Source organism: Lactuca saligna, chromosome 8 (genome assembly GCF_052625555.1).
Source record: "Lactuca saligna cultivar CGN05327 chromosome 8, ASM5262555v1, whole genome shotgun sequence".
Classification (NCBI taxonomy): Eukaryota; Viridiplantae; Streptophyta; class Magnoliopsida; order Asterales; family Asteraceae; genus Lactuca; species Lactuca saligna.
This window is the reverse complement of record NC_136424.1, coordinates 42,230,560-42,302,648: the sequence shown is the minus strand read 5'-3', so window position 1 is coordinate 42,302,648 and position 72,089 is coordinate 42,230,560. Positions and strand designations below refer to the sequence as shown.

At 36.8% G+C, this 72,089-nt stretch overlaps 3 protein-coding genes across 3 annotated transcripts; all 3 read right to left on the bottom strand.

The window, feature by feature from the left end:
- Positions 1-27,276: 27,276 nt before the first annotated feature.
- Positions 27,277-30,456, bottom strand: LOC145012431 (isoprenylcysteine alpha-carbonyl methylesterase ICME-like). The gene is made up of 10 exons (XM_078971238.1): positions 29,753-30,456; positions 29,271-29,347; positions 29,042-29,111; positions 28,871-28,960; positions 28,617-28,793; positions 28,389-28,529; positions 28,212-28,277; positions 27,997-28,140; positions 27,817-27,907; positions 27,277-27,559 (listed from the first exon to the last, which is right to left on the bottom strand). The coding sequence occupies exons 1-10, from the start codon at positions 30,334-30,336 to the stop codon at positions 27,401-27,403; spliced, it is 1,599 nt and encodes a 532-aa protein (XP_078827364.1). The 5' UTR covers positions 30,337-30,456; the 3' UTR covers positions 27,277-27,400.
- A 5,264-nt stretch (positions 30,457-35,720) lies between these two features.
- On the bottom strand, positions 35,721-36,652 carry AGP19 (arabinogalactan protein 19). The gene is made up of 2 exons (XM_078969498.1): positions 35,954-36,652; positions 35,721-35,862 (listed from the first exon to the last, which is right to left on the bottom strand). Exons 1-2 carry the CDS (start codon positions 36,560-36,562, stop codon positions 35,788-35,790), a joined length of 684 nt encoding a protein of 227 aa, XP_078825624.1. The 5' UTR covers positions 36,563-36,652; the 3' UTR covers positions 35,721-35,787.
- An 89-nt stretch (positions 36,653-36,741) lies between these two features.
- Positions 36,742-39,459, bottom strand: LOC145010920 (uncharacterized). Its single transcript, XM_078969497.1, has 4 exons — positions 37,661-39,459; positions 37,487-37,574; positions 37,207-37,334; positions 36,742-37,123 (listed from the first exon to the last, which is right to left on the bottom strand). The coding sequence occupies exons 1-4, from the start codon at positions 39,220-39,222 to the stop codon at positions 36,805-36,807; spliced, it is 2,097 nt and encodes a 698-aa protein (XP_078825623.1). The 5' UTR covers positions 39,223-39,459; the 3' UTR covers positions 36,742-36,804.
- Between the last annotated feature and the right edge of the window lie 32,630 nt (positions 39,460-72,089).

Here is a 72,089-nt window from a genome sequence, read left to right as displayed (position 1 = left end):
GTTAAAAATCTTATTCCTGCTTATGTTTTTTGTGATAATAGTTCTACAATTAAGTTGGCTCTTAATCCTGTGTTTCATGAAAGAACAAAACATTTTGAAATAGATCTGCATTTTGTTAGAGAAAAATTTTCTAATGGTGTTTTGAAACTTGTAAAAATTGGTTCTGATGAACAAAATGCTGATATACTGACAAAATCTTTAAGTTTAAAACAACATGAATTTTTGTCTAATAAAATGGGTCTTATAGATATTTTCAGAAAATAAATATTTCGATTGAGGGGGGATGTTGAAAATGTTCAATTGTCTTCTTACAATCTCATATTTATTTTAAGAAAGTTGTGAAAGGTATATTGTGTAAATAATGTATTCTGTAAGGTTGGTAAGTGTATGCAGGGTATTGAAGACACGCGGGTTGAATCTGGATCGAGTCTGGGTCGGTTTATATTCGTGGGTTTTATCTGAGGTATAAATAGAGAAAGAGAAGGTTCTGAACTTCATTCTTTAAGTCATAAGAAAAAAGATCAGATCAAGGGTTTCGTTCGTTCTTATCTCTCGAGAGTTCTTTGTGTTAGCTTGATATATATGTTTATGTTGAGTATGAAAAAGTGTGTAATCAGCTCTCTTGCAATTTTTGTTTGTTAGAAGTAGATTAGGTTGAGTGGCGATCTGAGTGTTTTGTAGTGAGTTTTGATTTGTAAGTAAATTGAAAACCACCTGTTTCTTGATCTTAAAATGATATGAGAAATGATGATGTTGGGAAATTTGTCTTCTGAGTTTTTTAACATAAAATAAATCCAAACTAATTAATTGTTAGGATTTTTGTAATATGCACTCTAAAAACAGAGATAAGAAGTATTAAAAATAAAAAAGTAATCATAACCAAATACAAAATACATTAATTATAAGAAATATTCGTTATTGAAAATATGAAATTTATTAATTATATAAAATATTCTTTATAACTAATGCATTTCATATTTAATTATTTTAATTTTATAATTAAAGTTTATTATGTGTGTCTTAAATTACATATTAGAAAATCCCTTAATTGTTTTCATAAAATTACTTAAAAATACCGAACATGACTAGATAGAAAATCAAGAGTAAACTACATTTTTGGTCCCTCGATATATCCTAATTTTTTTTTTTTCAATTTTAGTTTCTTCAAAATTTAGTCTTTATTTGAGGTTCCAAATAAAATAACTATTGGACCAATTTTTAAAAAATCGTTACAAGAACCCCAAATGATAGACGTCCTATGGAGACCAAATTTGCAAAAATGGTTTTTTTTTTTTTGTTAATAACCCGGGATGCCTTACCAACACTTACTTATATCGCAAGAAAATCTGGCTATGCGGGTCATTTTAATGAATAGGTTTGTATTTGCAAATCACTATTATTTATATAAAAATATTTGGTTTTATAACATTTTTTTTTTTTGAACTATCATGCATTTTAATATCATTGTGTAATCGAGTTTACAAATTTACATGCGATGCTATGGAGTGTATTTAGTTCTAACTTTCTATTTCGTTTTATTATAAGTTCAAGACTTGAATACGTTTACTTCAATCTTATATTTATTAGAAGTGAAGAATATTGAATATATGCCAAAGGTAATACCATGTATTTAGTAATTTAACTGCGTATAATTAACGCTTGTACATTCCCTACTGTTAGTTGGTTGTACACTTGTACATATGAACCCTTTCTTCTTTAGTCCCCTCCCAGTACTTGATACTCCACGACTTGGTCGTCGGTTAAGTTATCCTGCAAAGAGCCAAAGACTACGTGCATGGTCCATGGGATTGACGTTGAACAATATTTATTTTATTTTCAAAAGTAGATAACAAGTCGACATAAACGTTCTCTATAAATAAATAGTCACAGTTAACTGATGCCAAATTATGATTTGCAATCTTGTAGTTCTCTGACAAAAAGATGGGAAAGAAGACCGGTGTAGTTGCTCTCATGTTGATTTCTTTCTTCTTGATCATCGCATCAAGTAAGTTCAAACCTTCCCATATACATTAATTTATCTTTCTATCATATTTATAAAAGTGAGACTGATCATAACATTCTGTTTAATTAATCAGACGTGAGAATAGGTAAACAACCTTCAATCCTTCGAGATGTCCATGGTAGCCCATCACCACGTGCACCAACATATAAGGGTGTACCCCCACTACAACGCCCATCCCCACCCTCACCTACCCGTGAGGGACGACAACCAATCATCTATAAAAGTCTGCAGAGATCGACCCAGGCCTGTAATGCCGGAATAAATGGCCAATGTAGAGGTACATACAACGTCGGTAGTAGGAAGTGTAAAAATGATGTGTATTGTAAGGGATCATAATTATAAGCTTTCATGCATGTTAATTTCAAGTGAATGTTAAAAACATGATTTTGTTGAGCTAGCTGGGATGATGATTGTAACAATATTGTATTATCACATGCATGTATACAGATATTCGGTAGGACTATTCGTTTCTTCATCCTTTTTAGACGTGTCTATGATTCTTATATAAAATCAGACGGAGGCATAGGAATCAAGGAATAATATAAGAATATACTTATATTATTATTTTTATTTTTTTATTTTTTAAAAAAACTAAATGAAAAGTGGCGTCCTAAAAGAGAACCCCAAACTTTACACCAGTGATGAAAGCAGTGACAGGTTTTGGGGCATCGTTTTTTACATTGTCTTTAGGCAAATATATATCAAGTCTGCAAATAAAGATTCAGTTAAATGAAAATAATAGTAATGAGAAAGTGGAATAATTGAATAATTAAGATATTAAGACATACTTATTCCTTGGTTGATCACCAAAAACAATGTCTCTGCGAACTTGACTTGAGAAATAGTAGTAATAAGCAACTGCAGTGATTAAGGAGTTATATGTCATTTAGGAAGTTTAGTGAATTGAGAATTTTAAGCTAAAGGGTATAAAGGGAATCTTGTAGTTTGTTAGTATTAAACATGGGATTGGGAGGAATGACCTGAGTCACGAATCACCGACTTCACAAACCTTGAAGGACACCTGGCATTGTGTAAAAATTACATTTTTTTTTGGTCTTTGTATAAACTTAAAACAATTATAGAAATAGTTTTTTGTGTAAGACAAAGTAAAAGAAATATTCCTTATGTAATAAAATTACAAAGGATTGTAGGTCGTTCCAAATATATTTGAAGTCTAGGGCGAAAGAAAAAAAAAAGCTAGCCCTTAAAATACATAAACATCATTATGTTTTTTATAATAATTCAATAATTGAAAAAAAAAATTACTTGTATTATCTTCTAAATATAATAATTTTCATAACAAATTTAGACCATTTTAAAAGATGGACCCTACACGGTCGCTCTTATCGCCTACCCTCTGGGATGGGCCTGGATTGTGCATGGTAACACATTTAATAGGATGAGCTATTTTCAAAGTAAGTTGAGGTTAATATAACTGTCACTCCTACGACTCTTTTAAAAATAGAGTAAATTACACGAATGGTCATTTATCTTTATAGTTTTTCCTTGAAATGGTTCTTACAAAACTTTTTCCTCTCAGATGATTCCTACAGAACAAACCTTGCATATAAAAGATCCTTATGACTAACTTTGTTAACAGATTATGTTAAGTATATATGTGAAAAGACGAAAATCCCCTTGGTTTTTATTTTTTTATAGAGAAAATTACAAAAATTGTTTAATCCCTTAATTACTTTGTGGAAAATAGTCAAAAAAAACCTAAATTACAAAAATAACCACCAAAATCGCAGATTGACTCGGTCCATTTGCGATTTTACTAGTCCATCTGCGAAAGTACAAGTCGCTAAAGCACATATGTGCTTTAACGGCTTGTACGTTCGCAAATGCAGTCAATCCATCTGTGATTTCCTCTTTTCAGGGGTATAAAAAGATAATTTTTTTCTTTCATTTTTCAAACTTTTTTTTGGAGAACTCTCTCTCTACAGACATTATGGATGATTTCATTTTTTCAAACTTTTTGTTGGAGAATTCATTTTATTAGAGATGTTTTAAACAAATTTTCCAAAGAAATAACAACTAAATAAGGTTGTTTCTGTAACATCCCGAATTTCAGAAGTATGATTTAAGGGTTTAAAGTGTAATTTTGAAGAAGGGACTCGACAAGTAGGTATGCTTACTCGCCGAGTCGGAGGGGGTTTTGGGTCGCGAATTAAGTGACCAACTCACCGAGTCGGAAGCTGGACTCGACGAGTTGGTGCTGGAATGAGAAAAACCCTAATCTTAGGGTTTGTACCCTATTTAAAGGACTTTATGTCCTTCTCTCATCCTCCTTATTGCCCTTGAGAGACAAAAATCCTAAACTCGTGTGTGTGTGAGGCCATTGGAGGGAGATTGAAGCTTTTAAAGGTGTTCTAGTGGAAGAAGCTTGAAGATCAAAAAGGCTTGCATCAAGAGAGTGGTGTAGATCCAGAATCTAGTGTAGTTTGGGCACATCTTGGAGGTAATAAGTTGTTACCTTGCCTTTGTTGCTTCTAGATCTATTCTTGAATGAGATTTGGGGCTATTTTGGTATGATTGAGATCTATTTCGGGTTTGGAGTTTAGATATGAGGTTGCTACTCCAGATCTAGACTTGTGATGGTCTAGAATGTCATAAAGCATCAATCATTGAGTTGTTGGTGAAGCCCCTTTGTCTTAAACCCTAGCCCTAGAGCGATTTAGACCTTTAACTCCTTGGTTTCACTTAAAGTTTGCAACTTTACGTGGTAGTTATGCACTAGAAGAGTGGATCTACAGTTTGGAGCCCCTGCATGGCTCGAAAAGCTTCAGTATGGATTAAGTACCGAAGGAACTCGACGAGTCACATGGGTGGACTCGACGAGTCTATTGAAGATGGTCATGGCCTTGACGAGTTAGAAGAGCAGCTCAACGAGTCTATTGAAGATTGTCGTGGAATCGGTGAGTCAGATCGCAAAACCCCAACCTCTTTTGGTTAAAACCTCGGATTAGTGAGTCGGTTGGCGACTTAGTGAGTTAGGCAGGATGGAACTCAGAGATCGTTCGACTCGACGAGTATTGGGGTGACTCGGCAAGTTGTGTCGTGCTGTGAGAGTTTTCTGAGTTTGAGAACTCGGCGAGTCGACGGGTTGACTCGGCGAGTAAAGTCAATCAGTAAAAATGCATTGCCTTCATTATACTTCTTGTTATGTCCATAAGTGTTTGGTTTCTTCGTTCCATAATTTTGTTTTGTTGTGGAGAGTATGGGGCGGTAAGGTGGCGTTTGACTCCGTTTTGATCACAAAAAGAATTAAACTCGAGAAAAGTAAACTCACCTCCTTGATCACTTCTAAACACTTTCAAAGGCTTTCCAATTTCATTCTCCACCAAAGCTTTGAATTTTTTTAAAGTGTGTAAATGCCTCACTCTTTTTCTTTCCTAAGATAAATCCACATAAATTATGAAAAATCATCAACTAGTGTAAAAATATATTGATTTTGACCCTTGGTTGCCGACGTGATCGGACCGCATAAATCACTGTGAACTAGTTCGAATGGTCGTTTTGCTTTATATGTCGTCATGGCCGGGAATGAATTTCTTGTTTGCTTGCCCACCAAGCAAGACTCACACAATTGATTCTCATGATCAAATTGTTGGAATAGTGTCTAAGGCTGCAACTATATTAGGCAAGTATTTGATCCGGTTGTGCATGATCCTTTTGGGTTGCCTTCACCATAGCAACTTGATGGATGATTTGTTAAAAGAGAGTAAATATTATAAGGAATAATATATGGTTATTTGATTAATATAAGTCATAAATTAATTGGAATTAATTTGGTGACTTAAAGAGATTAATTAAATAAGAGGGTATAAACTGTCAATTGTTTGATAGTTAAACTTTGGACTGTAAATGCATTTGGATATACTTTGGACGGATTCTAAGAGCTTTAGGATAGCTAAAATCGTACATGTGCTTATCTAGGAATGGATTTGGATAGCCTTAAGAGAAGATTATCTGATAGGGACTTATCTGTAATCCTTAAGGAGTCTACAAGTATAAATAGACCCCATGGCATAAGGAATTAGCGTGATAACCTAAAGTAAGGAACCTCTGGCCGAATTCCTCCCCTCTCCTCTCTCCTAAATCATCTTGCTTGCTATTGGTGTTTGTAAGCCATTAGAGGAGTGACATTTGTGACTCTAGAAGCTCCAAGACAACAAGATCAACAAGGAACTCAAAGGTATGATTCTAGATCTATTTCAATGTTGTTATTTAACCTAATTAGCCATTAGAAGTCTTGGATTCAAAGCATGTTTAATTAGAAAGCCTAGATCCGAGCATTAGGGTTTTGCATGCGCACATAGGAAAGTTCTTATGGCTAAAACCCATCAGTGGTATCAGAGCCTAGCTTGGTTTTCTTTAAATTGTTGCTTGATTAACTGAAACAAACCTGCAAAATTCGATTTTTGGGTTTTTGAGTCACTGACTCAGCGAGTTCCAAGGTGGACTCGGCGAGTAGGCCTGACTCGGCGAGTCCCCTTGTGTACTCGGCGAGTCTGGGCGTCAGGATTAGGCAAAACCGGGATTTTTTCATGTTTATCTTATGGAAACTTACCTTAATCATATTAGATCAACCCTAATCCGAATTTTTGATATATATGATTATTATCTTGATCTAATTAAAGATATTTATCATCTAATAAAATATTTAATTTCCTTATATGATAATGATTAATTATTTTGATAATGATCTTAAAAGAAATCTTGAATAAATCAAATATAGATAATTAGGATATTAATTGTTAATTGGAATTATTTGTTATTTGATCCTCCATGTTTTAAATGTTTAAAACTTGCCCTCGAGTTTTGAAATTTATAATTGTGATTAAAAGTTTTAATTTAGACAACTTAAATTTCAAAACCCTAGATTTTAAAAGGTTTAAAATACACCCCTATACTAATATGATATTACTAGTATAATATATATATATGTATAACTAAATGCTAGTCTTACCGTTAGTAGGCCTCATTCACGAAGCCAATCTATAAGGTGGGTATAAGGTTGCGGCCTATAAAATGGCGCTTAATGGGTGTACACTCACACCCACCGCTTGCTTGATTGGTGGAGGGTCGTTAGCCGAACGGGTAGGATAGGGCAACCTCATCCTCTCATTAAAAGTATAATAAGAAATACAAAGTAACTACACGTTCTAAAAATTTCCCAATCTTAGTTACTTTAGGAAAAGTGAATTGATGCAATCCCATGAAATTACACTTTGCACCTTGCTAAGAAGTTAGTGGAGCGTGTGTGGTTTACCGGCACACTAATTGGTTCTAAGCGAAGGTGGAAAAGGGTGATTCATTGTTTATCATGGTTCGATGGAGTGTGTGTGGTTTACCGGCACATCGAATAGGTGATCGTTACAATGAAGGCACCATGTGAATTTGCATGGTTATTCACACCCGCTTTGTGATCCTCGGTATCCCAGTCACAAACAAGAGGGGCATATCGAGATTTAAACATGCCATTGAATAGTTTCAATGAATCTCATCCGAACCTAGGAATTCTCAAAAAACACTTAGGACTAATAGTTTAGGTTTTTGTGATGGAGAATTAGTGAATCGTCATTCACTTACCTTCAATTTATTTGCATGTTAGATTACGGCATCCCTTTTCTAGTATGTAAATGTTATTGTTGGATCCTAGCCCTAATTTTTCTTATTGGGTGATAATTAGGGATTCTTATTCTAATCTATCTTTGTCCTTTCTATAGATGTCGAACGCAAACAACGCTGCTGCTAGTTCTTTCACGTTGATGAGCCTTTGCCAAAAGGTCACCTTCGATGGAACGAACTTTAGAGAATGGATAAGATACATTCGCACCATCGCTCGCTATGAGGATAAAGAGTATGTCCTCGATGAGAAGCTCGAGAAAATCAACCCCGAAGTTGCTACTCCCGCCGAAATCACCGCCTTTGAAACTCATAAGCGAGATGAAACGAAGGTACATTGCATCATGATCGCCACCATGAACTCCGAATTCCAAAAGTCCTACGAGGACATGTATCCATACGAGATGCATCAAGACTTGTTGGAGAGATACCACCAAAACGCGAGACAAGAGCGTTACGAGATTTTCACTAACATGATCTCCGCTAAGATGGGTCATGGAGAATCTCTTACCGTGCACCTGCAAAAGATGCAAAGGTATGTCGACCGCCTTCGCAAGTTAAATGTTGACTTTGGTGAAGACTTGGCGATCGACATGGTGCTTCACTCTTTGCCTCCGATGTACAACCAATTTAGGATGACCTACCACATGAACAATGAAGAGGTCACCCTAAGCAAACTCCAAGGTCTCTTGAGGGTTGCTGAGAGCAACTTCAAGGACAAGTCTGTTGCACCTACTCCCAATGCGTCCGCTGCTCCTGTCTTGGCTATTGGTCATGGGAAGGGAAAGAAGAGGAAAGCTTCATCGAATAACTATCGCAAGGTGAAAGCCCGAGATGGTGCCTCTTCTAGTGGGACCAAAGTTGATCCCTCTAAGCCCTGCTCCAACCCAAAGGAGGCAGAGTGCCACCACTGCCACAAGATAGGACATTGGAAGAGAAGCTGCCCGGATTACCTGCAAGCCATTAAGGAAGGAAAGATCAAGCCATCTTTCGCAGGTATATACACAATCAAATCTAACGATTCCAATCATGCTATTTCTTGGGTTCTTGATACCGGTTGTGGTTATCACATTTGTTCTAATGTGCAGGGACTAAGAAGAAGTAGGGATGTAGAGCAAGGAAGGATCAATCTAATCATGAGGAACAGAAGATCGTCGCCTGTGACCAAGATTGGAGTGTATTCTTTAGTGCTTAGGAATAGTTTAGTTTTAAATTTGAACAATTGTTACTATTCGCCAGAAATGGCTAGAAACATCATTTCATTTCATGGTTTATATAGACAACGATTTAGATTTTCTTTTAATAATGAGAATGGTTCTATTTTGGCTTATCTAAATGGTGTCTTTTACTTTGAAGCTATACCATGTAATGGAATATATGAAACTGTTATGATTGTTGATAACTTAGGAAATGATGTTTTGAATATTGATTCTTCCACTAGTATGGATAAAGCATCCTTGTGGCATTGTCGTCTTGGACATGTCAACAAGAAACGCATAGCACAACTCCAAAAGGATGGAGTGTTGGAGTCATTCGACCTTAGGGAAGATGACACATGCGAGTCTTGTTTACTTGGAAAGATGACTAAGTCACCCTTCACGAGTACTTGTGAAAGGGGTGAGGGACTATTGGACCTAATACATACCAATGTATGTGGACCTTTTAGATCAACCACGAAGGATGGGAACCGCTTCTATGTGACTTTTACCGATGACTATAGTAGATATGGGTATATCTACTTAATCAAGCAAAAGTCAGACACCTTTGAAAAGTTCAAAGAGTTCAAGAATGAAGTGGAGAATCAATTGGGCAGGAAAATCAAGATGCTTCGATCCGATCGAGGAGGAGAGTACCTAAGTCTTGAATTCCACGATTATCTCAAGGAGTGTGGAATAGTTTCGCAATTGACGCCTCCTAGGACACCGCAGTTGAATGGTGTGGAAGAAAGGCATAATCGAATCTTATTGGATATGGTTCGCTCTATGATGAGTCGTGCTTCACTACCTATCTTCTTTTGGGGGTATGCCTTAGAGACTGCCGCCCATATCCTTAACCGAGTCCCTACTAAGAAGGTTGCCAAAACACCTCACGAGATGTGGACAGGGAAAGCTCCCTCGTTGGCACATATCAAGGTTTGGGGTTGTGAGGCTTTCGTAAGACGAGATACTCACGACAAGCTTGAACCTAGAAGTGAGCGATGTATTTTCATCGGCTACCCGCAAACATCCTTTGGATATCTCTTCTATAGACCGAAAGACAATGTTGTTTTTGTTGCGAGGAGAGGAGTTTTCCGAGAGCGAGAACTCATAAGCCAAGGAGATAGTGGGAGGCAAATCGAACTTGAAGAGATTCAAGAATCGATAGATGAAGGAACCTCTACCGCTGGCATTCAACCCGAGGAGGAAATTCCGGTTGAACCGATTGACGAATCCTCACCTCTTAGACGTTCCGATAGAGTTAGAGTTCATCCCCAGTTTTATGGTTTTCATATTACTAATGAAGGGGACACGTATATTAGTGATGGTACACTAGTAAATCTTGATGAACCTAATAGCTATAAGGAAGCCATGGCAGGCCCGGAGTCTGCGAAATGGAAAGAGGCAATGGATAGCGAGATCCAATCCATGTACGATAACCAAGTTTGGAATTTGGTTGATTATGTGCCCGAACGTAAGACCGTTGGGTGCAAATGGATCTTCAAAAAGAAGACCGACGTGGATGGGAACGTACACACATATAAAGCGCGATTGGTCGCGAAGGGATTTACTCAAACTCCCAGAGTTGACTATGATGAGACCTTCTCACCAGTTGCGAAGATTAAATCTATTAGAGTGATGCTAGCAATTGCCGCATTTCATGATTATGAGATTTGGCAAATGGATGTCAAGACCGCTTTGCTTAACGGAAAGTTGGCTGAGGATGTTTACATGGCTCAGCCAGAGGGGTTTGTGGATCCGAAGCATCCGAATAGAGTGTGTAAGCTTGAGAAGTCCATTTATGGACTTAAGCAAGCGTCTCGCAGATGGAATCTTTGTTTCGATGAGAAAGTCAAAGAGTTTGGATTTGTACGAAGCGAAGACGAACCTTGTGTATATGTCAAAGCCAGTGGGAGTATAGTAAGCTTTCTCGTTTTATATGTCGATGACATATTACTCATAGGAAACGACATTCCGACTCTGCAGGAGGTCAAGTCCTGGCTCGGGAAGTGTTTCGCTATGAAGGACCTCAGAGAGGCTTCTTACATTTTGGGAATAAGGATAGTAAGAGAAAGAAGTAAGAGACTAATTGGACTTAGTCAGAATACTTACTTAGAGAAGGTACTAAAACGTTTTAGTATGGAAAACTCAAAGAAGGGAGAATTACCGATACAAGGAAATGCCAAGTTGAGTAAGACTCAAAGTCCGAGTACCGAAGCTGAGATAGCAGAAATGAGCCGAGTACCATACGCTTCCGCAGTTGGCTCAATCATGTACGCTATGACTTGTACTCGCCCTGATGTAGCCTTCGCTTTGAGCATGGTTAGCAGATATCAAGGGAACCCTGGCAAAGCACATTGGATTGCGGTGAAGAACATCCTTAAGTACCTTCGGAGGACGAAAGAATGGTTCTTAGTCCTTGGAGGGAGTGATGACTTGAAGGTGCGAGGGTATAGTGACGCCAGCTTTCAGACCGACAGGGACAACTACCGTTCGCAGTCGGGCTGGGTCTTTACCCTAAATGGAGGAGCAGTGACATGGAAAAGTTCCAAGCAAGAAACCGTAGCTGATTCAACGTGCGAATCAGAGTACATCGCAGCGAGCGAAGCGTCGAAGGAGGCAATATGGCTAAAGAACTTCATTGGTGATCTTGGAGTTGTGCCGGCCATAAAGGAGCCCATGGAGATTTTCTGTGATAACGAAGGTGCGGTTGCCTTGACCAAGGAACCAAGGGATCATGGTAGATCTCGACATATCGACAGAAAATATCACTTCATTAGACATCGTGTAGAAGAAGGACAACTCGTAGTGAAGAGGATATCATCAGAAGATAACCCAGCAGATCCGCTTACGAAGGGACTGAGTAGGGTTAAGCACTTGCAGCATGCTAGGAGTATTGGGCTGAAGGATGATATTAGTATAGATTAGATAGTATTAGAAACGTATAATAGATAAATGTAATTAACATTTGATGATTAAATAAAGGAGTTTTATTTATGAGTAAAGTTACTGTCACATGTTAATTGTTTAACTATTGTTTCACTTTGCATGTTTTGACTTCTAGAATAATTGAGTTTATTAAGAATAATTGAATTATTCAAATGGTCCACAATCGTTCATATGTTGGGAGTAGATATGAATGAAGATTGTCATGAATTGGTGTGTAGAATGTCTAAATGGTGTTAGACATAGCAAGGGTTGCTGCAACGTTCATGAGTGCTTATGAACTGGTTTTGAGCATTGGAATAAACCCGCGCTTGCTGGAATCACTTTATGGAATACGATATAAAAGGTGATCGCAAGACGATAATATCATATAGTCTTAAAACCTAGATATATGGTTTATTATTTGTTAATTGATTGTGCATTGATAATGCGAAAACGCATCAGTAACTTGGTGTTATAAAACGCATTGTTGTGTATAGTTGGTTAATGAATAAGTAAATGCATATAAGTCGAAGTTTATCTATAAATTTTATCCTAAGAGGGTAGAAGAGATATCTTGGCCACTCGATGATTTGATTTGACTTATGTGTCGGGCCCGGTCAGAACTGAATTGATGTGTTTGATTAAGTTCTATGTCAAATAAATCAGAGATCGAGAAATCTAAATGCTTGACTAACCATTCCATAGGATTGTCAGCATGATATCTAACAGAGGACTGTACGATCCCTTATCTAAAGGACAAGATTGATTAGATCAGAGTTGACAGCGTCTTTGAGAGCTACGATTGCAAACCGAATTGTACTTGTATAGTTACTAGACTTATCCAAGTGGGAGACTGTTGGAATAGTGTCTAAGGCTGCAACTATATTAGGCAAGTATTTGATCCGGTTGTGCATGGCCCTTTTGGGTTGCCTTCACCATAGCAACTTGATGGATGATTTGTTAAAAGAGAGTAAACATTATAAGGAATAATATATGGTTATTTGATTAATATAAGTCATAAATTAATTGGAATTAATTTGGTGACTTAAAGAGATTAATTAAATAAGAGGGTATAAACTGTCAATTGTTTGATAGTTAAACTTTGGACTGTAAATCCATTTGGATATACTTTGGACGGATTCTAAGAGCTTTAGGATAGCTAAAATCGTCCATGTGATTATCTAGGAATGGATTTGGATAGCCTTAAGAGAAGATTATCTGATAGGGACTTATCTGTAATCCTTAAGGAGTCTACAAGTATAAATAGACCCCATGGCATAAGGAATTAGCGTGATAACCTAAAGTAAGGAACCTCTGGCCGAATTCCTCCCTTCTCCTCTCTCCTAAATCATCTTGCTTGCTATTGGTGTTTGTAAGCCATTAGAGGAGTGACATTTGTGACTCTAGAAGCTCCAAGACAACAAGATCAATAAGGAACTCAAAGGTATGATTCTAGATCTATTTCAATGTTGTTATTTAACCTAATTAGCCATTAGAAGTCTTGGATTCAAAGCATGTTTAATTAGAAAGCCTAGATCCGAGCATTAGGGTTTTGCATGCGCACATAGGAAAGTTCTTATGGCTAAAACCCATCACAAATTGGGGTAACCCTTTGACTAGACCCTTGTTGGAAATCTTTTTTATTGACTCAAAATTGATGTGCCTAAGTCTTGCATGCCATCACCACATATCTTCACTTACACCCTGTTCCCGAGTTCAATTTAAGGAGAGAAAGGAAAAGAAATGGGTGGAAGTGATAGGAAAGTAAAAGAAATTGGTGTTCCTAAGTTTCATTAAAGGAATGAAGTGGAAGGAAATGGAAGGATCACTTTCCCTCCTAACTTTCCTTCTAATTTGGAAGGATTTAGAGAGAAATAACAAAATGTTTAACTTTCCTTCCACTTCTCTCCAACTTAGGAACACAAAAGACAAATTTTTGTTCCTTTCTTTTTTCTTCTTTTTTCTCCTTACTTTCTTTCCTCTTCTTTTCTGTTCTTCGCTACAAGTCGGGAACGAATGAAGGCAAATAAGTTCTCCAATTTGTAACTTTATTTTATAAAGGCGGTTTGAAGTTCTTTGTACTTTCATTAATAAGCAATTATCGGCATCATGCATGGTCAAATAGTTGTTTTTCATTCGAATGTCACACCCGACTTCGGTTCTTGTCCGAGACTAACAATATTGTTCTTGAGATCCGGTATGTAGTAAATCTTCGTCATCAGCCTTTGTTGACCTTTTCTTGCCTTGGAAAAGTATAACACCTTTTCCCTTGATTTTTACACACGAATTATCTCCAAATTTAACCCTCCCAGTTAGGCCTTCTTCAAGTTCGGAGAAAAATGACTGATTTTTGGCATGTGATTGCTTGCCCCGTTATCCAAATACCACACATCGTTATCTTGTGAGTCGTATCGGGATGGTATCACATTTTCTTCATATAAAAAAATATGGTCTCATGTAAAAATACAGTTTCGTCGGTATCGTTAACTTTGGTAAAATTATTTTCTTGTACTTTTTGGATTCGGTCTGGACATTGAGACGCGAAGTGGCCCAGTTTATCTTACCGATAACAAATAATTTTGGATCGATGCTATTTTGTTTTATTATTATTTGGGTTATTATTGGAATTGGGCTGATCAAAATTGGACTTGTTTCCACGATTGGGCTTGCTACCTTGCGAGACTCGATTAACATATTTAGACCCAGTTTATCCATTCAGTCCATTTGACCCTCCTATCCCGTTAAATCCCTTCCACCCTTTTCCTTGCGTTCTACGATTACTCGAACCACCTCCACTAGAAGTCTTCGTAAATAGCGCGTTCGCCTGGCCATCTCCGTCGTCCTCCTCCTCCCTAATCCGTTCTTCATACGCCTTATGTCTTCCCACAACATCCTCGAAACCGATTGTCTTCAAGTCCAAGACTTGCTCCAAGGAAGCGACAATTTGGATGAAGTTTCTCGGTACCAATTTTAGAAATTTCTTGACCATCTTGTGTTCTTCAATCGATTCACCAAGGGATGCTGCTTTAGTTGCGATTCTAGCTAGTTTCCCTGCAAAAGAGTTGATCGATTCCGAGTCAGACATCCTCAATCGGTTGAATTATCCCATCCTTGCCTCCTTTACATGATCTACACCCACATGTCTCGTTTTGATTGCTTCCCAAAGTTGTTTTGCAATCTCCACATCTCTGATTTGCATAATCAACGTCTCTAGGATCGCCTGATACAATAGCCCCATCGTTAGGTAATCTTTTTCTTCATTCTTCTCTGTTTCTAGATAGATTACGGTCCATGCCTTGTGAATCCGTAACACTACCTTCATTCTTAGTGCCTATACAGTGTAGTTGGTTGAATTGAGCATGGGATACTGTACCGAAGTGGCTCCAATCTCCTTCTCCCTCACCGGAGCACTGCCTGAAGACCCTTCATCTCCTACCATGTCGACCACTATGTTCAACAAGTAAGTAATTCGATCTCAAAGTTTTATGTTCTTGGCTTTGATACCAATTCAAGTCAAGAAAGTATAACACAGAAAATTAATTGAGCTATCTCTTTGATTAAATGAGAAAATAACGCAAAACTCAATTTGTGAATACAATCTATCTTAACCCTACACGACTAAACAAGATGTGTGTGTGTGTGTGTGTGTGTGTGTATATATATATAGGACAATTCAAATAAAAACAGTATATTATGTGACAACGTAAAAACACTACTTTTATGTTATTATATATTTTGCAATGAATGTTTTATCCACAACTTTATATTATTATTCAACAATAAATAAATGAGTATTCACATGTTTACTATAAAAATGCACATACATAAATTTATAATAGAATAATAACATTCTAATAAATATATGAATAATCAATATATAAATAATCAAACGTTAATATTCATATTAGAATTACTTCAACAATATACATATACAACATTCATTACAGAATAATAACATAAAGATAGTGTTTTCACGTTCTCACACTATTTATTGTTTTTATTTGAACTTACTTCTCTCTCTCTCTCTCTCTCTCTATATATATATATATATATATATATATATATATATATATATATATATATATATATTGATGGGTTTGAGCCAAGAACTTTCCTATGTGCACATGCAAACCCTATTTCTTGGATCTAGGTTTCTCTAATTGAACATGCTTTGTATCCAAGACTTTGAATCATAGATCTAGTGTAAACAAACAATTTATAACATATGAAATCAGATCTAGAATAATACCTTGAGTTACTTGCTTGAAAACTTCTTTTCCTTGGAGCTTATAGTCACAACTGTCACTCCTCCAATGGCTTACAAACACCTACTAGCAAGAAGATGATATGAGAGAGTGAGAGAGGTGAGAAATCGACTCTAGGGTTTCCTCAAAACATAGAGTGGCTGATTTCTCCTTCCCTAAGGGTCTATTTATACTATAAGCTCCTAGGGTTTTACCTTAAACCCTAATTGGACAACTTAGCCTCAAAGCAATCCAAATATCCTTCTAGATAGGGCCTTGGACGATTTCTAGGATATCCATATCCTTAAAATCGTCCCTTCCCATATCCATAAGGATTCATAGCCTAAAACACAACTATCACACATTTGACAGTTTATGCCCCTTTATTTAATTAATCTCTTTAAGTCACCAAATTAATTCCTAATTAATTTTTAACTTATATCAATCAAATAATATTATTATTCTTTTAATATATTATTCTTATAACACATTAATAATAATATTTCTCCTCTCTACATAAATCACCTTGTTAAATTGCTATGGTGAAGGCAACCCAAAAGAACCATGCACAACCGGATCAAATAATTATGAAATATAGTTACAGCCTTAGAAACTAATCCAACAGTCTCCCACTTGGATAAGTCTAGTAACTATAAATGTAAACACAATCCGATTAGCAATCGTAGCTCTCAAGGACATTGTCAACTCTGATCTCATCAGTAACCTGTCCTTTAGATAAGGGATCGTACAGTTCTCTGTTTAGATATTGTGTGGACAATCTCATGGAACTAATTGTCCAGCAGTTGGTTTCTCGATCTCAGATTTATTTGACATAGAACTTAATTGAACACATCAATTCAGTCCTGACCGGGCCCGGTACATAAGTCAAATCAAATCATCGAGCGGCCGTGATATCGCTTTTACCCTCTTAGGATAGAAGTAACAAATAAACTTCGACTTATATGCATTTACTTATCCACCAATCAATTATATAGAACAATGCGTTTTATAACATCAATTTACTGATGCAGTTTCACATTATCAATGCACAACCAATTAGCAAATAATAAACCATATATCTAGGTTTTAAGACCATATGATATTATCGTCTTGCAATCACTTTTGTCACATTCCATAAAGTGATCCCAGCAAGCGCGGGTTTATTCCAATGCTCAAAACTTGTTCATAAGCACTCATGAACATTGTAGCAAACCTTTTCTATGTCTAATACCATTTAGACAATCTACACACCAGTTCATGACAATCTTCATTCATGTCTACTTCCAACACATGAACGATTGTGGACTATATGAATAATTCGATTATTCTTAACAAACTCAATTGTTGTGGAAGTTAAAACATGCAAATTAAAACAATAGTTAAACAATTAACATAAGACAGTAACTTTACTTATAAATAATACTTCTTTATTTAATCATCAAATGTCAATTACATTTATCTATTATATGTTTCTAAAACCATCTAATCTAAACTAATATCATCCTTCAGCCCAATGCTCCTACCATGTTGCAAATGATTAACCCTACTCAGTCCCTTCGTAAGCGGATCTGCAGCGTTATCTTCTGATGATATCCTCTTAACCACGAGATGTCCTTCTTCTACTCGGTGTCTAATAAAGTGATATTTTCTGTCGATATGCCGAGATCTACCATGATCCCTTGGTTCCTTGGTCAAGGCAACCGCTCCTTCATTATCACAGAAAATTTCCATAGGCTCTTTTATGGCAGACACAACTCCAAGGTCACCAATAAAGTTCTTCAACCATATAGCCTCCTTTGACACTTCGCTCGCTGCAATATACTCTGATTCCCACGTTGAATCAACTATAGTTTCCTGCTTGGAACTTTTCCAAGTCACTGCTCTTCCATTTAGGGTAAAAACCCAGCCCGACTACAAACGGTAGTTGTCCCTGTCGGTCTGGAAACTGGCGTTCTATTAGTCTCTTACTTCGTTCTCTCACTATCCTTATTCCCAAAATATAGGAAGCCTCTTTGAGGTCCTTCATAACGAAACACTTCCCGAGCCAAGACTTAACCTCCTGCAGAGTCAGGATGTCGTTTCCCATGAGCAGTATGTCATCGACATACAAAACGAGAAAGCTAACTATACTCCCACTGGGTTTGACATATACACACGATTCATCTTCGCTTCGTACGAATCTAAACTCTTTGACTTTCTCATCAAAGCAAAGATTCCATCTGTGAGATGCTTGCTTAAGTCCATAAATGGACTTCTCAAGCTTTCACACTCTATTGGGATGCTTCTTATCGACAAAACCTTCTGGATGAGCCATGCAAACATCCTCAGCCAACTTCCCATTAAGGAAAGCGGTTTTGACATCCATTTGTCATATTTCATAATCATGAAATGCAGCAATGGCTAGCATCACCCTAATAGACTTTATTTTAGAAACTGGTGAGAAGGTCTCATCATAGTCAACTTTGGGAGTTTGAGTAAATCCCTTCGCAACCAATTGCGCCTTATATATGTGCACATTCCCGTCCATGTTAGTCTTCTTCTTGAAGATCCACTTGCACCCAACCGTATTACGCCCGGGCACATGATCAACCAAATTCCAAACTTGGTTGTCGTACATGGACTGAATCTCATTATCCATCGCCTCTTTCCATTTCACAGACTTCGGGCCTACCATGGCATCCTTATAGCTGTTAGGTTCATCTAGATTTATTAGTGTACTATCACTAACATACGTGTCCCCTTCTATAGTAATATGAAAACTATACAACTGGGGTTGAACTCTAACTCTTTCGGAACGTCTAAGAGGTAAGGATTCGTCAATCGGTTCAACCGGAGTTTCCTCCTCGGGTTGAGCGCCAGCGTTAGAGGTTCCTTCACCACTCGACTCTTGAATCTCTTCAAGATAGATTTGCCTCCCACTATCCCCTTGGCTTATGATTTCTCGCTCTCGGAAAACCCCTCTCCTTGCAACGAAGACAACATTGTCACTCGGTCTATAGAAGAGATATTGAAAGGATTTCTGTAGGTAGCCGATGAAAATACACTGCTCACTACAAGGTTCGAGCTTGTCGTGAGTTTCTCGTCTTACGAAACCCTCGCAACCCCAAACCTTGATATGTGCCAACGAGGGAGCTTTCCCTATCCACATCTCGTGAGGTGTTTTGGCAACCTTCTTTGTAGGGACTTGGTTAAGGATATGGGTGGCAGTCTCTAAGGCATACCCCCAGAATGAGATAGGTAGTGAAGCACGACTCATCAAAAAATGGACCATGTCTAACAAGATGCTTTATCCATACTATGTGCTTCTTGTTAACATGTCCAAGACGATAATGCCACAAAGATGCTTTATCCATACTATTGGAAGAATCTATACACAACACATCATTTCCTAGGTTATCTACAACCATAACAGTTTCATAAATTCCATTACAAGGCATTGCTTCAAAATATAAAACACCATTTAGATAAGCATAAATCGAACCATTCTCATTATTAAACGAATATCTAAATCCTTGTCTAAATAAACCATGAAAAGAAATGATGTTTCTTGTCATATCCGACAAGTAGCAACAATTATTTAAATCTAAATTCAATCCATTACTAAGAACTAAAGAATACACTCCAATCTTGGTGACAGGCGATGATCTTCTGTTCCCCATGATTAGATTTATTCTTCCAAGCTCCACATCCCTATTTCTTCCTAGTCCCTGCAAATCAGAACAAATGTGGTAACCACACCCTGTATCAAGAACCCAAGAAATAGCATGAGATGAGTCATTAGATTTAATTGTGTATATACCTGCAAAAGATGGCTTGATCTTCCCATCCTTGATGGCTTGTAGATATTCCGGGCAGCTTTGTTGGATTAGTGTCTAAGTCCATAACTATTTTGGTATGTACTTGACCCGATTATGAGCATGGTCCTTTTGGGTTGCCTTCACCATAGCAATATGTAGGATGAATTAAGGAGAGAAAAGTTTAAATATGATTTATTAATATATTATGAGGATAATATATTAAAGGAGAAATCATATTGTTTAATTAATATTAACTAAGAATTAATTGATAATTAATTTTGTGGCTAAAAGAGATTAATTAAATTTAGGGGACTGGACTGCAATTATTGGATAATTGAGTTATTGGGCTAAGGAATGCTAAAGGAATAAGGGGTGAACGAAATTATGATAGGAGCCCATCATATTTTCGTCCATGGCCTTATCCAAAAGGTTCCATGGGCTACTTAGAGTTTAAGTTGTCCATTAGGGTTTTGACTGAAACCCTAGCAGCCCACACAAGTATATAAAGGACCCCTTAGGCCCCAAAAACGTGGACAACTGATTCTCTAGGGTTTCTAGTCGTTTTTGGGCAGCCTCCTTTCTTCTCCTCTTCATCCAAGTTGCATATGGTGTTTGTGACTCCATTAGAGGTGCAGCACTTGAGGCACTAAGCTTTTGAAGCCAATCCAAGCAAGGAATTGATTGTTATTGCTATATAACAATCAAAGGTAATTCTATAAACCCTAATTCAGTTTATAATATGTTAGATCTAAGTTTGTTAGTCTTGGATTCAAAGCATGTACAATAGAGAAACCTAGATCCAAGCATTAGGGTTTGTATGAGCACATAGGATTGTTCTTATGCATAAAACCCATCAAGCTTCTCTTCTAATGCCCTATTTTGTGGCAATGATGGCACTCTGCCTCCTTTGGGTTAGATTTGGGCTTAGCAGGATCAACCTTGGTCCTACTAGAAGAGGAACCATCTTGGGACTTTCCCTTGCGGTGGTTCTTTGGCGGAGCCTTCCTCTTCTTGCCCCTTCCCTGCCCAATAGCCAAAACAAGAGCAGCGGGTGGATTAGGAGTTGGTGCAACAAACTTGTCCTTGAGGTTGCACTCAGCAGTCCTTAGGAGCCCTTGGAGTTTGCTTAGGGTGACCTCTTCCTTGTTCATGTGGTAGGTCATCTTAAATTGGTTGTAGCTTGAGGGCAAGGAGTGAAGAACAATGTCAATAGCCAAATCTTCCCCAAAGTTGACATTCAACTTGCGAAGATGATCAACATACCTTTGCATCTTTTGTAAGTGCACGGTTAGAGACTCTCTACTTCCCATTTTAGCAGTGATCATATTCGTTATGATCTCATAGCGCTCTAGCCTCGTGATTTGGTGATATCTCTCCATCAAGTCTAGATGCATCTCATAAGGATACATGTCCTCATAGGACTTTTGGAATTCGGAGTTCATTGTGGCTATCATGATGCAATGGACTTTTGTTGCATCATGTTCATGTGTCTCAAAGATAGCCATTTCTTCGGGAGTAGCAGTTTCTGGATTAATCTTCTCGAGCTTCTCATCAAGAACATACTCCTTGTTCTCATAACGTGTGATCGTGCAAATGTATCTTATCCATTCGCTAAAGTTCGATCCATCGAAAGTGACTTTTTGACAAAGACTCATTAACGTGATTGAATTGGCAGCAACGTTGTTTGCGTTCGACATCTACAAATAGAAAGTACAAAGTTTGATTAGAATTGAATCCCTAATTAAACACCCAAAATGAAGAATTAGGGCTAGGACCCAACAATATTATTTACATATTAGAAAAGGGATGCTGTGATCCAACATGCAAACAAATTGGAGGTAAGTGAACGACGATTCACTAAATCTTCACCATGAAAAACATAACCTTAAGTTTAATATGTATTGAGAACTCCTAGATTTTCTTGGAGATTCATTGAACTTTTCAATGACATGTTTAAATCTCGATATGCCCCTCTCGTTTGTGACTGGGATACCGAGGATCACAAAGTGGGTGTGAATAACCATGCTAATCAACATGGCGTCTTCATTGTTACAATCACCTATTCGATGTGCCAGTAAACCACACACGCTCCATCAAACTATGATAAACAATGAATCACCCTTCGCCACCTTTGCTTAGAACCAATTAGTGTGCCGGTAAACCACACACGCTCCACTAACTTCTTAGCAAGGGTGAAAAGTGTAATTTCATGGGATTGCATCAATTCACTTTTGCCTAAAGTAACTAGGATTGGGAATTTGGAAAAACATGTAGTTACTTTATAATTTAACATTATACTTTTAATGAGAAGAGAGAGTTTTCTATCCTACCCGTTCAGCTAACGCCCCTCCACCAGTCAAGCAAGCGGTGGGTGTGAGTGTACACCCATTTTGCGCCATTTTATAGGCATCAACCTTATACCCACCTTATAGACCGGCTTCGTGAATGAGTCCTACTAACGGTAAGACTAGCATTTTAATTATACTAATATATATTCATTAAGCTTTAATAATATAATAGTATAGGGTTGAATTTTAAACTTGTAAAACTCTAGGGGTTGAAATTTAAATTCTTCTAAATTAAACTTTTAATCATAAAATTTAAATCTCAAAACTTCGGGACAAATTTGAACTTTTCAAAACTAGAGGGATCAAATAACAAATAATTCAAATAACTAATTTCATAATTATCTATATTTGACCTAATCCAATTTTAGTCATTAGATAATTACCAAATAATTTTAAATAGCCAATATTTATCATATAAATAACCAATATTCAAAAGATTTGAAATTATCTATTGTTATGTCAAGGATAATCATAAAATTTAGTCAAAATTCAGATTTTAACATAGCAAAATGATTTAGGTATCAAATCCAAGACAAAACAACAACAAAATCCTGAAATATCCTCTGCCTGACACTTGGAAGTCAGCTTTGGACTCGCTGAGTAGGGCCAACTCTCCGAGTCCAAACACTGACTCGCCGAGTTGGGTCGGACAAAGGCCAAGAAAAACGATTTTCAGCAAGCAAAACAGTTAAGAATCATATTCAATTGAAACCAATCAAGGCTCTGATACCACTGATGAGTTTGAGCCATAAGAACTTTCCTATGTGCACATGCAAACCCTATTGCTTGGATCTAGGTTTCTCTAATTGAACATGCTTTGTATCCAAGACTTTGAATCATAGATCTAGTGTAAACAAACAATTTATAACATATGAAATCAGATCTAGAATAATACCTTGAGTTACTTGCTTGAAAACTTCTTTTCCTTGGAGCTTAGAGTCACAATTGTCACTCCTCTAATGGCTTACAAACACCTACTAGCAAGAAGATGATATGAGAGAGGGAGAGAGGTGAGAAATCGGCTCTAGGGTTTCCTCAAAACACAGAGTGGCTGATTTCTCCTTCCCTAAGGGTCTATTTATACTATGAGCTCCTAAGGTTTTACCTTAAACCCTAATTGGATAACTTAGCCTCAAATCAATCCAAATATCCTTCTAGATAGGGCCTTGGACGATTTCTAGGATATCCATATCCTTAAAATCGTCCCTTCCCATATCCATAAGGATTCATAGCCTAAAACACAACTATCACACATTTGATAGTTTATGTCCATTTATTTAATTAGTCTCTTTAAGTCACCAAATTAATTCCTAATTAATTTATGACTTATATCAATCAAATAATATTATTATTCTTTTAATATATTATTCTTATAACACATTAATAATAATATTCCTCCTCTCTATATAAATCACCTTGTCAAGTTGTTATGGTGAAGGCAACCCAAAAGGACCATGCACAACCGGATCAAATAATTATGAAATATAGTTACAGCCTTAGACACTAATCCAATATATATATATATATATATATATATATATATATATATATATATATATATATATATATATATATATATATATATATAGTCTAATTACCGACTTGTGAATTAGAATATGGAAACTAGGAACCCACATGAACATAGTTTCCCAAAACTAGGTTGCCTTAAATTGAATTGCTTGATCTCCAAGTCCTACTTGACTTAGGATTCCAACAAATTGTACATGGTAACACAGTTAATATGAGTTATTTTTAAAGAAAGTTGAGGTTAATATCGGTCATATAACTCTTTTAGATATATTAAAAATATAATTTTTAAAGGAAAAATAAGAATAATGAAGAAAATAAGAAAAAAATGTTGGTTTAAAGAATTGAACCTAACTGAATGAGTTTGATGAAGGACTTCGTGCCAATATGTAAAACGATGTTACCAGATATCAACAAATTTAAAATTGGTCCCAAAACTGCTATGGGCCTTCGGTGGTTGGCCAACTGGCCATCCCTTATGGTTCGGGATTGAATGTCTCAAAAGTTCTACCAATGACCTTTTGTGAGGAAAAATTTAAAAAAAAAAAAAAACAAAAACAAAAAACCATCAACATCAACATTAGTAATTATCAAGTAACTCCCGGTCATTATTAGTATCGTAAGATCAAAAGGCTTCTAGTCATTATCAAGGAACTCCCGGTCATTATTAGTATCGTAAGATCAAAAGGCTTTTAGCCCAGCGGTATCCGGTGTTGCCCTCCTTACTTGAGTTTGAGGTTCAAGTCCTCGCTATGGACATATGTGAATTTAAGGAGTAGTTTTGGATTAGGTTAGATTTGTCGTTTAGTATCGTAAGAAAATTTGGTTATGCAATAATGCGGATTATATGGTCATTTTAATTAATAATATCACAAATATTTATTTGAAAATTTTGGATATACAATGCAAATAAAATTTTAAACTATAATGAACTTTAAAATCATTGCGTTGCAATCGAGATTAGAATTTACATGCGATGCTATAGAGTCGTGTGTTTAGTTCCAACCTTCTATTTCGTTTTATAAGTTCAAGACTTGAATACGTTTACTTCAATCAACGTTATATTACAAACGAAGAATGTTCAACCTTCTATTTCGTTTCAGTGTACCATCTACTGAAATGAGTATTATATATCAAAAGTCTGTCTATTCTAGTCTCTAGTCCCCTCCCAGTACTTGATACTCCACGACTTGGTCGTCGGTTGAGTTATTCTGCAAAGACTACGTGCATGGGGTTGAAGTTATAACAAGTCGACGTAAATGTTGTGGAAAACTAAATATCTATAATTAATAGTCACAGTTAACCGATACTAAAATTAATAAGATTAGGAATGGGACAGATCTCTGACAGAAATATGGGAAAGAAGACGGGAGTAGTTGTTTTCATGTTGATTTCTTTCTTCTTACTCATGATCTTATCAAGTAAGTTCAAACTTAACGTTCATGCAAACATATATCCATATGTACAATCGTTCTAAATATTATATATGAAAGTGAAATGCATAACATTCTCTCTTAATCAGACGCGGAAACTCCACCTCCAAGCCTTATAGCAATACCCCACCCGCGGCAATCACCTAATCCACCACATAAATTGGGTTTGCCGCACCACCCACCCCCATCCCCATCCCCACCTAACCATGGGGGACGAGGACCAATCATTTATCGAGGTTTGCCACCGGTCTGTAATGCTGGGATAAATTCCCAATGTGCACCTAAAAGATACATCCATAGGGAGTGTACAACTTACAATCGTTGTGTGCAACACTGACCATGAAAGCTCTTTGAAGTGAATATTAAAAACTTGCTTTTGTACGTTGAGCTAGCTATCTAGGATCGATTGTAACAATATTATCACATATTCACATGTGTACACATACTCTTCGTTTCTTCATAATTGAATAATATACTTATCTAGCTTTTTTTGTACGACTGGTAGTTGTTAGATGCTAGATTCACCAAGATAATGATTTAATTTTTTTTGTGCACTCTTAACCATTAAACTTATTATTATTTTTTTGTTTAAAACATACCATGACAGATAATAGAAGGTTTTTCTGGTTTTTAACGTCTCTTTCTGGCCAAGTATGATTTTTCCGGTCATCTTTTCCGGCCAAAATAGTTTTTCCGCCGAGTTGAGTTTTTGACACATTTTTCAGATTTTTTGTTTCTCTTTTTCTCTCTCTTTCTTATATTTTGTTTCCAGATTCGTAGGTTTTTATGTGTTCTTGTCCTTGGAAATAAGTCTGAAACCCTAGAAATCAAAAATCAAAGCTGGTGAACAACTTGAACTCAAAGCTACCATGGAAATTGAGGAAAAAAACATCAAAGCTGATGAAAGGGTTGGTCTCGGTTTTAAAAACTCATCAGAGACAATTTCTTTTTGGTAGTTTGTAAAACCTAATTAGAAATCGAAGTTGATGAAGGGGTTGTGTTCATGGTTGAAAAACACACCCCAAAAAAGCGATTTCAATTTTTAATTTCTCCCACACAAACACCATGTGAAATCAGGTTCATCCATGGCAAATTTTGAGTTTATCCATGGTAGTTTTTCATATCTCGTTTCTAAAACCCTTCATCTTCCTCGAGTTTAAACCTTTCATCAATGGTTGATTTCGATTTTGTTTCTTGAACCTTTCATCTTCCTCGAGTTTGAACTCTAACTCACTTATGACGATCAACAAACTCTAACAAGAAATTAAGAATAAATTTGAATCATTTTGTATGTGTGTGTTTTTCAACCATGGACACATACAAAAACCCACAAATCACACACACACACAGATCTGAAAAATATGCAAGAACTCAACTCGCCGGAAAAGCTATTTTGGCCAGAGAAGATGACCAGAAATATCATATTTTGCCGGTATAGATGCCGGAAACCAGAAAAACCTTTTATTATTAGTTATAATGGTATGTTTTAATAATAATAAATAAATAATAATAATAATAATAATAATAATAATAATAATAAACAAGTTTAATGGTTAAGAGTGCACAAAAAATAGTGAAGTGACCAAATATGTACAAAAAGTATAATTAGTTACCCTCTCAAATCATTATCCCTTAATCCCCTTATGTCGGTTTGAACCCGGGACCTCCGATCTAAGAGGTTTTCACCTCTATCAAGTGGGTTAGTCCAACATTGTTACGTATCTAGCTAGCTAGCATGAACTATATATATATATATATTCTAAAAGGTTGCGTAAATATAAATACCATCAATCTTACAATAAAATTATAATAAAAATAAGTACTAGCTGTTTTTTTTAATCTAATCAAAGTTTTGAATGTTAAAAAATTAGTGGATAAAAGTAAATTATAATTCATATTTTTACATTAATAAAAAAAAATGTCACTTCCCCATGGAATATGAAAATCAACCTAAGAGAAATGTTCCATTACATTCCCTTGTGGCCAAAAAAAAAAAAAAAAAAAGATTTTTTTTAATTCTATTGTAAGATTGCAGTTTATTCCCTCTTCGATTCCTACACATTAAAGCGTTACCTATACCTTATGATTTTCAGATTGGTGGTTTATTCAGGAGTTACGTAATTCTTATATAAAATCAAAACGAGGAATAGGAATCAAAATATAAGTTTTTTCTTTAAATTTGTATGTATGCTTGGATTTTAACAAACATGAGGACATTAAGATATTTATAGATATGACTATGAGATGTACAAAAAAAAAATGTGTGGAACGTGTTAAAAGGGGCTGATTTTTGCCGCCAATTTGAGCATAAATTCAGGCACAAGGCGGCGTCTTGGAGGTGCACTCACTTGTTTTGCAAGTGCTTCTTCATCTCCCGCATAAACAATTGCAACCAAATCATCAAACAATTTATCATCCCCTCTCATTGGATCCTAAATACAAATACAAATACAAAACCGATAATTAATAATTAAATGTTCACATAAATTTTGCTTATTTGAGGCTTTTTTTTTTGAATGTTTTTTCATTCTTATTCCAAATAAAATGACTTTTTGGGACCAGATTTTTCTAAAATCAGCTCCATTTTTCTTCGGAAGAGGGACCAAAAACGCTATAAGAACCTCAAATCATGACCAAAATTACAAGAAAATATTACTCAGGGACCAAAAATGTAAATTTAATAAGCTACCTGAACAAACACATCGGTATGAGTTTTCCCCTCATACAACATCAACTCTGCTTTTGCTCCTACTCTTTGAAGTGTATCCACAAACGTTTTACTATAAACATCAACACACTTATATATTATTATTATTATTTAAAAAAAAAAAAAAAAAACTAAATTGAGAAAATAACAAAAGACTCATACCTGCAGTCTGCTGGAATGGAATAATCTGCAGTGCCATGAAAAAGAATAATTGGAGGCAAGAGAGAAACTGCTTTTTTATTGTTGGGGTCTTGAACACTAATTTCTGGAGAATATTTTCTCAAAGATTCCTCACCTCCCATAATACTGTATAAAAAAATTATATAAAGTTATCCTTTTTTTTTTTTAATATTAAAAGTAGACAAAATGGAAAATACCTATAAAAAAGTGACTTGTATGGGCCTCGAGTGTGTAAATGTTCAGCCAAGTTATACAAATTATATCTACATAAAGATTATAAACAAAACCAGTGTCAGTTTTGTAATATTAATTTTCAACTTTTCACATGTATGAACTGAAAATAACTAAACAAGATTAACAATCTACATACATACCCTCCAGATAAGCCCAAATAAGCTTTTATCTGTGAAACACTCCATGTAGTACTCTGTGTTGCATCACACTCGATAATTGCCTGCTCCACAAGTGCACAAGCTGCAATATGTGCACCAGCTGATTGTCCCATCAGGTAAATCCTTCAAGATTACCAGATTTCAAAACTCAAAATCCAAAAGGGTAAATTAGTAAATTAGTAAAAAGTAAAAAACATATAATATAACTACCTATTGGGATCACCACCATATTCAGAGATGTTATTGCATACAAATGAGATGCCTCTAGAAGCATCCTTAACCATTTCACTTATTGTAGCTTTGGGAAAGTTTCTGTAATCTATGCATGCAACTATAACATCTGTACCTGATAAGTGGCGTCCTAATAAAGAACCCCAAGCTTTATACCTGCAACATAAGTTCAAGATTTTTTTATGTTTCCAATTTTACCCCTGGTTTTGTTAGTTAGTTAGTTAGTTACTTACCCTATTACCCAAGCTCCTCCAGTGATGAAAGCAATGACAGGTTTTGGGGAATCGTTTTTTCCATTGTCTTTAGGCAAATATATATCAAGTCTGTAAATAAAGATTCAGTTAAATGAAAATAATAGTAATAAGAAAGTGGAATAATTGAATAATTAAGATATTAAGACATACTTATTCCTTGGTTGATCACCAAAAACAATGTCTCTGCGAACTTGGCTTGAGAAATAGTAGTAATAAGCAACTGCAATGATTAAGGATTTATATGTCATTTAGTGATTAAGCCATTTAGGAAGTATAGTGAGATTGAGAATTTTAAGTTAAAGGGTATAAAGGGAATCTTGTAATTTGTTATTAAACATGGGAGGAATGACCTTAGCCACGAATCACCGACTTTACAAACCTTGAAGTACACCTGGCATGATTAGGATTGCATAACATTGTAGAGCAAGAAATCCAGTGATTATTGAGTAACCTGACCTGAAGAAAGATTGTAATATTAACATACTTTCAAAGCATATTAATCTAAAAAATGTGGTAATAACAAGGATACTCCTCCATTAACTGAGTTTCTCTTTCATATTTAAGACACCAAGTCGACTAATTACACTTAAGGCACTTGAAACAGTTAAACAATCATTTATACATAGAAGACAAATTAACATAGCTTTCGAAATAAGATTCCATGAAGCAAGAAAAAGAAAGAGAATTTCAGAAAATCCAACAAACCATTCTCAAATACACAACAAAAGAAATATATTCAAATTCGCCATTTACAATTAATAAATTTAAAATCATCAATGAGAGAGTGGTTTATACTTTATACCAAATGAATGAAGGATCAAGAAAACAAAATTCATTGAAGAGTGGAAAGAGGAAATTTACCTAATACGTGCCCACAATTTAGACCCAAACCGGGTGATAAAAAACGAATCCCCATCAGCCCGGCCTGCATTGTGACAAAAAAACCGCCGCCGGCCACCAGGAAAATCGGATAGATTCGAATCGCTAGCGGCACGACGACGTCGTTGCTGGTAAGAAACGGAACTCGTCACAGTTGACGCCATACTAGTACTGTTAACACTATCGTAACTTGAAACCCTAGGTAAAAAAGGTGTGGTTTCAAACTTTTTTCCATCTTCAATAGATGAATGGGCCAAATCATCTCCATCACCATCCTCCATGTTGAGGAACACTGCTCCAGCATGTGCGGCCGCAGAAGCTGGCATGATTGAAGATGGTGGTGTTCGATTTGGGAAAAAGGGATTGGAGATTGAGATCGAGATAGGGAGGATCTGCGACTGCATCTTGGATAGATATAGACGTGCGGATTTATTGAATGATTTGTGCATGGGTGAGATTCTGCAGGATGAATATGAGCGAAAATAATGGAAGAAATGCAGTCGATTGATTGCGAGAGTACAAAATTTTGTATTTGGAAGATGGAAGAGACTTTTGTTTGGTTTCATCGATGTGGACACGTGGCGACTTGTAATCGGATGATTAGGAAGTTTGGCCCCACTGGCAATATTGCGTGCTTGTATGGGTTACATGCTGTGCTCCTGTACAGTGGAGCCAGAGAGCAAGGAGTCAAGGACCTTTTTGAGCCCATGCTGAAAGCTGAATGGATGATCTATATAAATAATAGAGGAGTAGGATGGGCAATTTGTATCAAATTCCAATCTTGGATTGATATTATATCGGAAACGATATCGAATCATACCGAATTTAAAAATATGGGATGGTATTCGATACTCCAAATTCACGAAATTTGGGATTCAATACTGCTGGTACCGGTAATAGCATCGAAAGCCGAATATCTGGTATCAATATCAGTGATGTTAATTTGGTTTGGTATTCAGGATTGACTTTTGATTAAGTTCGGTTTTCGGATAATCGGGAACAGTACAGGTTGGTACTGGTTCGTCCTGCGCTTGGTTTCTGTTCATTGTTAAGGTTTTATAATCACATTCTCCCTAATTCAATTTATTGCTGTAGTTCAACTAATAATTAAATTTTCTAATACTAATTCACTTATGTTCTCCTAGTCTTCGACAACCTAGTCTTACCTCAACGATATACGCATTGGTACACTTGTTAAGTTGTGTAATAGTTCTAAATTTTTGCATTTCCTTATATAAGAAGAAGACTAGATTTAAACACATTGTATTGGTTTAGTCTTGGAGTTTATATAGTGGATGGAGTCTTTGGTTATTAACAATAAGATAAAACAGATAATCTAAACAATCATAGATACTATTTGGTGGGTGTTATGGTGCTATCGTAATGATTGCAATGTTATTATAGATTTTTGGATTGATACTAGAAAAAAGCAAGAGTGTTTCTAATTAGGTTGATTGGTTAAAAAATCCAATCAATCTTTTTTTTTACTCTAATGTCTTGTTAAAATGTTAATAAAAAGTCACATACATGTTAAAGCAAATATTATTTTTTTTGCCAAAAATAATATGTAATTTATTAGTTATTTATTGAAGATTTAAAACATCAATAAATAAAGATTTCACATGGTTTTAATGATATCAAAGTTGTGGATGTCACAATAAATACATGTAACTTATTATAAATATGTTTGTAATTTCATGTTACTTTTAAATTCTTATTATATGTTTTTCTAATATATGAGACACGTGATTATATTATTTATTTTTCTCATTTTAAAAAATACATCACTAATTCACTACATAAGTAAATATAAAAATGATTAAAGACAAATAAAACATAAAATTATTGTATTATCAGTTCGGTTGTAAAAGATGTATAAGCTCATATATGATATGATAGTATAGCATCTGAAATTTTTAATACATATAATATTTGCCGATGTTAAACATTTATAGTCGATACTTAATACTAAGTGTCAATTATGTGTTGCTAAAATTGATTTTGCAATGCAATCAAGTCTTACTCTTCCCCTTAATACAAGAAGTACTTTAAACATTTAAAACTTAAAACCGTAAACATAAAACTTAATGAGCTCCCAAAATATCACATGTCATACATATTAGTGGGTCCATCCTTACGGCTATATTCCAACCCATGTAAATGTTATGATCCAACCATAGTTTTACAATCATTTTCGTTGCTACAACATCTTCCATACAAGTCACAAAGACAAACAAGTGTTGTGATCCAACCACAGTCTTTCATATAAGTTTTGTGATCCATCCATAGTTTTTCATGCAAGAGTTACAAAAACTATCTAGTAACTTATCTAGTATAATGAGAATACCCACCTGATTTTAGCAAGCAAAATCCTAACAACGTTGTTATCGTGAGCTAGATGAGTTACTTCCACTGATTTTAGCAAGCAAAATCCTAACAATGTTGTTATGGTGAGCTAGATGAGTTACTACATCCCATACCAAACTCTATTTAGATCTTTTCTTAATAGTATACGTTTATACTTTTCTACAAGTATTAGGATATGTGTGTTTCCAATCACACTCTTTGCTTAGTCCATAGGAGGTATGTAGTTGCCTAGGTGCTGCCCCAAGGTGCTTAACCACGCTTAGGCAATCAATAAAGTTGTAGGAGCTAATAATTTTTTAGCATTGCGAAGAAATTGTACATTGATATAAACTTTTTGAGTAATCATCATTGTTTTATTAGTCAGATTTACATATTCTTTATGATATTAGTAATATTTGTCTATTTTGTTATGATATTAGTTATATTTACTTTTCTTAATATTAAATGTTTGTAATTTAAGGTCATCCAAGTCTCTAGTCTTCGGTCAAAGGAACTAGTATTGTTTATGGAATTTTCCAACTTTAATTTTATGCTAATTGGAGGCAATAATTGCAAAGAAAACGTGAATCTACAAGTACTTGTATATCAAATAAATAAATATTTTAAATCTCTTTTGTTTACCTATAGAAATCAAAATCCCTTATTATTCAAATAAAAACACTAATTTGGTAGACAAGAGTATTATGTATTTTTGGATTTTTCTATTTGGAATATCGAGTTGTAGGCAGCTAATTAGAGGTGTGCAACCATTAGGCATATGTGTTATGAGGTTTTCTCAGATTGAATTTTTATTATTCATACCGAAAACCGAACTGAACTAAATCAAATTATAAAATAATACATGCCAAACCAAATTACAATTTGGTTTGGAACATAAGAAAACCAATTATTATGTTCAAAAATAAAATTCATAATTCCAATTTTGCAAATGTAAAATCTAAAGTTTCAAAATACAAAAATCCAAATATAAAAACATTAAATACAAACATAAAATACAAAGTTCCAAACAAAAAATACAAAGTTACTAACTTGTCAATATCTTCAATGGGTTCCACATTTATAGAAGAAAGGACTACTTATCCTCAAACTTCTTAGGCCATGGGGTGTGGATTGGTTTTTAACGAATAATGATGACGTGTAGGGGGGTATTCACGCGTGAACAGCCCCCCCCCCCCCCCCCCCCACCGGTGAATGTGATGCGGATTGGATTCTCTTACAGACGTTCGCGCATGCTTTGATTGGGTGATTTTTTTTTGACCGTTTTTTCCTTTCATTTTTTGACCGTTGCTTTTAATTAACAAAAAAAAACTTTTCAATTTATTTCATCTACTATATATACACAAACACATAAACAAACTAAACACATATTTCTCTACAAATAATATCTCTCCACTATCTCATTTTCTCTAAAAAAATATGGAGCAAAATCAAAATATCTCTACTACTCTAAACACCCCAACAACCCCAACCACTCCAAATGATCAATATCAAGGTTACATTCGAATGCTAACATCCCAATCCAACATCAACCTCTATTTACCAACATTCCATTTCAACCAAACTACTTCCAACAACAATTACCACAATCTCAATTTCAAGGTTTTCAACAATTTCGACCCCAACAATTCCAAACACAACCATCTCAACAACTCCAAACACCACCATCTCAACAATTCCAAACACAACCATCTCAACAATTCCAAACACCACCATCTCAAGCCCCTTGTTCTCAATCCCCAACTATAAACTTGGACAACGACGAGGACGACCGGGTCGAAGAGACACAACCATCTAGGCGTAGGAAATCAAAAGGAAAAGCTACAAATAGAAGAGGAACAACTTGGATCGAAGAGGAGGAGGAAACTTTAGCTAAAGCTTGGATTTCTATATCGTGTGACTCAAGGACAGGCAACGCGCAAACGGGAACAAGTTTGTGGGTTCGTGTTTTAGATCATTTTCACTCGCTTTTGGGAAGACAAACGGGTCGAACGTATGACGCGGTCAACAGAAAATGGCGTGAACTACGAGCGACGTGCACCAAGTTTAACGGCATATTTGAAAATCTGAAAAATATGCATAAAAGTGGTAGCAACGATTTCAATATTTTATCAACCACATGCCAACAATTCAAAGTTACCACCAACGGTAAAGCGTTCGGCCACCAAAAAGCGTGGAAAATTTTTCGTAAGGGTCCAAAATGGGTCCTTAACCTGGAGACTTCGCATTCGTAATCAACCACCGGCTCCAACAAAAGGCCAAGAACTTCGGAATCTGATGTGGGTTTTGGCGTCGACCTCAATGACGACTTCGATGGGACCGAAGGGGAGGGTCCACCGGAAGTCCAACTTCGTCGACCACCGGGAAGGGATAAAGGGAAAAAAGCGGCTTCTTCAAGCGGAAAAGGGATTAACGAAGACGTGCTTGCGGACAAAATTGATAAAACTCTAAGTTTTTTACAACAAAAATACGAGTCAACAGAGAATGCTCGGCGCCGGAAACAAGCACTCACCGATCTTCAAATTTTAAACATGAAACCGCAACCAGATATCGACCCGGAAAATTTAGCCGCGTTTCTGAAAATCCAAAAAGAAGTTCGGGAAAAGCATGGATTTTAGGTTTTAACGTTTTTAATATTTATGTTTAATTTCTATGTTTTTTAGTTATTTAGGTTTTAAGTTTTATTTTTTATGGTTATTCGGAATCTAGATTTGAAATTTTATGTTTTATGTTTTTATGTAACGTGAAATATCTAATTATGTTATTAATTTAGTTTTTTTATTTTTTTATTTTAATCTAAATAGATAAAAAAAATATAAAAAAAAAAAAGAAATAAAAAACATTGTCTAGTGATAACCATTTCTAATTATGTTATTAATTTAGTTTTTTTTTAATTTCAATCTTAAAAAAAAAAAGAAAAAAACAAAAACATTGTCTAGTATAACCATTTCCAAGACTAGTGAATGTGTAGTAAACATGTAGTGGGGTGATGTGGCGCATATCTAGTATAACCATTTCCAAGACTAGTGAATGTGTAGTAAACATGTAGTGGGGTGATGTGGCGCATATCTGCATCACTTAACATCACGTGACCATACCCGAAACCATACCCGAAGCCTTAAAATGTTCAATGTGTTCTTTCGCATCGACCACGTTGTCAAACAGATCCAATCTTGACAATATATTAATGCTTGCAGAATTTAGGAATCAAATTTTGGCTATTTGGGAAATAGGGGCCCTAACTAATACATAAAACAAATTCATAATTCGGTTACCAAACCAAAAACCGAATTTGAAATTTGGTTTATTCCGAGTTTGATTTCTTTTTCGGCTAGTTTCAAACAAAATAATGGTAACCCCTATTGCTCATTAGATACTGATCTGCAAATTGGGGATTTCTCATGCTCAATGTGCTCTGTTTTATGTTGATACGATTTCATGAATAATAAATGAACAATTTTTTTTCTTGTATAGTTGATTCAACTAAACCTAGCGATATTTTGAACCTTGTCCAAGCTGTTGAATTCCCATGTAGTTTGATTTGATTGAATTTGAATATCATGCGTACATTTAAAAAGAATCATAGTAAATACAAGTGGAAAATGTATTTATATAGTAGTAGGGTAATAATAACATCAAAAATGTGGATCAAATTAACTCATGAAAACCAGTAGAACAGCGATAATGAATCCAACGCCTCCATTTTGAAACAGGGTTCTTCCATTGCTCTGTAATCAATAAATCAAATCGTCAGTTTTATGTTTTTCTTTTTTATTTTATTTTTTTAGATAAAAAGTGACATTTTTATAAATAAAATACCAGATCGAGTGTTGGTGATGGTGCTGGTGCTGTATCATCAGAATCTGTGGTGGTTACCGGTGCTGGTGGGCTCTTGGCAACCGGTGATGGTGCTGGTGCATGATGTTTCTTGTGTCTATGCCTTCTGTGCTTGTGTTTTGTAGGAGCGGGTGCCGGTGAGGGACTCATCTCCGGCGTTGGTGCTGGCGGAAGAGCAACCGGTGCCGGTGCTGGTGTTGGCGGTGGTGGAGCCGGAGCCGGTGCAGGTGGCGGAGGAGTCGGTGCCGGTGCTGGTGGTGGAGGAATCGGTGCCGGTGCTGGTGGAGGAACAGTAGGCGGTGAAGCAACCGGCGGTGGTGTAGGGGCTGGCAATGGCGGTGGTGTCGAGGCTGGCAATGGCGGTGGTGGAGTAGATGGAGCTGAGACGGGAGGAGCAGGTGGAGGAGAAGTCGGTGGTTGTGGTGGTGGGATAGGTGGGTTAGAAACTGGAGCGACTGGTGGTGGAAGTGGGGTGGTGGAAGGTGGCGGCACTATGGCGGGTGTAGTTGATGGTGACGTGGCAGGTGCTTGTCCTTCGGAAACCACCACCAGAAGGAAGATCAAAGCCGGGATAATAATAATCCTCAACATTTTTTTTGGTGAATTGTTGTTTTTGAATTGAAAGAATTGTTAATTTATAACACATAAAGCATGTTTAATTTCAAATGAAATCAAGAAAGTTGGTGCTACATGACCTTCATGTGGGTGGTGCATCTCATCCCAGATATGACTTAAAGACCAATCTTGATACTTTCATGATGTCAACTAACTACCTTAAAAGTAATAATAAATTAATAATCAAATGTCAAAAATTACAAAAATATTGTTTTAAGCTATAAACAAAAGATGATCTTAAAGGCATGCTGGATCTTGGATAAAAAGTCCGAATGATGATGGGAAACGGTAATAGATGACACCGGAATTGTTGATTCCGGTTCTGATGGAATTGGTGATTCCGGTTCCGGCGGAATCAGTGATTCCGGTTTTGACTTGTTGTTTCTTCTTAATCGAAAAAAATGTTTCATGATTCCGGAACACTCTTCCGCCAGTACTCCTCTTCTAACCGCCATGTTTTGGTGGAACGGGTGCACAGGAGCAGACAGGTTATCTGTTGGTGTGGCGTCTTTTCCTTCGTTCCCATCGGAAAATAGTCTGTAAAAGCATGAGAAAGTTACTAAAAATGGAAATAATTAGTTGATTCTAGTTACTCCATTATTGAAAAGTATTTTGCATACCTAATCCAGCTGCCATCAGCTCCTAGCAGCTTATTTGGAGCTCCCCATACAAGTGTGTCAATTCTGGCTTGTAAAATTGCTCCAGCACACATGGGACATGGTTCAAGTGTTACATAAAGAGTAGTATCCTGCAATTCATTGAGAGTAAAATTATTAATTACTTAAGATGCAAATATTGAAAATGGTAAGTGGATTATAATATTTGATCATATGTCGTTCTAATACATAAACCTTAATGTAAACAAAACATTTTTGAACAAGAAAGAGAATAATTAATTACCGAAAGTCTCCAAGAGTCAAGGATTTTTGAGGCTTCACGTATACAAATCATCTCTGCATGAGCAGTGGAATCATGTAATTTTTCTACCCTAAAAATTACATACATCAACTACTATACAAATATATATTCCATCATATGAAAACAAAAATAAATTCCAAAAAAAAAAAAACTTACAAATTATATCCACGAGCTATAATTTTACCATTATGCACAAGTACAGCTCCAACAGGTACTTCCCATACATCAGCAGCCTTTTTAGCTTCCAAAAGTGCTTCCCTCATAAACATCTCATCTTCTTTTCGTTTCTTAGCCTCAAAACCATACGCCTCTTCCAATTCATCAAACTTGGAATCATTCAAAGACACATGAGAAGTTTTATTGGTTGGGGGGAATGGAATCGGTGATTCTTGATTACAGGGAGTGGAATCGTTATTGGAATCATGACTAGAAAACCATGCTTCGCTAGTAAGAGACAAACATGAGGAACACTTTCCGCCACCTGAGTTTGGAATGTGGGATTCCGAACGTGGAGATGAACACCGGAATCGGATTACATCGCCGATAACTGTCAACAAGGACCTGATATTTTTCTTGACACTATCAACAATCTCACTTGAAGATGTTATGTCATGATCTGATGATGCATCAGTCATGTGCCACATCTCATCAGAAGGCCCTTTATGACCACTATCCGTGATTCCTTCCACCATTTTCATTTCTAAACTTGGATACAATTTTTGTTTATCAGATTTTTTTCTATGTGAAACTGATGAATTTTCACTATTTGTGACATGGGTATCCGAGATTCTTGATCTTTGTTGTGAGTCCTCACTGGATACTGTTGTTATTTTAATCAAATGGTTTGTTTTCTGATGTTTTTCTTCTTTGATGTCTTTAACCATATGACTAACTTCAGTAGATATCTCTTCACAGTTCTGAGGTTTTCTCACTTCTGAAATCACTTTTAACTTCTGAGAGATGAAAGTTGAATCAATAACACGGTTATCTTTATCTGAAAGTTTCTCAATTTGTTTACACTTCATTCTTGATCTTGATTTGTTAGTGACTCTATCAACCGATTCTTTATAATGTCCTTTTACAGTATCTTTCTTCTCCAGTATTTTCCCTTGTTCTTTATCACACCTCTGATCTTTTTTCACAACCCCAGAACTTACATTTTTCTTTTCCATGTTATCACATATAAAATGATTCTTATCGATCTTTTTACAGTCTTTTTCACCATTATACTCCAAACCCACCTCATCTGTTAATAAACTAAGCATAACGTCTACATCATTCACATAAGCATCACTAACATTACCCAAAAACTGTTTTTTCCTCTTGTGTCCAAAACCCCTCTGTCTGTGTTTCCTTCTATCGTTGAAAGAAGAAAGGTTTTCATGGCAATAATTTCCATCAGTAAAGGAAGAAACCCCAGAGGTATTACCATAAAACTGTCTACTGCTACCATGAAAGATTAATCGTTTACTAAGTGACCACTGAATCAAAGTTGATTGGCTTAACCCTTTACATAAAAAGCTAGGGTTTATTACAGTCAATCTATTACACATTGAAATATTAGCAGCAGAATAGCAGCAACAACATTTTCGTGATGAAAATAATAATGGGTTTCTTTCAAACATTTCATCGAACATGTAGGAGGCGTGATTGGATGGTAAAGATAAGAGAGGTCTAGAACTAAGTGATACATCTGGGTTGAAACAAATGGTGTGCATTATCCTTGTGTTCTAACTTCTAATGTGGTTGTGGGTGATACAGAGAGAGGAAGAGAAGAAAAGGGGGTTGTTACCTTGATGTTAGAAGCGACTTTTTCTCGCAGAATCTTTTTCGATCGGGAATGGTGACAGTATAGATGGAAAGGACGAGAGTGATAGCATGTCATGTGGACTGTGTTTTAAGATATTTGACCTGAGGTTAAAAATTATTTGTAGTCTTGAGTAGTTGGGAATGATGACAGTAGTTTACTGATAACGATGCCAACAATTCGATTACAGGTAATGTTGACAAAATATATTATACATGTAATGAAAAAGTAACTTATAAAAAATTAATGAAAAGGTAACTTATAAAAAATTTAAATCCATAAGTATCGATCAAATGCTTTTAATATTATCTTCTGAAATATAGATAAAATTAAAAAATATATACATATAAAAATAAATTAAATATATAATTTAAAAATAAATAAATCGATAAACATTTCAAATAAAAACCTTTAAATTCCGATCATTTAAAAATGTTCGTTATCATGGTTGTTCAACCCGAATCTAGAGCAAATAACAATGGGCTCCTAATCAAGCTTTGGCCCAAACTAACTATCTGCCAAATTAAGGTGTTGGGCCACAAGTTGTGGTGTAAATTCTAACTAGGGGTCATTGGTCACAATTGTAAAACAAATTAAACATTTAATATCTAACATCTTGACTTTTCTTTTGTTGCTCTGGATTGCTTTTTATACACAATAAAGTAAATGCGATTTCTATATGCATAAAACACTTATATCACGTGTTAATAACTATTACCTCTATCTTCACAAATATTATTTTCTTAGAGTTCGATTTTTCGTAGATGGAATTAAATTAAAGACTGTAACTGGTCATAAAAAAAAAAACCAAGCCCATGTTTTAAATCTTGTCTTCGAAAGGACAGGCTACACAAAGTAATTACGTTTGGAAAAACCTATACTGAATGAACAAAAAAAAAAGTTGTATGGTAGAAATTATTGTTGCATTTATGTTTGTTTTACATGTTAACAAAACTGAAGGGTCTGACCTATGACCAATTAATTGAGTCGAAGACTACTTTACACATATTTAGATCAAATAAAAATATTATTAAAAGCTAACATGGTATATGATTATAGTTGCATAAAATCAAGTTCCAAATCGGTTTTAAAAACCAATCACACTTAGGTCCAGCCCAGGTTAATAAATATATTGACCATATGGTTTTTAGTGATATTCGGGTTGCGAGGCATAAGCAAAAAACCATGGCCCGTTGCAACTGGCCCAAAATTGAGTCTTGAAAAAGTTGTTCATGAAAAACAAAATATTTTGTATATTTGTGAAAAACTAGTAAATGAAAAAGTTTTGGTCTTAAGTAATATAAAAGAACTACAAAACGCCATAATTAACGCGAGTTCCCACACGATTTCTTGCCGTCACCTTCATCTTCGCCACCACCTACCATGATCGTGACCACCACCACCCACCAGCCTCCACCGCTACCATCGACACCCAACATCACTGCTAGGGATGAGTAAAAGGATCGAACCGGCCCGAACTAGACCGGAACCGGGAACCGGCTTCGGCCAAAATCAAGAACCGAACCGGCCCGGCGGTTCTACTAGTTTTCGGTTTCTACCGGTTCTTGTTGCATCTTCAAATGTTGGAACCGATCCTCGAAAAATAACATCATACGGTTCCGGTTCTTGCAGGTTCTACCGGTTTTTGCCGGTTTCTACCGGTTCCTGGTTCCAAAAATCCACAAAAATAACATCCCGATCCTGGCCCGTCCGGTTCCATCGGGTTCCGGTTCCGGTACCAGTTCCGGCTGGTTCCCCAGTCCATATGCTCATCCCTAATCACTGCTACTACCAACACCACCACCGCTTTTACCACCACTATCGACATGAATTCTCAATTAATAAAATAAAATTTTACTATTTTTATAGTTTATACTTTATACAATATATTTTTACATGTAAGATAGAAAACAGAATAAAAATTAAGAAAAAAAGACAAAAAAAAAAAAAAAAAGCTTTATTATTTCATTTTACATTGATTGCAATTTCATTTTCCGCTAACCAAATAAAATATGAAATTAATTACAATTTCATTTCCTACCAACCAAACAGATATGAAATTGGATTCAAATTTCTAACATATCCTTTTTTTAATTTCAATTCTAATTCGTTTAGAAACATTTTACAAATCAAACAACACCTTAGTAACCTATATTACTGTAACCGGGGACACATAATTGAAATAGCATTCTATATTTGTATTTCCGTGAACATTACGCTAATTACTAAATTTATGTTCTGAAATAAGTAAAATAACATTTAAAGTGGATATCATGTTTATTTGTTATAAGGCTAAGAAATTTACTTGTTAGGGTAATTATTTTTTCGTTTTCTTCACACATGGGTAACTTTTTTTGAACACATTTAGATAACGAACTTGTTAGAAGTGTTCACATGTGATTATTATGAATGGTTGTAACTTGCTACATCCAGCCATAATGGTAATATGTGAACACTTCCAACAAATTCGTTACTTAAATATGTAAAAAAAAAAAAAAAAAAAAGTTACCCAGATGTAAACAAAATGAAAAACTAAGTAACCTCATAAATCAATTTTTTCTTATAAGTCTTTTTTTTTAAATAATTTTTGGGAGGGGGGGGGGGGGGGGGGGTGTGGAGTGGCTCATACCTTGACATTGTTGGGTATGTTGAGCTAAACAAATGGATTGGCAAACCACAGATGAGAGAGAAAACTAAGTTTAGAAAAGTATATATATTTTTAATTCAAATTTTCAAATCTTTAACCACTTGTCAACCTTTAACCTATAATGTTGAACTTACTTCCCTCAAACCTTAACACTTATCTTACAGCTCTCAATTTTATTTTTGCAAAAATGTCTTCCTCAAATGCTCAACCTGGTTTACATTGGAGCACGATAGAACATGTAGTTTGGCCCCAGGGCCGATCCAGACGGTGGGCAACCTGGGCGACCGCCCAGGACCCACGACTCAACGGGGCCCAAAATTTCTGGATATAATCCTTCTAGTTCCCCCGAGCTTCATTAGGGCAAGGGAGGGGGGGGGGGGCTGTGCCCCCCCTGGTTTTTTGGTTAGTTATAATCCTTCTAGTTCCATTTTATACATTTTAGACCAAAAAATATAAAACTTTGGCTGTGGCCCCCCTGCTTACCAATTTTTATACATATTATATTTTTGGCACCCCCGAAGCTCCGCCCCTGTTATATATAAACCAATTATTACCAAAATGATTTTTAGGGCCTAAATTTGGTTCAAACTCAAACTAGCTCAAAAGATAAACAATTTAACTTGCTTGTTATTGCTAATTGAACGTGATTATAGTGAAGAATAAATGATTTTTTTTAATCTTTATTATATTTTTCTTAAAGGGGCCCTTTTTTTTTCGCCCCGGGCCCCATATACGTTTGGACCGGCCTTGTTTGGCCCTTGTATGAGTTGATATAGAAGGATCCGAGAGTTGGCATCAACGAAAGTGAGTCATCTTTTTGAAGTGAAATCACCAACTTTTTTATTAACAGAATGAATCGAGGCCACTACTGAACTTAAGATCAAATATACATAAAAAGAGAGGAACATGAACACTGTTGTAATAGAGTTTGACACACTGTTTAATAAAGTAGAACACGATTGGCCAAATGATGAATATGATGCAATGGTTTTAAACACTGCTCTTTGGAGTGGTGTATGAAATAGCATCAAATGTAATACATGATTTTATTTATTTATTATTATGTTCTAATTGAAGTGGTGTTATGTATTTTTAATTTAAATTAATGGAATTTCTAGTTTATTCTATTTAATATTATGTAAATTGTTTTTCAATCTAATAAAAAATAGTGGCAACCCCACACACACATAACGACAATAAATTGAAATGGCAGGACAAAAATGAGGTGATGTTGTGAGGAAAAAAAAAAGTTTCCCCAACTTAACTATTCCGATGGTTACTTGTTTCATCCAAACCTAATTGATCTTATATGATCAACTCTGTTATAAAAGCAAGCTGAAGAACAATACAAATTTAAATACATTATAATAAAAGTAAACCAGAGTGTTTTGATGAACCCGTCGATTGAATGAAGCATTATGTATAAACACCCATGATTAAATATATATCTATTTTATAAGGGAGAGTTTGAGATTGATTATTTGAAACTACTTCTGTTTTTTCTCGTAAAAATACTTATTAGCTTATCTGGTGTTAAAACGATGTTTCACACTTATACGACACTAAAATGTTATAAAACCAAATTAAAGAAGAATACAAATTTAAATACATAACAATAAAAGTAAACTAACGTGTTTTGATGAACCCATGAACTGAACGAAGCATTATGTATAAAGACCCATAATCAAATAAACATAACTCTTTTATAATGGGGAGTTTGAGATTCATTATTTAAAACTATTTTCATAAAAATACTTATTAGTTTATCTGGTGTTAAAACGAAGTTTTACAAAATTTATTGGATTGGCTTATACAACACCAAAATATAATAAGTTGATAAGTTATTCTTTAGTGCTGAAAAAGTATGTTTATACATGTAATAAAAAAGTAAATTATCAAAAATTTAAGTCAATAAGTATCGGTGAAATGTTTTTAGCATTATATTATAGAACGGTATCAAGTGGTCTTACCCTTTTGAAGTTGAGGGTTCAAACACTCTTTCGGATATAGATACGATTAGAAATAGTATAATATTAGATTAAATATGAAGTTCAAAAATAAATAAATAAATACACATTTGAAATAAATAATTTTAAATTCGGGTCACTTAAAAACGTTCATTATCAATCGTTCTTCAACCAAAATTTACAGCAAACAGTGGGCTCCTAAAATCAAGCTGTGGCCCATAACATGAGTCCAAACCACCGTGTGTGTATGGGCAAAAGTTGTGTTCTAAGTTCTACCTAGTGGTCACAATTGTAAAAACAAATTAAATATTTAACATCACTTTTCTTTTGCTCTATAAGAAAGTAAATGAGATTTCTAGATGCATAAAACACTTATATCACGTGTTAATAGTTATTACCTCTATCTTTACAAATATTATTTTCTTAGAGTTCGATTTTTCGTAGATGGAATTAAATTAAAGACTGTAATTGGTCATAAAAAAAAACTAGCCCATATTTTAAATCTTGTCTTTGAAAGAACAGGCTACACAAAGTAATTACGTTTGGAAAAACCTATACTGAATGAACAAAAAAAAAAAAGTTGTATGGTAAAAAATAATTGTTGCATTTATGTTTGTTTTACATGTTAACAAAACTGAAGGGTCTGACCTATGACCGATTAATCAAGTCGAACTTTACACATAAGCAAAAAACCATGGCCCGTTGTAACTGGCCCAAAATTGAGTCTTGAAAAAATTGTTCATGAAAAACAAAATATTTTGTATATTTGTGAAAAACTAGTAATGAAAAAGTTTTGGTCTTAAGTAATATAAAAGAACTACTAAAACTAATAAAACTATTTAAAAAATAAACACTAGTATACGGATTCTAAATTCGGCTTAATGGTAATATCGGTAGGTTTACAGAGTCAACTTTGTTTTTAAAATGGAGTCTTGTATGATTTAAAAATGTATATACGTGTAAAACCATGGATTGACAGGGAACTATTTTTGTATCGGTGTGTATGAGCCAAGTCGATAAGAATGAGTCAACTTCATCAGCGACTTGTAAATCACGATTTGATCTTGTGGTTCAAGTGATAACATTTTGGCTTTTTCTAGGTAAACAAAACAAAAAATTCAATAGCAGTTATTTATCGCTTTCAAAGTTCTAACATACGTGTTTTTCTTGTCCTAAAGGTTTTGTTGATGTGGGTTGTTGATTTAAATTATTTATGTGTGATATAATTATCTTATAAATTAGTTTTTTAGTTATTTTGAAGTTGTTATGTTTTGCAAGTACAAACTAGTTTAAAAAATACTTAAAACTAGTATTTCAAATTATTTTTTTAAACCACCATATCCTTTAGACCAGGGACGGACGCAGGATTTCTCGGTAGGGGGTGCATGAGAAAGTTAGGGGTTGCACGATAGTAGAAAAAATAAAAATTTTAAAAATTTTCGAAAATTTTTCACTACGCCCGGAAAAGTTAGGGGTTGCCGGTGCCACCGGTGACCTACCCTAAATCCGCCCTTGCTTTAGACCATCCGGTATGAATAGCACGACGGTCATCGTGGTTGAGCTGGACCACGACCACGGCGGTGCACACCATCATGGCCGGTCATGGTCGTTCGTGGTTGTTATGGTCCGTGTTCGCAACGATGAAATGAAACAACCAATCAAATCGTTTCCAATCGATTTCCTTTCTTTTGATCGTTCAACGGTCAATTTTTTAAGTTTTAATTTTTTTTCAAAAACTTAATATCTATATAAATCTAGTAAAATCATCCAATTTTACTCTCATTCTAAACCAAAAAACACATGGGGGATTTGGAAGTGTTAAAATTATTTGATTCGGATGATGATGAAGAATTCATTTCGACATTCTTCGATGTTGTGCAACACATTTACGATGAAGAAAGTTCAAATGTTGCTTGTATAAGGGCGGTCGTCAATCGTGATTGTCAAACCGCACACAACTTATTGGTATGCGATTACTTCGCCGATAATTGTCTTTACAATGATGACGCATTTGAACGTTGTTTCTGTCTAAATAAGTCGATATTTTTATGTATTAATAATGCTTTAGAAGCCCGTTATGATTTTTTTCAAACAAAAAACCGACGCTGGAGGAAGAATGAGTTTTGTAGTATACAAAAGTATGCAGCTGCGCTTAGGTATTTGCGATACTGTATAACATTTGATGCATCATTTCAAAATATCCGCGAGGACCGCAATTGATTGTGTATATTGGTTTTGCACATGTGTGTATGAGGTTTTTCATCAAGAATATTTGCGTAAACCAACTCCACGTGATATTGAGAGATTATATTTGGCTCATGAAGAGAGGCATGGATTTCGGGATATGCTTGTCAGTCTAGATTGTACGCATGTGGCTTGGGAAAATATCCAAATGCATGACATGATCAATTCACTTGAGGAGATATAGGTGAACCAAGTATAATCCTAGAAGTTGTCTCATCTTAGGATTTATGGATATGACATTCTTTTTTTGGAGTTGCAGGGTCTAACAACCACATTAACGTTCTTGGTCAGTTTCCACTTTTTAACGATATTTGGACCGGCAAGGCACCTGATATGGCGTGTACGGTGAACGAATATTCGTATAAATACGGTTACTATCTTTGTGATGGGATATACCCAGATTATTCTACACTTATGAAAGAATATTTGGTTCATCGAAGTGAAAGTGCACAGTTGTTCACAAAGAGACAAGAATCAATCAAGGGCGTAACTACTCATGTATAAGGTGGGTCCTAGGACCTACATTTTTTCTTTTTTAATAGAAAAATTATATATAAAAAAACATAAGGAACTATCTTATTTTTGCCAAAAGACCTATATTTTCATACTTTTTTCCTTTTTATTTACATAAGGAACCACGTTGATTTTGGTTCTAGATTCGCCACTGGAATCAACGATGAAGGATATCGAGAGGGTATTTGGAGTCCTCAAGTAGACATGTCATGTAGTGAAACACGTTACACGACTTTAAGATAAGGATAGAATTAAACGAATGGTCCTAGCATGTATTATAATGCATAATATGATCATTGAAGATCAAGGTCGAGCGATTTGTATGTACGATCCGGACGACGTCGTCATCCCGCTTGAAGAGTTCGTACCTGGAATGAATGAATTTTTATCACAAGTTATTGAAATTTATAACAACGAAATGTATTTCAATATTCGAGAAAATGTCGCGGATCTTTTGTACCAACTCAACATGAAAGAATATTAGTTTTTTTTAACTTATGTTTGTTTGCTTTTTTTTTTTTTTTTTTTTGTTTTTTTTTGTTTTTTTTGTTTGTTTGTTTTTTTTTTTTTTTTGTTTTTGTTTTTTTTTTTTAGGTTATTTAAGTTAATGTAATGTTTTTTTATTCAAGGTTAATTAAGCAATGTAGTTTGAAGTTTTATTTTTATTTTTAATGTATTTTTATTTTTTGTATTTTACTTAATGTAATTTAGTATTTTAAATTAATGAATATTAGTATTTTAAAAAAATTATTTGCTTTTTTTTTTATATATATTTTCTTATTTAAATTTAATTAAAAAAATAAGATGGAGTAGTGTATTTAGTGGTATGTATCTCATGGTTAGTGGTAGAGAATATAGTGATGATGTACCACCCACCATTATAATGATTAGTAATTGATATAACGGATGATTTATATTTAAATTCTATATATTTAAATTCTAGGCACCACGAGATCAATAGTAATTACAAATTTATTTTTGTTGATGAAATATTAATTTATACAAGGGCATTAGACTATTAAATACTTAAATGTTCAAGTAACTTCACAATTGGATATACGTTAAAGTGATACACTCATCATAAATATGTTAGTATTAAACAACGTACGTAATTAACAAATTAAATAGAAATACTTAAAGAAAAAACATAAAATAAATAAATAAATATGGTAATTATTGTGCTTTAATGCAAAAATAATCCATAAATATTAAAGTACGTTTTAGTGTTCGTGTTTAACACTCTCGTTTAGTAAAAACATGAGTCTTTTATTGTGGCTCTTTGATATTAAGATGTTTGGGGAATAGGTTCGACTTTAGTGATGTATTAAGCCACCATTTTAAAGATGCTTTGTTCATCTTTCTTATGATCATCTCTTGATTGAAACTTCTATTGTTTGAACTTGAGACCTCTCTTAGGGTGCATAGAGTAGTGGTAGGTAGAGGAGTTTGAGGTGAGTAGGGTTGTAAACCAAACAAACACAAATAAGGATTGTTATTAAAACATATAAATGCTCTACAAATTATGAGTGATAATTAAATTGTATTATTTTATTTTATTGTATTGTTGGTTTTTCTCTCCCTATAAATAGAGAGAGATGATCATTGTAAAAAGAAAGTTTACCGAAATGTAATTTTCTCAAGAGAGAAAGTGTGGTGGGATTTCTCCCACCAAGGGAGAGTTATGTCTCCCAATCATGTTTTTCATATCTTATTTTACCTCTTTTATAGTAAAAATTATGGAATTACTCATCTCTTTTATGTTCTTCATGTTTTATCGTTACATCTCAAGATGTTCTTATTATTCCGCATCAATCGATCATCAAAATGAGTTTCGACAATTGGTATGAGAGTCGTACCTTGAAGGTTCAAGCGACTAGTTCAAGAGAACGACTATCGATTGGTGATTATCGTGAAGATTGTTCGATTTTTGCAAGAATTTTCAGGTTCAAACCGGAAATTTTTATGATTAGTTTTTTCTGTTTTTGAGTGTTGATTCAAGCTTAGAAGAATAAGAAAGCTGTTGATGTTCGTTCATTTTTCTGCTGAAAATTTGGGTCTACTAAGGCCTTATTATGCTGTTGAAAAAGAATAAGAAAGTTGTTGATGTTCGTTCATTTTTTTTCCCACCAACTTGTGTTCATCTAAGAGGTATGAAGTTCCTTTATTCTCCAAAAAAGTTGTTGTGAATCTTTATTAGAATTATTTGGAGGTAATATGGTGTTTACAAAAGCCACTTGTCATCTTTACTCTTTTTGGAAAGAGTATTCCACACTTATTTTCTCTCCAAGACAAAAATCATGTGACTTTGATCAATCCTATCACCTTTTATCTCTTAATTCACCTGTGCACTCCACCTTTTTCCATTGACCAAAGCCTTTTATCTCTTAATTCACCTGTGCACTCCACCTTTGATCAATCCTATCACCTTTTATCTCTTATGACCTTTTCGGTATCATTTTTTAATGAAAAATAACATTTTCATCGTCAAAATACCCCTCCACGGTTCCCAGAACCGAAGACCAAAAACTGCCCTACTCGAGGTCTCCTGAGAGGCCTCTGCAGTACCCCTCTCAGTCTTGGTACCAAAGACCTTCTCAGTTACCGGTGACCCTCTTAGACTTGCTACCAGAGACCCTCTCAATCCTAGTACCGAAGACCTGCTCATGCATTATATCGAAGTCCTGATCCTCTGACCGTAGACCTTGCCAGTGCACCCTACCCAGAGACATCCTCTGACCGCAACCCTCTTACATATATTTGAGGTACCGCAGACCTCCCTACCACAGACTTCGCCCAAGCCTTGACTACATCCTTCGCTTCTTCTTACCTTCCTACCGCAGTCTCCTTGCTTCTTTGCATCGCACCATAGATCAACCCCTGCACCTCGCACCACAACTTAACTCCTACCGCAACCTAACCTCTTCATTGCGGTTTGACTAAAGTTGGGTTTGGTGGGCTTAGCAAATCCACCAAAGGAGATTTGGGCTTAAAAGCTAAAGGCTTAGATGAAGTGGGCTTGTGAAGATGGGTCAAGGATTGTCATTTTGGGCTTGGAGCATCCATATATGAAGCTAAAGGATGATTGGTTAATTTGAATCATGTGGGATATGGAGGGGACCAAGGAAATCTTGGGTAGTGGAGGAAAAATGAGCCAATAGCATTCTAACAATATTTGCGCATGTGGATTCTCACGTGCATGGGTACCAGCGAAACTGCCCAGTTTTGGGCATTTTGGTCATTTGGCTTACCATTTACCTTGGGGGTTGGATCTTTCAGCAATCACTTCGATTTTCCACCATTAGAGACCAGAGGAGGTGATTTTTGGAGCTTGGATACACATTCTTCTTATCTTCCAAAGTAATGGTTAGTTTCTTGATGCAGTTAGTCTTTTGTGATTATTATTCTATTGCCATGAGTGGTTAATTTCTCTATTTTGTTTAACTTTGGCTAAAACCTTTGAATGTTTGTGGGTTTTTGAAGGATTCATGCTTATTTATCATTTATATTATGTCTATGATTCTAGTTCATATTTCCTATGTGTTGTTTAATGCTTTGATCATGAGCTTGGTACTTGAATAAGCAATTATTGGTTTATTTCCTTGGTTTAGCATTGAATCATTGAATTTACTTAGAACAAGGGCTTTATGATGGTAGAAATCATCTCTAGCTTATGAAACATAACTCCTTTATGGATGTGTAAGCATTGACATCCTCTAGGATTGGGGATTCCTTCATTCTTAAGGCTAATCAACTTCTTGGGTTTAATTGCTCAAATTGGATCCTTTATTTTGATTAAGAAGGTTTGTTATGGGCTTCCCCAACCTCCATACAACTTATGAGGAATCTTGACATATCATGCTTCATGATTAATATAGCCAATTTGGGATGAATGATAAGCTTCATATTGAATCCTAATGATAAACACAAAAATGTTCATTGTGTTGAATTGACTTGGTTAACCAATTCTCTCCAATATTTGAGCATCTTACCATCTTGCTTAGTTGGAAGCTTTTTAGTTATTCAAGTCTTTTAGTTTTCAAGCTATCACAACACCCCCTAATTTAATTGTAGTTAGTCAGTTTATTTACACTAGTTCTATTAGATTGCATTGGTGATTGAATACAACCATTTCCCTGAGGACCGATACCCTTTTTACCATTATATTACGTTTTATTTGCAAAAAAAGGGTGTAATTTGATTTGTGGACTTGACATCCCATCAAATAATAATGTAAAGTATCGCAGACAGTTCATCTTCATCCGAGATGAACCTAACAACATTAATTTGTTTGCTGCATTATCTAGTATTGCACAAGTTAGGTTTCAGAATAATTCCAGTTCAAGAAACATTCATAAGAGAAACACAATATACATAGATAGTATAGATGTTAAACAACTACTGATTTGTCATTACTTTGCTGGTGATTCAACTTTTGTGAACAAAAATTCCGTAGAAAGTACCGTATGAGCAAACATTTTTATGCATACTACTGGTGACTTAGAAAGGAATTATGCATTTTTTCAAATATCATGCGACACAAGTAATCAAAGAAGTTTTAGTGCACTTCAAAAATGCAAATCAATAGTACGTCAAATAGCGTACGGAAGCACTTGGGCTCGTTAGATGAGCTACGTCATAAAGAACTTCAAGTGAATGTATTCTAAACTTATTTTATGGTTTTATCCAAATGTATAAGGATGAATATTTACATCCAACATCCAATGACATTCAACTTTTATATGAAGCACAAGAAGCTAGACATGGATTCACTGGATTGCTTGGTAGCTGTAACACTCATTGTTCAGGTATTTTCGCTTTTGGCCTAAAGCATACATTTGCTGTGAATTTGGTCCTTATACCATGCGTACTTAGGGCGTACGCATGATGTAGTTCATTAAATGGAACGTGGGTACATATTAGTACATCGAGCGTACTCATGAAGTAGATTTGCAAACCTTAATTGTTTTTAGGGTTTGAACATTATTGAAGCAACCTTAACCCTTAAGACCTTTTCCACCTCCAGCCTCCATCCTCCCAAAATGACCCTTTGCAAACCCTAGTGTTCATTGTGGGTTTTTGAGCCATTTTATGTGGTTTGTGTCCATCCTTGAAGGAAGAAGATCTTTGGAGTGCTTTTGGAAAGCTTCAAGCTTTGTAGATATGAGTTTTCACCTTGCAAGCAATCTCTAGAAAGTATGAAGTTATGAACTTGATGAATGTTTCCTTAGATCTTTCTAGTTCTTAAGCTTTTATGCATTTTGGTCCCATAATCTTAGTATTCATGAGTATGGATTAATCTAAACAATAAGAGCTGTATTTTCAGACATTTTTGAGTGCTAAGAACCATTAAATGTGATCTTGGTCCCTTTTTCCCTCCACGCAGGTGTTATGATGCATGGATTTGTGTATTAAGTATGGTTTTAGTTTTTAGACTCCTTCTAGCCATGGTAAGTCATAAAGTTAGAAACTTTATGACTTAGAATGATATTTGGGACTAGATCTGAACTTTGGAAGTACTGTATTAATGGAATAAGCACTTTCTGAAGAAAAGTGGAATAAGGTCATGTACATCGGGCATACATAGTGGTATGCAGCGCGTACTGGGTAGATTCCCCATAATCTGCCAAAGGATCTACTACGCCCAACTAGTGATTGAGTACGTAAGGCGTACTCTGTCTGTGTTACCCATTTTGACTTTTTGAATTTTTGATTTTAACTTTGACCAAATTTAACTTAGGGGTATTTTGGGTAATTTGAATAGTAGTTTGAGACTACGCCACTGTTTATGGTATAGGTGACCTGTGGAGACAACATTTGGAGCAGTTATCTGTTCAGCTGTATTTCGGACTGTAAGGTGAGTTTTCCTTACTATACTTGTGGGTCGAAGGCACCAATGCAGCATTGGTGCCTTCGAACCACGAGTACAGTGAGGAAAAATCAACTTACCGTCCTGGCAATTGGGTTGGGTTCGGGTTGGCGGGTCACGGGTTTGCGGGTCAGAATACATTGACCCAACCCAACCCATATAATATACGGGTTGGTGGGTTGGCGGGTTGACAGGTTGAAAACATTCACCCAACTTAACCCATATAACCTGTATACGTATATGGGTTTGTGGGTTAGTGGGTCGGACCCAACCCGTATAACCCATTTAATAAGGAACACATTTTAAAATGAAATTAAAAAATAAAAATAAAATGAAGTCATAAAGTCTTAAATATTCAACATAAAGTGAATAACATAATGTCATAAACAGGATTGACGAAAACGAGTGGTGTACGACAGCCGAAGGACGAGAAGACGAGTGGTGTGCATGAGACATTGCGGTAGTCGATGACTCGATGCCTTAATCGCGTGAGTTTGGAGACTAAAGACTGGATTTGTTTTTTTATTAGGAGCTTCTTAGGGGCTAGAGGCGCTAAGTTGACTCAAAGATGTTTTACAGTTTTGGAATTCGGAAAACGATTAAACGATGATAAAATATTCAATTAAATATATTTTTTAAACATTATATATATATATATATATATATATATATATATATATATATATATACATATATATATATATATTCGGGTTGGCAGGTTGACCCGCGAACCCAAACAGGTAACCCAACCCAACCCATGAAATAAACAAGTTGGCGGGTTGGATGGTCAAAAATCTCAACACAAACCCGTTTATTTTCATGTTGGGTCAGTGTTGGGTTACGGTTTGGGTCAAGGATCGCCACCCCTACCAATGCTGGCCTACTAGGTTATGTATCCTGGTTAGGACGTTGTTATGCTGGAGTGATCTGTTGGATCTGAATGATTATCTGTTATTTGATGGATATTTATTTATGTGTATATGTCAACATATTGTAATGGTTTGAGTTGAGGCAGTTCTTACTTATGGTAAAGACCAAGAAACCGGGAGCATTCTAGACATGGGTTGAGGACCCTGTAGTGGTATACCAGACCCATGGTAAGGGCTCGGGAGCATTCCAAACATGGGCTGAGGGTCTGGAAGGGCATTCCAAACTCATGTTGTGGGGTCGGGGGTAATCTAGACTTATATTGAGGACCCTGTTAGGGTATTCCAGACATAGGTTGTAATTCTAGTGTACATGTTTGTTTATGTTTCGTGTGTGGTATTTTGGAGGAAATCATTGAGATTTGGCTTAAAGTTGAAGTGTTGTGTTTTAGGTACTTCAGATGACCGGGATAATGTGAAGGCATGATCGTGCACATCCTTCGGTGATGTATTTTGGAGATTTTATGATACTTTAATTTTGGAATAATTGTTTCTAATACTTGGTCTTTATGACTTGGGATTTGACTGAAACAATGATTTAACTTTAATTGAAAAATGAAAAAAATTATCATGATTTTTGGGATGTTACAAGTTGGTATCAGAACCCTAGTTTGAGAGAATTGGATGAGCATCCATGTGAATTCAGACTCAAACTAAGGATCTGCACATGTTTTTAAAATTGTTTTCAAAAATTATTTATGAAAGTAACTAAGGAAGGTTGAGATGTGTATGATTAACTAGAGTAAGAAAATATACCCCAAGATACCCATACTTTTAATGATTTTTGATGATTATGATAGAACTATGTGCTAGTAGTAGGCTAGGGATCTTTAGGAATTTCATGATAGAATTTTTTGATGTATGATGCATGACAGCCTAGGAGGATTTCTTGTATGTTAGATGGAATTGACATCATACTGTAGTTGCTTAGTGTGTGCATCATAGTTGTACATAACAAAGATTTTATAGCCTGAGAATGTTTGATTTAGCCTTATTTCATGTTCCATGTCTGGTTTTGGGCTTAGGTTAGAATCAAGTATTCGACTATTTATGGAATCCAACGTTATGTATGATTAACATGCATGAGCGGCTGCAGAGTTAGTGGAAGTTTCATGAGTGAGTGTGGATGTATTAGGGCAACTTGAATGATGATCATCCATTCTCGAGGGAGTGAGTATAGGATGTATGCATATCCTAGTCATTGGGTTTTGTATCCGGGTGGTATGTGACGACCCTTGAGACAAATACGGGTAGGTGTGGAAGGTAGTATGAGCAATACTATCGGAAGCACAAGACTAATACACGTGGCCTAGAAGTCACAAACCCCAAGGGTTAGTCTTTCCGTGATGATTTTAATAGTATGAATTATGACATTTCTGATACATTTTGGTTCATTTTAAGTATGGTGTACACGATAGGTTCTGGATCAGGAGTTGGCAGCCCGGAGATGCCAGGTTTGACGGATAATTGCATTCACGAGATGATCGCCACTCAGGTGGACAAGGCTGTTTGGGAGGCGATCCTGAAGTTCTTTGGGTCTATTAAAACTGTAATGATTGAGTTGTTTGATGTGCGTTATGTCTCTCTCACTGAGACTACTACTACTGCAGTCACCGGCTCATCTCTGCTACGATAGGATAAAAAGAGGGATCATTTTAGTACCGAGACTTCAGCAATACGAAGCCCCCAGTGTTCAACGGGGTCAAGGACCCGATCATTTCTATGAGGTGGTTATTAGATGTGGAGGTCTGTTCCTTCACTTGTTCCTATTCAGAGGTCTGGAAGGTCAAGTGTGCCCTGGACCTTCTTGGATTCGGCCCAAAGGACTGCTGGAACCTGGTGACCGATTATTACACTCCTGAGTAGAGGATTTTTGTTACTTGGGGGCAGTTCTCTGAGATGTTTTTTCACTATGTATGTTCCCTTGGTGGGGGGGGGGAGAGAGAGAGAGAGAGAGAGAGAGAGAGATAGAGAGATAGAGAAAGAGAAAGAGATAGAGATTGGCTCAGGGGTATCTGTTATTGAAACATATTGGCAGAGTCAGTGATGGAGATTACCAAGATCTTTACTAAGATGACCCTTTACTGTCTGAGTATTCTGTCTCAGAGCAAGCCTAAATGGCGCGATACTTGAGCATGCTCATGACTGAGATTAGGCAGTTTGTGTCTACCTAGCGATACAGTACCCTCTTCGAGCTTTAGGATGTCGGGTGGAGGTGGGAGATTGAGATTGAGACTCAGACGAGGGAGGAAAGTTAGGCTCCGATTCAGTCACAGCTTGTAGCAAAGCAGTTCAATCCCCCTGATTCACCATTTGGGGGTCATACGGGTCATACTTGTGGCAAGTACGACAAGGTTCATAAAGGTGTTCGTTGATTTTCTTCTAGTTGCCACAAATGCAGTAAGGAGGGTCGTTATGCGAAAAAACTATCACCAAAAGCCTCCTTCGAGTATCAGAGTTTGCTTCTACTGTGATCAGGTTGGCCATATAAAAGCCAACTTCCCAATGTGTGCCTCTAAATTAGTGCATGCACCAACTACTTCTACCCTTCGGATCATAGATGTATGCTAGGGCAGGGCGGATCCCATGAGGGCTCGATTTCGTGCTTTCCAACTCACAGCAGAAGAGGTCAGGGCAACACCTGACTTTGTTACTGGTATGTTTTCATTTATGATTATGTCAAGTAATTTTATTGTATGCTTATGATTGTATTTTTTAGGTACCTTCTTAGTGAACTCCTTGCCTACTCTTGTATTTTTTGACTCGAGTGTGTGTCGGTTCTTTGTGTCTCGGTCCTTTAGTAGGAGTTTTTTCATGTCTCTTGAAGAGTTGGAGTGCCCATTGTGAGTTTGCATCGCCAACAAGAATGGGGTTTCTACATCGAGGTTTTTTCGAGATTGTACCTTAGAGATCTTCGGGGCGTCTTTCCCAATCGATTGATTCCTATCCCAATGGGGGATGTATGCGTGATAGTAGGGATTGACTAGTTGAGCAGGTTTGGTGCCATGATCAATTGCGAGGGGCAACAAGTGGTGTTTCAAACCCCGATTAGGGGAGAAATGACTATTTATGGCGAGGGTCAGCCTTTTGTTCTATTGCCAGGGTTCGACAATATCTACAACATGGGTATGACAACCGAGAGGATTCCGTCACTGATTACCATTAAGAAAGAGTAGGAAAAATAGATGTAATAGCTTAATATTGTAATATTTGATTTTAAGATAATAAAAATCAAATGTGACATTACATTTATTGTTAAAACAACTATTAGGCTCAAAATTAAGCATCCAAAAAGTTGTACCATCTTTTACTAGTTACCATGATTGGAAAGTACACGTTAACATGATCCCAAGAATACAAGATTCACAACCAACGACGGAAAAACATCCCCAACCATCTTAGAGATTGGGATCTGTATGAGAGCGTCACACCCCCAACCAACGATGGAAAAACATCCCTCGGTGTAACGTCATTCTTTGTATCACAGTTATATGACATATATTGAACAGTACAAAAGATTTTTATAAACTACATAACTTTATTGATGATAGAAAGTTACGCTATTCTTGTTTCCTAGTATTTGCTATTTCACACGTCCTAATAGATATATATCCCATACGAAAAAATGATAATAGTAAAACTTCTCCTGTTCGAGTAACAATCATGCTTATCAAGTTCCTAAAAACACATGCGTTTTGAAAATACGTCAACATAAAGTTGGTGAGTCCACAGGTTTTGAGTATGAGAAAATAGTATTTTTCCAAGTTCGAAAAGTATAAAACGTAGTTTGAAAATGTATTTCATACTCATACCTATCTCTAACATATTGTATATATATCCTAGGTATACTGGTTTACCTAAGTGATATCTATAATATCCATATACTATGAGTATAGGTTTTTGTAATCCTAAACCAAGGAAAGTTACTACGCATGAATGTTATTTCAGTTCTATATGAGTATGTGTGCTAGGTATAATTGTCTACTTAATGAACAAGTAGTATACCTACAAGTTTCTTGTACCTAGAGTATACTTGTTTTGGAAACTTATTCTTAACATTCATACTTGTATATGGACAAAGTATAATGCTATTAAAATTGTGCTATCATGAGTCCGTAACCGCTGCTATATGACATAAAGACCTCTGATTAAAAGATCCCACCAATGGTTCCATCATTTGTGCGATAATAAATCCATCGTTGGTGCCATGAAGGATTCCACCAAGGTAAATACTTCCCCCGTGCGCTTCATCGATGCTGGGTCCAAAACAAAACAATCAATGGGATAGTTTGTCACCCGCAAACCGTTGGGTTGCAGCTAGCAACCATGAGTGGGTGTGCCAACCCATATAGATCTATAGTCCCCCGTAAAACCATTTGGGTTGTAGCTAGCAACCACGTATGGGGTATTAACCTATATAGATCTGTACGGTAACATCTCGTTTAAAATAGAATAATTAAATAATAAACCCAAAACCCCGAGAAGTAATTATTGTTATTGTCCAAAATCAAATAATAATTTGTGGGGTGTTGGTTTCGGGAAGCCAAATGATAATATTTGAATCTCCAGGGGTTACAGTGTAATTTCGAGATTTATTTTGAAAAGAATTTCAAAAGTCAGTGCGTGTTTGGTAAAATATGGACTTATTATGAAAGGATTTTGGATGGCTGGGGTTAAAAGGATAAGTTATGTGCCTAAGTTGAAAAGAATTTGTAAAGGAAGGGCCATTTAGTAACTTTCAAGATTAATTTGAAAGAAGAAGGAGAAGGAGGGACTGGAAGTGTCATTATGGGAAGAAGTTTGTATGAACCGGGTGTTTAACCTCCAAGTCCCGTAACCTTAACCCTAATGCTCCATTCGGCCACCACCATCACCTCATCCATCTCCGGCACCGCTACCCTCTTTTTGTCGAGTCGCACACCACCTCGGTTGGGTCCCAAACCACCGGAGTAACCCCCTCGTGCTCATCCTAGCGCTCAGAAAATGAATTCACGTGTGTTGTTGTTGTTGTTTGCTTGTGAGAGCTCCTTTCAGTCGTCGCCGCTGCCGAAGTCGCAAACTTCCGTGAACCACAACACTTTACTTGGCTAATGAAGTGAACACCATGATTGAAGTCGTGCCTATTGGGAGGTTTGAAGTTGAAGACCTGAGCTACTACCGCCACTGCCCGCTTCTGTTAAAGACGAGGCTGTTACCAGACATTGCGATGACTAGGGTTTCTTTTTCGACCCATTCTCCTTCTCCACCTTCTACCGGTGTTGCGTCGCCACTACTACCCCGACAACTAATCCTTTTTTATGACGTCTTATGACCGCTAGCGATGTTGCCATTCATAAGCTCAACCCACTGCCACCACGTACACCACCAGGTAGGTGGTTATTTTTTTGTTCTGGGCATATAATGTTGGTGTGTGTGTTATTTTAGTGAAGTAGGGTTGGATTTGTGTGGCTAGAAAACCAAGAAGGCCACCACCACCACCGTGAGGTGGTGGCTGCCACCATCTACCATCACCGGCTACCACGAGGTGGTTGTGTGTGTTAAGCTTAGTGTGTGTGTTATTTGAGATTTGTATTGTAAAACTATAATAGGGTAGGAATAATCAAAAGAAAACTCATAACCACCACCGTAAGGTGGTGGCTGCTGCCTCCTGCCGCCACCAGCCGTCGTGTTGGGTGGCGGTGTGCCGCGTTTGCATTTTGAATTTTTTGGGATGCTTGGATAGAATGGGCCAAATGAAACCCTAATGGGCCCAATGAAGCCCTAATTGACCTAAAAGCCCAACCATGTGACTAATGGGATAGTATGGGTTTGGAAACCCTAATTAGGGTTTGGAGAAAACCCTAATGACATAATACCCTAATTTTGGGAATTATCGGGACCCGCACTTGAATTAATTACGAAACTGAAAATGTAAATTAATAATCATTTGAAAATTAACCTAAGGAAATATTGGACTTAATGGATTAAGTCCTTAATGGGTTAAGTAGGAACACTTAACCCTAATCGTCATTTCATGTGAAAACCCTAATTTTGCTTGGGCCTTGAGTTGGGCCTTTCTTTTGGGCCTCGGTGATTAGGTTATTAATGGGCTATCCAAGAACAAGTAAATGGACTAAAATAATTGGATGGGTTTTAGGATAAGGCCCATGTGAAGGACTTGGGCCCATTTTGGAAAATTGGGCCATATATGGTCCATAACTTGGCCTTGATGATTATGAGATATTGGGCCATTGGTATACCAATAGTTTGGACTGGAATTAATGGATGGGCCTTAAGGAAAGACCATGTAGAGGTATGGGCCCAATTTGGAAAATTGGGCCATATGTTGGGCCTTAACCCATTACTTGACTATTGGGCCTTTGGATTGTGAGTTGGACCTTGGGCTTGGATCCCAATTATTGATTTGGTATTATTTGATGTTCGTAGTTTGGGAATCTGTCAACCAGCAGCTGGAGTTTCATCCGCGAGACTTCAGCAGTGCCAGATGAGTTATCCTCACTATACTTAGGGTTCAAAGGCACCAATGTCGGTCCATTGGATATGTTATCCTAGTAGTTGGTAGTATGTTGAGTATGAGTTAGTTTTGCATGCTAGTTGCTATGCCAGTTTGGTAAATCTGTAGGATTACGTGTGTTATTATCTGATTATCCGTATGTGTATTAGTTATGTTATATGTCAACATATTATGTGGGTTGGGTTGAGATTGTACTTCTCCGTGTGGTAGCCAACAAACCATACAGTATTCCAGATATGAGCTGAGGGTTGGGTGGGGGATGCCAGACTCATACTGAGGATTCGGGAGCATTCGAGATACGAGCTAAGGGTCGGGTAGGGCATGCCAGACTCGTACTGTTGGCTTGTGAGCATTCTCGATACGAGCTGAGGATCGGGCGGGGCATACCAGACGCGTACTGTGGGCTCAGAGGCGATCTATATGTGAGGTGTGGGCCCAGAAGGCAATCCAGACTCACACTGTGGGCCAGGGGTAATCCAGTCTGTAAAGTTGTGGACCCAATACATGCTGTTATTCGTATATGTGTTATTTGCAGTGTATCGGTATTTTGGGGGAACTCACTAAGCTTTGGACTTATAGTTTCAGTTTTGGTTTCAGGTACCTCAAATGATCGAGGGAAGGAAAATGCATGATCGTATAGCTCCTCACATTTTATGACCATGTTTCTGAGAGACTCTGATATTAAACTATTTTGAAAACATGATTGTGTCAAGGAGATCATCCGGGAGGAGGTGATTGGGACTGTCCGGGGTCAGATTCCAGAGATGTGTGGGTCTAACAAGACCGCCATGGTTGAGTATTTCGGTGAGCGCTATGCAACTATTGCTAAGATGGCTATTGCAACAACTTCAACAACTATAACGACGGCAGGGGGAGGAGCTGGTCGAGCTTTCCAGTACCGGGACTTGTTACTGGGACATATTCTAATGAGTAGAGGGCTCAAATTACTTAGGATCAGGGAGATGTTATGTACTCGTTACATTCCGTGGGTTAAGCGTGAGAGGGTAGCATATGAGTTTCTAGATTTGAGGCTTCGGAGTTGCTCGAGGCCGGGATGTGAGTTGCGGGACTCAAGAAGGGAGTGATGATTATGTTCAGCTCGAGTGTTGCAGCTAGGAGTAGAAGGATTGATTATATGATCTAATGCACTTTTGGGATTAGGGACTATGTCTTGGGAGTAGTTGTAACCCGGTTTAGGACATAGGTTGCTTCAGGTATTGCAGTTCAGATGTGTACGATTGAGCTGGTGAGTAGGTCAGGGCGCGAGACCTTGAATGATATGATTTATAGAGAGCGAGATATTTTTTGGAGCACTTTGGGAAGAAGGGTATTATGTGGGAGGTCTGCGGACAAGGCCCCACATGATGATTATTCAGCATTGTCAGGATTCAGTAGTTTTAGTAATCGTTATTGATTAGCAGATGAAAGTGCCAAGGGAAATAGCTCGTGGCTGAAGTATTAGTTGGAGCATCTATATTTTGGTCTTCAAGATCTGAGTGTGGGATCATTCAAGAATCAGGGATTGTTAGTTAAGTTATGTTTGGGTTTAACACCAGTGGGTGGTGGTTAGTGTTCTAAGTGGGGGAGAATTGGAAATTTTCAGGTTGAGCGTCAGCCATTGAAGGTTTTGTCTGTTGCTGTTTAGATTATGGTTTCCAAAATGGTCGGACAGGCGTTAATCGGTGAACCTTTCAGGGAGCGGGAATTCTCCGAAGGAATTCAAGAGGCGAAAGTTGAGAAGCTAGGCACGCATCACCAATTCCCTTATGCAGTGTGTTTATGTTTCCTAAGTCTTTAGGGTATGTTTCCCGTCGATGATGTAATAGAATTTTGATTCGTATCGGACTCGGATTTCGATAACCTTTGGGATAATTATGGAAGTTTTCTCAGACTACTTTTTTATTAGTAGAATCGGATCCTTCTTGATCAAGTATGGGCTTTGTGGCGAGTAAAAAATGTAGTTAGGGATTCCTAAATATGTGCATAGCAGTGATTCTTCGTGTGTATCTGTGGGTATTCAAGGTGGTAATAGGGTTGGTTCAGCTTACATGATTGATCAGGTCTGGGTTATAGTCTGTAAATTGGATCTAGAGTTCGACTATCATCCTATTTCGGGGTCACATGCGACCATAGTTTTCTAAGATTTTTCTTGGGTAGCAGCTTGTTTTATTGGTGAATCGTGCATGGTGGGATTTCAGCATCGTGACACTAGTTTATGTTGTGAAGGATGCTAGTTAGGCCTTTTCTTTTGGATAGTGTTGATAGTTTATCAGGAGCATTCCAGTCATGAGCTGAGTGCCAGGTAGGTCATAACAAACTCATGTTGTGGGCTCAAAGGAAATCCAGACCTATTATGAGGACCTTTTAGGGGTATTCCAGTCATAGGCTGTGGGACTAGTGATCTTAGTAGTTCATTTCTTATGTTGGAGCGCTTTCGGAATGGACAAATTGTTGAGGGTCGGGCGAGCTGTAATCGATTGCGAGGAATCAGAAGATTTTGTACGAAATACACGGGCAAGTCCTTGAGCCTCAGGTTATAAGTTTAGACCCGAGTTTTGTATGTAGTGGTATTCTGATCTAGGGTATTCCATCCCGAGGATGAATGAACCTTATGATTAATTTGATTTGATGTGTGTGGTATTCCAACCCGAGGGTTGATTGGGCCAAGCATGTACATGATACAAGGGTATTCCATCCTAATGATGATCGGACCTGTCGTAGGCATGCTTGGTATTCCAGCTTGAGGCTGATTGGGCTAGGTATGATTGTTCATGCTTATGAGCCGGTTATTATATGTATGTGGTCCTGGGGATAAGTAAAGCATTGTCTTGTCAATCCTAAAAGGGTTCATCTCCCAGTTTACATTATGTTGTTCATTATATCCCGGGGAATTGGTTATCAAAACAGATTTCTCTTGAAGGAGTACCTAATCTCTTGTCAAGAAAAGAATTATAGGTAGCAATATGTGATTTGTGATTACGTTTTATGGTGGGAACCTCAGGTTATCAGAAGTTGAGTATCCAGTTGGGAGTTAAGTACACGAAGCATGTTCTCAAGAGTCTGAATCGTCCTCTCGCTCTCTCTATCGGTCTGGGGGTGGAAAGCGGTGCTAAAGTGGAGACGAGTACCCATATTGTCGTGAAATCGCTTCCAAAATATGGAAGTAAAAAGGACATCTTGATTTCACACTACTTAGACAGGCACTCTATGTCGTGCCACCACCTCTCGCACATAAATCTCTACCAACTTCTTGGCCAATATACTCTCCTGGATTGGGATAAAGTGAGTGCTCTTGGTCAACCAATCCATGATGATACATATCAAATCGACCCTACGTGCGGTCCTAGTAAGCTTAGTAAAAAAATCCATAGTGATGTCCTCCCACTTCCACATGGGAATGTATAATGGATGCATCTTGCCATGAGGCGTTTAGAGCTCTGCCCTGACCTTCCTGCAGGCCATGCATCTCTCCACATACCTGGCAACATCCCGCTTCATACAGGGTCATCGGTAATCGGGTCGAAGATCTATGCACATCTTCGTTGACCTGAGATGGATAGAAAACATGGACTTGTGGGCCTCATCCATCAATATCTTCCATACTCCACCCTAGTACATTACCCAGAGCCTTCCATGTAGGGTCAACAATCCACGATTGTCCTAATCAAAGGAGGCCACCTGGCCTATGTTCCGCTCGCACTTACTACGCTCCTCCTTTAGGCCCTTGACCCGTGCCTCTCATATATGCTCTAGAAATGGAGTAATCATTTTCATCCTTAGACAGATGTCTCAGATCGGGGCCATTACTGTCTTGTGGCTCAGGGCATCGACCACTATGTTGGCCTTGCCCGGATGGTAAAGGATTTTACAATCGTAGTCCTTCATCACATCTAACCACCGATGCGTCCTCATATTTAGATTTGGCTGATCCCTGAGGTACCTCAAACTCTTGTGGTCTGTGTAAATGTTATAGTGGACCCCGTAAAGGTAATGCCACCAACTCTTGTGGGTGAACACCACATCCCTAAACTCTAAATCGTGCATCAGATAGTTAGCCTCGTGAGGCTTTTGCTATGTCGAAGCATAAGCTATCACATGACCTCGCTGCATCAAAACTGCTCCCATGCCTGTGATCGAAGCATCATAGTAAACCAAGAAATCATCTATACCCTCTGGCAGAGTGAGAATCGGAGCCTCGCACAACCGTTGCCTGAGCGTATCGAAGGCCGTTTGCTGTTGTTGAGATTAAAACCCTAATTTAGATTTGATGAACAAGATGTGGAAAATAAGAAAAAACACAAATATGAAGATTATGTCGAATGATCACTCGATTTATTTAAATATGAGGAATAAATTACACTTTCAGCATAAACTAAATAATCTAACACTACATAAGAAACCTCACGTGGCGGCTACATTTTGCCCACTCTTAACCCTAATAATGAATAATACATGACTATTTATAAGGAAAAGACAAGTCTTGGGCTTTTAACCTACACTTCGTCAAAGGGGCCCATTGCCATCATCCATGGAGTGCTTTGAAACCCTACAGCTGCTCATGTCCCCATCGAAAAACCACCGACTTCTTAGTCAGTCGGGCCTAAGGAACTGCAATCTTGGAGAAGTCATGAATAAATCTGATGTAATACCCTGCTAGACCCAAGAAACTCTGAATCTCAGTTGGAGATCTCAGAATCTCCCACTGCATCATGACCTCTATCTTGTCCGGATCGACCAGAATACCGTTCTGGTTGACAAGATGCCGAAGGAATTGCACCTCGTGCAACCAGAACTCACACTGGGAGAACTTCGAAAAAAGTCTCTCCCTCCCCAGTGTCTCCAGAACCTCCCTCAGGTGCTCCTCATGCTGCTCCTGAGTCTTGGAGTAAACCAAGATGTCATCGATGAAGACTATCACAGACCGATCCCACATCGTTCTGCATACGCGGTTCATGAGGTCCATGAAAAAGGTTGGAGCACTGATGAGCCCAAACGGAATCACCACAAACTCATAATGACCATGGCAAGTCCTAAAAGTTGTAATCTGCACGTCATCATATCTGACTCGCATCTGGTGATACCCTGACGCCAGATCAATCTTGGAGAACCAAGATGCTCCTTGAAGCTGGTTAAATAAATCATGTATCATCAGAAGTGGGTAACAGTTATTCACCATTACCTTATTCAGCTCCCGGTAGTCTATGCACATATGATGTGACCCATCCTTTTTCTTCACAAATAGGACCGGGGCTCCCTATAGTGAGCTATTCGTCCTGATAAAACCATTGTCTAGCAGCTCTTGCAGATGCGTAGACAACTCCTACATCTCGGGAGGAGCCAACTGATATGGTGCCTTGGCTATCGGAGCCGCATCAGGGACCAGGTCCATCCTAAACTCAACCTGTCTCTCCGGAGGTTGTTAGATAAGGTGTCTAAGTCCATAACTATATTTGATGTGTACTTGACCCAGCTTGGCATGGTCCATTTGGGTTACATGGCATCTAAACAATTTGATAGACAAAATGAGAATAAAGACACTTATGATTTGTTAATATATTCTAATATATTAATATGAAATCATATTGTTTAATTAGTATTGATCAAAAATTAATTTGGAATTAATTTTGTGATCAAAAGAGACTAATTAAATATACAATGATTGATTATGTAAATCTTTCATTCTTATATAGTGGGCTTAAAGTCCATGATTCACCAGATTGGGCTAGGACCCATTGGGTGCTCCATGGATTCTCCATGGAGGTTATAAAACCATGGATCATGGGGGAATGAAAAGCCATGCACATTAGGGTTTACATGATGTAACCCTACATGTGACACACTATATAAGGAACCTCATATGGAGCAAAATCAGCCAATAAGACAAACGGAGTGAGGGCTAGCCAAATTTGTACTCAAGTGTACATCTCTCAAGTTATTCCAAGAGTTGTGGTGTTGTGTGAAAGCTTTGGAGGCATCACATTTGGGGTGCTAGCCTCACAAGGTCCTTAGGAATCCAAGCAACAACAAAGGTATGTCATTATACTAATTTTTATATTAAAAGTACCCCATGCTATGCGAGTTAGAATGAGAACCTTGGAAAAATCATATTTGCATGTATATTAGTGAAAACATAGATCTAAGGTTTTTAGGGTTGCATGTACACCATAGGAGTGTTAGAATGCTCAAAAACCATTAGTGGTATCAGAGCCTAGGCTTGTTTTCTATATACTTGATGCAAACTACTTGAAAAAAGTCAAATTTCTTCTAACTGTTCAGTGAACTCGCCGAGTCCATGGGGGGAATCGATGAGTCCAAGTGAAATTTCATCCTACTCGTCGAGTAGTTTCTTGCACTCGACGAGTAGGAGGCCCTGTGTGCAGATTTTTTAATTTTGCTGCTGGAAATGGACTAGAATCATTACCTTAAACTATTTTGGACTTATAAAACCTATTTTTGATGTGGTAATGATTATGCTAATCCATTTACAATGGTTATTATCAAATTTTCAAGTTTAATATATGTTTATATGATTCTTGAAATTGTTGATTTAAATGTTCATGCTTATGAGTTTTAGTAGATCATAGTAATTATTTGCAAATTGTTTGTTTGTGTAATTCTTGATCTTAATGCCAATTAGTGGACTCCATAACTTGTCCTCAAGTTATGGAATTCAAAAAGTATTTTCTATAAAGTTATTAAAAACTCATAAGTTATTGAATATGAAAGGTTTTGAATAGTTTCAAAACTTGCCCTCGAGTTTTTGAATTTGTAAAGTCACTTTAGAAAACTTTAATTCCAAACCCTAGAGTTTTAAAAGTTAAAATTCAACCCTTATACTTTATAGTATTATAAGTTAGTTTTACCGTTAGTAGACCTCATTCACGAAGCCAGTCTATAAGGAGGGTATAAGGTTGTTGCCTATAAAATGGCAGCTTAATGGGTGTCCGCTCTCACCCACTGCTTCCTTGACTGGTGGAGGGTCGTTAGACGAACGAGTAGGACAAGGACTATAATTATCATTAAAAGTATAATGATAAATATAAAGTAACTAAACCTTTTATAAATTCCCAATCTTAGTTACCTTAGGAAAATGTGAATTTGATGCTATCCCATGAAATTACACTTTGTACCTTACTAAGTCGTTGGTGGAGTGTGTGTGGGTAACCGACACACTAACATGGACTAGTAAGAGTGGCAAAGGGTGACTTGATGTTTATCATAGATCGGTGGAGTGCGTGTGGGTAACCGGCACATCGATTAGGTGATAAAGATTAAGGGTACAAAGTTAATTTGCATGGTTATTCACACCTTGTTTGTGATCCTCGGCATCCCAGTCACGAACTTGCGAGGGCACAATCGAGATTTAAACATGTCATTGAAAAGTTCAATGAATCTTAAAAGATATAGGAGTGTCAATCCAATTAAAACCTAATAATTTATTTCGTTTTTCATGGTAGAAATTGGTGAATTGTCATTTGCCTACCTTCAAATATTTTATAGCTTGGATTACGACATCCCTCTTCCAAGTTATAAAGTATTGTTGGGACCTAGCCTTAATATTACATTTGGGTGTCTTATTAAGGATTCCATATCTAATCTAAACTTGTCTTTCTTCTTTTCAAATTTTTTCCAACAATGCTGCTTTTAGCTCAAACCCTACCGACTCCTTCTCTCTCATGAAACTTTATGGGAGAGTCATATTTGATGGTTCAAACTTTATGGATTGGATCAGGAACATCAGGATGGTCATGCGTTATGAGGACAATGAATATGTTCTTAACAAGAAGCTAAAAGAAATTGATGAGTCTACTGCTACTCTAGAGGAGATCACTGACTTTAGGGCACATGAGAGAGATGCTACCAAGGTGGCATGTATCATGTTAGCGACAGTCATAGCTGAACTCCAGAAGTCCTATGAGGATTTTTACCCTTTTGAGATGCACATGGACATGATGGAGCGCTACCATCAGAGTGCTCGTCAAGAGAGTTATGAAATCATCTCTTTAATGATAACAACCCAAATGAAGGATGGTGAATCCATCACAGGACACTTGCAGAAAATGCAAAGTTATGTGGACCGTTTGCTGAAGTTGAATGTGAACTTCTCTGAGTGTTACACCCCGAAACCGATGGCGGAAACGTTTCGGGGCGGAGGACGTCATGTAAAGTATCAGAATCAATGTACATAGTAAGCATAGTAAACACGAAACATTACATTACATAGATTCATTACATTTGTTTGAAAGTAGAAAAGCAAAGTAATACATATTTGTAGATACGTAAGTTTTAAACAAAAGTTAGACGTGACTTCCATCTGCTCCGTCTTCTGCAAAAGGACGTGGGATACCTGTCTAAGGAGAACCTGAGAATAAAAGCAGTTTAAAAATTAGCATAAAGCTGGTGAGTTCATAAGCTGTTTGTTTTTGTAAAAAGATTATGTTTCCTTTGGTTTTCTGAAATGTTGTTATCCAAGAAAATCCCATATTTTCTTATCGATAGTTTAGTTATAGTTCTGAGTTTTTGTTTGATATAATAGTAGATAGTTTTATATATAAAACTATAGATTTAAAACCACTGGGAATACCATCCAGTAAAAATATAGATTTAAAACCACTGGGAATACCATCCAGTAAAACTATAGATTAAAGAAGATATAGATTCAAAACCACTGGGAATACCATCTAGTAAAACTATAGATTAGAGAAGATATAGATTCAAAACCACTGGGAATACCATCTAGTAAAACTATAGATTATAGAAGATATAGATTCAAAATGTAACGACCCAATTTTCACATCAAAATTTTTTTTTGTTTAAAAACGTTACTTTAGAAAATATTAATAACTAAAACATCATTCGATCATCCATAATATAAACTGAACCATGTCTGAGAACCAAAACATACAACTAATCGGAATATCAGAGTATCAATCCCAGAAAGCTCGTAAACGCGGAAACCGAAGAGTGTGTGTGTGACATGCTGCTACCGCGCCGGCTCCTTTCCCCTAGCTGAGGAGGTACCTGAAACCAAAACTGAAACCGTAAGCACAAAGCTTAGTGAGCTCCCCCATAATACCCCATACCATGCAAGCATTTAACAAACAACATGCAATTAGGAGATAAGGGCCACGCCCACACTCGTGAAGATACGGGCCCCGCCCACACTTTGCTTTCTGAGAGATACGGGCCCCGCCCACACTCGTGAAGATACGGGCCCCGCCCACACTTCGCTATCTGGGAGATACGGGCCTAGCCCACACTCCATTCTCGGAGAGATACAGGCCTCGCCCACACTCACCCGCCAACTCATATCATACAAGTATCGCACAGACAACAAGTGTAAAAAATTCTATCATACTGGCATATATCATAATCAACTCAACTAAGAGATACAGGCTCGGCCCACACTCTAATACTAACGTCTCGTCTATACGGGCCGGCCTTGGTGCCTTAGACCCGTTACTACTGGAAGGAAACTCACCTCGAAATAGCTGCTGGTCTGTGTGGGAATTGATCACCTACTACTACTGCTGCTGCTGCTCCGGAAACTCCCCGGCTGTAATTCCCAATACTTAATCATACACTGCTAACTGTCCTTTGGGTAAAAAGACCATTTTACCCCTGGTCTAGCCCTAAGTCAATTCGAAGTCAACTTTTAGTTGACCCGACTCGCTGAGTGGATCTCCACTCGCCGAGTCCCTGTCCAGACTATTGTCCTGGGTCCCTGATTCTACTCGTCGAGTTGGGCTATGACTCGACGAATTCATCTTCTAAACTGACATTCAACTCCTTCATCCTACTCGCCGAGTTGTATGAACAACTCGTCGAGTTCATCTTCATCCGAAGAACACATATGCTAAGACTCGCCGAGTTGTATGAACAACTCGCCGAGTCTGTTCTTGATCTATGAAGATTGCCTTGGACTCGCCGAGTCAGGGCATTGACTCGTCGAGTCCTAACATGGGTGAGTTCAACTCCCAACTCACCAAGTCACCCCCTGTGACTCACGGCTCAACTCGACACATCATAAAGGGACCAATTCAGTGACTCGCGACCAGACTCGTCGAGTCACATATACGACTCGCCGAGTCGCAGCCATGCATCCATCAAATACACTGATTTGCTCGATTCCAGTCCATGCCATTCACAGATCTGGGCTTCTAGGACACAAATCACACGTAAAGTTTCCAACTTTACGTGTAGATATTCACCAATATGGATTTTAAGGCTCAAAGTGCACTAAAAGAGGTAGATCTAGGGCTTTCATGCAATATGACCCCATAAAGGCATTAGATCCAAGCTCCAGGGACTAAATCATACCTAGATCTAAAGGCTAACAACTTATTACAACCCACAAAGCACAAACAAGCTAGGGGAAGAGCCCAAGAAGGACTCCTATGAAGCTAAAAGAGATTACAAGCTTGAAAATAGAGGGGAAACGAGCTATACCTCAAGGAAAACGTTGAGATGACACAAAGATGCCTGGTCTCCTTCTCCTCTTCTTGATCTACTCTTCTTTCTCCTCAAAATCTTCAAGAACACTCCAAAAACACTTCAATCTCTCAAGGAAATAAGGGAAAACGATGTTGGTAGTTCTGGGGGGTGAATGGGGACGAGTTTGGGGCGGAATGAGGGTTTAAATAGGGTGCAAACCCTTGAAATTTAGGGTTTCATCCAGCAGCGGTGACTCGCCGAGTCCGGGATATTGACTCGCCGAGTCGCCAACTTAAACGTGTCCTGAGTCTCGTCCCTACTCGGCGAGTCGGACCTTATGACTCGCCGAGTCCAAGGCTAAAATAGGGAAATGCTCAAATAAAATTCACATACCGGAAACCAGGTGCTACACAAAACCACTCGGAATACCATCTAGTAAAACTATAGATTAGAGAAGATATAGATTCCATGAATAAACTTATATTTTTATATTAATACGTATTGTGAGTCGGATAACCATGCTAATATGACAACGAGACCTCCTTGACGTTCTTCAGGCATCAGACGATATCCAGAATTTGTTGGATTAATGTCTAAGTCCATAACTATAATTGGTGAGACTTGACCCGACCCGGCATGGTCCATTTGGGTTGCATACCATCATGCACTTGGATAGACTATAATGAGAGAAATAAGACACTTATGGTTATTAATATATTATAAGTTCTAGTATATTAATAATAATAATAATAAGATTATTTAATTAGTATTGATCAAGAATTAATCTAGGATTAATTAAGTGATCAAAAGAAGACTAATTAAATATATGGGTTGATTGTGTAAATCATCCATACTTATATAGTGGGCTAATGCTCCATGGATAATCAAGTTGGGCTCAAACCCATAGGATGGTCCATGGATGCTCCATGGTGTATTTGAACCCATGGATCCAAGGAAATGGAAAGCCATGACAATTAAGGATTTACCCTAATTGTAACACTATATAAAGATCTTATTCTTGACAAAAATCGGACACTAGTGAGAGTAAGAAAGGGCTAGCCGATTTCATGAAGTGTAGAACTCTCTCAAGTTATTCTAAGTGTTTTGATGATTGTGATTCCATTTGAGGCTTCCACACTATTGGGGCTAGGCACTCAAGCTTCATGAATACTTTCTACATCAAAGAGGTATGTATTCTATCTTGTTACACTCATTGTTTTGTATGCTAGATTAGGATAATACCTTGGATGTTCTTATTTGCATGTATAATAGAGAAAACATAGATCCAAGGTATTTAGGGTTGCATGTACACTTAGGAGTGTTAGAATGCTCAAAACCCAACAGTGGTATTAGAGCCTAGGCTTGTTTTCTTGTTATACTTGCAAATGGAGCTGAAAAATCGAGTTTTGATGCTGTCAGCCCAACAGACTCGCCGAGTCCAAGGCAAAATGCATCCAACTCGCCGAGTTTTGTTCATGCCCTCGACGAGTTGGACCCCAGATAGCACATTTTCGAGGTTTTTGGCTAGAAATGGACTAGGAACATTACCCTAAGTTGTTTTTGAACTTATAAACTTGTTTTTTAATGTGGTAATGTTCATGCTAATCCACTTTCAAAGATAATTGTCAATAGATTCATGTTTTGTATTAGTTTAAGGTTTAGACTAA

Excerpts from the sequence above, each read along its gene's own strand:
- LOC145010920 (XM_078969497.1), bottom strand. The coding sequence starts at position 39,222 with ATGCACACCATTTGTTTCAACCCAGATGTATCACTTAGTTCTAGACCT. Across the intron at positions 37,335-37,486 it reads TTGACTCTTGGAGACTTTCG|GATACTACTCTTTATGTAAC; the intron begins GTAATTAATTAT and ends AATGAATTGCAG. Across the intron at positions 37,124-37,206 it reads GCTGATGGCAGCTGGATTAG|ACTATTTTCCGATGGGAACG; the intron begins GTATGCAAAATA and ends ATGCTTTTACAG.
- LOC145012431 (XM_078971238.1), bottom strand. The coding sequence starts at position 30,336 with ATGAAACCAAACAAAAGTCTCTTCCATCTTCCAAATACAAAATTTTGT. Across the intron at positions 29,348-29,752 it reads AAATTGTGGGCACGTATTAG|GTCAGGTTACTCAATAATCA; the intron begins GTAAATTTCCTC and ends ATCTTTCTTCAG. Across the intron at positions 29,112-29,270 it reads CATGCCAGGTGTACTTCAAG|TTGCTTATTACTACTATTTC; the intron begins GTTTGTAAAGTC and ends TAATCATTGCAG.
- AGP19 (XM_078969498.1), bottom strand. The coding sequence starts at position 36,562 with ATGTTGAGGATTATTATTATCCCGGCTTTGATCTTCCTTCTGGTGGTG. Across the intron at positions 35,863-35,953 it reads CATCACCAACACTCGATCTG|AGCAATGGAAGAACCCTGTT; the intron begins GTATTTTATTTA and ends TATTGATTACAG.